This window comes from Lissotriton vulgaris, chromosome 5 (assembly GCF_964263255.1).
Source record: "Lissotriton vulgaris chromosome 5, aLisVul1.2, whole genome shotgun sequence".
In the NCBI taxonomy this organism is placed as follows: domain Eukaryota; kingdom Metazoa; phylum Chordata; class Amphibia; order Caudata; family Salamandridae; genus Lissotriton; species Lissotriton vulgaris.
The window spans coordinates 1,772,181,684-1,772,253,772 of record NC_141693.1 but is presented as its reverse complement, the minus strand read 5'-3'; the positions used below and the strand labels follow the sequence as shown (position 1 = coordinate 1,772,253,772).

The 72,089-nt window shown below is 45.1% G+C and overlaps 1 protein-coding gene and 1 long non-coding RNA gene across 4 annotated transcripts; one reads left to right on the top strand and one right to left on the bottom strand.

Annotated features, from left to right (window-relative positions):
- Positions 1-18,193: 18,193 nt before the first annotated feature.
- LOC147717135 (glucose-6-phosphatase catalytic subunit 1-like) lies at positions 18,194-44,898 on the bottom strand. 3 transcript variants are annotated; one of them, XR_015296058.1, is made up of 8 exons: positions 44,582-44,718; positions 33,899-33,991; positions 33,729-33,806; positions 33,544-33,622; positions 29,093-33,456; positions 28,923-29,000; positions 28,738-28,816; positions 21,766-28,650 (listed from the first exon to the last, which is right to left on the bottom strand). XR_015296058.1 is itself a non-coding variant. In XM_086924073.1 (5 exons), the coding sequence occupies exons 1-5, from the start codon at positions 44,809-44,811 to the stop codon at positions 19,088-19,090; spliced, it is 1,074 nt and encodes a 357-aa protein (XP_086780199.1). In that variant the 5' UTR covers positions 44,812-44,898; the 3' UTR covers positions 18,194-19,087. The 3 variants fall into 3 exon arrangements, 1 of the variants encoding a protein (XP_086780199.1); XR_015296059.1 differs by having other exon boundaries at positions 29,093-33,806; XM_086924073.1 differs by lacking the exons at positions 28,738-28,816; positions 28,923-29,000; positions 29,093-33,456; ... (1 more) ...; positions 33,729-33,806; positions 33,899-33,991 and adding exons at positions 18,194-19,599; positions 20,020-20,135; positions 21,044-21,149 and having other exon boundaries at positions 21,761-21,870; positions 44,582-44,898.
- LOC147717136 (uncharacterized) lies at positions 38,345-39,918 on the top strand. Its single transcript, XR_015296060.1, has 4 exons — positions 38,345-38,831; positions 38,924-39,001; positions 39,108-39,186; positions 39,274-39,918. It is a non-coding gene; the product is annotated as an uncharacterized LOC147717136 (long non-coding RNA).
- Positions 44,899-72,089: the final 27,191 nt, after the last annotated feature.

Here is a 72,089-nt window from a genome sequence, read left to right as displayed (position 1 = left end):
GGTGAAAACCATAGTGACATACTTTACGAGAAAGCATTTGCAGTTCGGAAAAATAACAGTGATCAGGTTATTTAAAAAAAAAAACACAATATGCTTTGAAGCCATAAAATTGCTAGGTTTAAAGGACAATATTTACACTTTCTGAGAACATTTTCCAGCGTAGGCCAGAGAAATCTGGGCTGGTGCAAGAATGCAAATTGGTGCCCAGTGTGCATATTGGACGGGGTCGCATGCAGAAAAAGTTTTTTGTTTTAAGTTCAGAGCAGGTTTGTCCAGTCCTTGCTTCTGTTTAAACCAGTCCGGATAGTGTTGAACTGGATTATGGACTTAAGTTCTTCTCTGTTTAGTAGTTGGGAAAGATTTCCACCTCTTTGTGGAAGTTTGATAGCTTTAAGAATTGTCCATTGGATGCCATCAGCTGTGTGGTTCATCTCTGTGAAGTGTTCCACCATGGGAGCATTGGGTGTTCTGCATCTGATTCTGCTCCGGTGTTGGCTGATGCGTGTCTTAGCCTTTTGGCTGGTTTGTCCTATATACATTTTCTGGCATGGACACAATACCGCATAAATGACATTACAGGTGTTGCAATTCGTGAATGATTTCATCTCGAAGTTAATGCCATTATGACAAATATTCCGTGCTTCAATTGTGAATTCATAAACAATACAGTGCCCACATTTCACATGACCTGATAGTGGTGGTAACCCCCAGTTAGAGTCAAGAGTGGTTCTAGCGAGGTTCCGTAACGATTCGAACCTGTGTTTTCGACATCGTCGTAAACCCATAATTTCGGTAGCAGTGAACCATAAATGATCCATATAGTCTATCCTGGTGTTTTCGCTATGCTGCGAGCAAGAGTACTCCTGTTATGAGCACATTTCCGGTACACCGATGGCATCCATTTTAGATTATGGCATCCATCTTGTTTTCTTGCCCTCACATAGTCAATGGACATACAGTGACCTCTGATCAATGCATTACACTCAAAGGACACGTAGGCTTTAGCCGGCGATTCACCTTGTTGATGACACGTACACCTTAAGTCAGAAACGCTGTGGCCGCATGACTCGGCAGAAGCTGCCTCCTCTGCCTGAGGCCAGTCCTGCTATACTGGTTCTTGTGTACGTTGGCCTGATCATGATTAGGTGGCCGAAGTCGGTAGCCTTGCCCATTTACGACCCACAAACATCTCTTATCCTGTTTTTCTATCTTCTACACCTGGCTCTGCTCCTTTCCTTCTGGGCCTTTATTAGGGGGAGGTAACGAAATTTATGATGAGGCGGTCCGGCTCTTGAATGAGAAGATGACATGGGATTATGATCGAACAGTGGGAACCTCTCATTCGTAATGTTTGAACATCAGAAATTTGTTGTCAATTCCTGTTTGACGCCAAATATTTATTGTTTAGGATACAAAGCTTAAATCAATGTACTAGCACGTGAAGAATGTTGCCTGCAGCTAAAAAATCTGTATTTAAGGAGCAACTCACTTAGTGCAAATCGAACAGGCTCCTAGAATCTGCCCGTGTGTAGTTTCTCTGACTTCTGTATCCCTGCAGTAATAAACCTTTGGTCTCTGACGCCACCATCGAGAAGCCCGTGTTTCTGTTTATTTGTGCACCGAGACAGGTAGAACTCAGGGGTCTTCGGGTGTTGTCCCTGACACCTCTGGACCTTAGTTCGGTCCAGAACTCCAATTGGCGCCCAACGTGGGGCGACGTCATTCGGTACCGGTCCAAAAGCCAGAAGAGTCGAGAAGCTTCGTGTGAAGATTCCAGAGGGAGGCGCCCCACTTCATCAATCCCGGTATATCGCAAAAGTGGCCCGACGTTCTCTTCCACGAGGGTTCCCGTTCGGACGGCTGAAGAGGTCCGCTGCCTTGACCGTCGTCCTGTCTTGGACCCGAGGTGCAGACCTTAGTACGGCGAAACGTGGACGGGTTTCTCCTTGGTGACGTCTTCAGTGCCTCAGTTAAGTATTAAGTGGTTGCTAGTTGTTTTTGGTTAAGGATTTATCCTTTTAGTTCTCTGGTTTGACTTGGTTTTGTAGATTATCACTGGTTATTCTAGTTACAATAATCTTTGGTTTGGTTTGGGTATCGATACATTCGTTCATTTGGTAGGCCTAAGTTCTAAGTTCGATTGCGCATCTTTGTCTGTGCTTGTTTGTGTTCCGGTTAGTAAAATGGTAAGTCGGAAAAACTGTATGTTTTCCTGTTTTGGTTGCAACAAGGATTCCCGGTTGGAGGACTCATGTCTGGTTCCTCCGATTGGAACTCCCCTTTATGAATTATACTGTAAGCATGGTGTGGGTCCCATATCTTATAATGAGGTGTGGGTTCGCTACACGAAGGAAGATGGTGTCCTTAGTTGGCCACTACATGGTAGTTTTGAACCCGAAGTTCTTGATAATTTGGAAGTACAACTGTTTAAGAGGAAAGCCCGGCCGGCAATGTTTGATTCTTTCCATTTTTGGCGAAAAGAATCTAAACAAAAAGAGATTAAGAAATTGAAGAAAGAGCAGAAAGAACAAGAGTTGACCTTAACTCAGGCTGCTGAGCAGCTGCAACTTGATAAAACTGAGAAAGCGATAGAAATAGCTGATAGAGAACGTAATTTGGCGATCGACAAGTGCTATCCTGCCTTGCCATCGAGTACTGTTAAGTCAGTAGAGGACCCTGAAAAGGATCCCCTGTTGTCTTACTTGTTGAGATCACCTCCACCGTATGCACAGGGTGCTACAGCTCCACCTTTGCCAAATGTTTTGTTACCGGCTGCTGTCCAGCCTGGTATACCTGCTCCTGTACCTTTGAATCCAGCTCCTGTACTTCCTGTAATTAACAATATTCCTCCGGCACCCCCTCTTCCAGGGTTGCCCGCTCCTTTGCCTTTGCCTGCTCCGCTTATACCTGTTGCTTCACAAGCTACTTTGCCTGCTACCCCTACTCTTGCTGTTTCATCTGTTCCAACTACTACTCTACTCAAATCTTCTGCAAGCTATATGACTCCGCTTTCTGTTCGTCGGAGAATTACTGAATCTGTCACTAATATTCTATCTCCCTTTTACAAAACTCTAATTAGGAGCCCTGCCTCTGAATCTACTCAGAGACGTAGTCAGCTCCCTAGTACTGAAGAACGTGGAATATTAGATTCCACAGCCCTTAGATGGATTTCGAAAGTTGGAAGGTATGATGTACGAGATGTATTAGATACATTCATGCAATGGAATGAACCGACCCAGCGCTATGTGTTCGATGTAATGTGCTCCCTTTTGCGTGAGGATTGGGAGGAGGACGATTCTGAATCAGTTCCGGATGAGATAATTCACGTTCAGCAAAAATTCGCTGCAGGTATGATAGTAGGTCAGGATGTAAAAGAAGCGATGGAACTGATTCTAAGTTATAGGGCTGATTCCTCTCTCCATTCACCAAGGAACCTAGAGAAGCGTAGCGCAAAACAAGGTCGTCAATATCCTAGGAGAGAGGTTCCGCCAATATGGTGCGAAGCTATCCAAGCTGACGCGGTCCATGGTATTGCAGCCGCTCCAGCCCAATTCCAGAGAGTGTGGATACACATTCTGTGGAAACGATCTGAAGTGTTAGCAGTAAAACAGGCCTTGCCAGATCCGCGTAAAAATCCAGCCGGATATTATAAAGAGCTGACTCAGACGGTTCAGGCTTGCGTAATGAATTTAGCAGACATCGACATGCTATTTGGCAATGTGGTGCCGCAACCTATTTGGGCTAAGATTCGTAATGAAAATCATCCAGTTGCCCTAGGTGGTGATTGGCCAGCTATCATAGCGACAGATGGTCAACAGATTGGTGGTTCTAAACCGAACCCCTAATTGCTAACTTACCTGGTAGGATAATTGATCTAATGAAAACATTGATGCCAGCATTGCGTGTAAATTGGGACAAATTGTCCGCATGCAAGCAAAAGAAAGACAAAAGCGTATCCGACTTCTTCACTAGATTCGAAGAAACTTTTGTAGATCATAGTGGTCAGGATATGAGCACAGAGGGAGGACAGAGATTATTTGTTGATAAGTTTTTGCATAACTTGTTACCAGACCTTAGTAATAAACTAAGAGATTCTGAAAGTGTGTGGGCTGTCTCTACGACTGCGCAAATACTTGCAACTGCCCAGTACTATGAAAATAGGGATAAAGAAGAGAAAGAAAAATCCGAAAAGAAAACTAAAGATTTAAAAACTAAAGTCCTTTTGCAGCAGGCATATCCGCCTCGCACGAATCAGACAAACACACAGCAAGGGTCATACCAGAGGACCGACTATGGTTCTCAGAGACCGCAATACCAATGGAATCAGTGTGCTTACTGCAAAAAGGAAGGTCATTATAAGGATGAGTGTCCAGTACTAGCACAAAATAATGCTGCTGCAGCTCAGAGAGGTCGTGGTGGTTCTATGCAAACTTCTAGAGGTGGAGGACGAGGTGCTATGCCTCCACAAACTAATGATCGCCCTTCTAATTATTTCGATCAGCGAAACGGACAATCTGCACAGCCTGGTAGATCTAAACAGTACCATGTTGAAGACTACTGTGAGGCCAGCGAAGAAATTCAACAAAATGAATACTAGGACAGCCATGGACAAAGAGAGGGAGTAGTATCAGTTCCAGTAGATCAGAGTGGGCCCTATGTCGCAGTAGCTACATCAGGTGTGGTCGAACCGTTTCTGTTGGATACTGGTGCAGCAAAAAGTTCTATCATGCATGCGAAACTCCCTGGCGCACCTTTGTCTGGCTTAACAAATGTTTCAGTAGGTTTTTCAGGCGCCCCTGTTTAAAACCCTGTTTCTGGTCCTTTGTCTATTTCTGTTGGGCCTTGTCAATTGAAAGCACCCTTGATTTTGACAACCGGTTGCAATGAAAATCTGCTTGGTTTAGACCTGTTAAAACGCCTGTATGCGACACTGTACTGTTCTCCTTCAGGAGTACGGCTTACGTTGGGTAAGAGAGTCATCTCCCCGATGTACTTGTCAATGGATGCGCTCCCACTGGAGCTGCATTCTCTCCCTAATACTCTTTGGGCGACTGGTCCTAACGATGTAGGTCTTTTGGAAATTCCTCCTTATGTAATAACTTTGAAAGCAAATGTCAAATTCCCACGAATCCCACAATACAGGATTTCTAGTGAAGGCGAGCGTGCACTTTTATTGATAGTGCAAGATTTGATTGAGAAAGATGTAATAGAAGAAACTAGAGGAAATGTCTGTAACAGTTCTGTCTTGCCGATCTTGAAACGCACTGATCCTTCAAAACCTCCAGTGTACAGATTTGTAATTGACCTTAGAGAGGTTAACAAAATCGTAGTTCCACAGTTCCCTGTGGTTCCAGACATTACGGCATTGTTGACGCTGATTCCTGCCACAGCTACATGGTTTTCAGCGGTCGACTTGAAAAATGCCTTTTTCAGCATTCCAATAGCCGAGGAAAGCAGAGATATTTTCGGCTTCTCTCTAGGAGGTCGCAGTTTCAGGTTTAAACGTGCTCCACAAGGTTATTGTGAGAGCCCATCCATTTACAGTCAGGCATTAAAAAGTCAATTAGATTCTTTTGTACTTCCTTCTGGTTCTGCTCTGGTGCAATACGTGGATGACCTTCTAGTTGCTGCTGATGACAAGGAAACTTGCAAAACAGCTACAATTTCCTTACTGTATCATTTGTCGGATTTACATCACAAGGTGTCACCTTCCAAACTGCAATATTGTTGCCAAGAAGTGACCTACTTAGGTCATCTCTTGTCAAAGGAGGGAAGAAGGTTGACCCCAGAGAGAATAAAAGCAATTACGCAGATGAATGTTCCTAGCACACAGAGAGAAGTGCGCGCGTTTTTAGGAATGACTTCATACTGCAGACAATGGATCCCAAATTTTTCTCTCTTAGCAAAACCATTGGTGGCCCTGACTGGAAAAGGTGTTCCGAGTCCGGTGCCATGGTCTGACGAATGTCTGCAGAGTTTCTCTGAGCTACGAAATGCACTGTGTTCAGCTCCGGTGTTGGGTACACCTGACTACAGTAAACCATTTACACTCTATGTTCACGAGAGAGAAGGTTGTGCATTGAGTGTTTTGACGCAACGATTTGGTGATAAACAACGTCCTTGTGCGTATTTTTCATCAACATTAGACCCGGTAGCCAGAGCATTGCCAAGTTGCTTAAGAGCTACAGCAGCAGCTGCAGTGTCCATTCGACAATCTGCTGGTTTGGTCATGAACAATATGCTGGTGGTCATGGTTCCACATGCCGTGGATACACTCATGAACCGAACGAAGACTCAGCACCTCACCAGTGCTAGATTATCAGGCTACGAGCTGACACTGCTAGCGAGTCATATTCAGATTAAAAGATGCAATATATTGAATCCAGCAACACTGTTGCCGACTAGCCAGGAGTCGAGTGATTCTGAACCACATGACTGTTGTTTTAGAACCGAGGAGGAGACAAAAGGACGGATTGATCTTAAGGATGCTCCGTTACCAGATCCAGATGGCATGTTATATGTTGATGGGTCTTGTTTTAAATTGGAAAATGGTGATGTGACAGCTGCTTATGCAGTAACGACTTTGAGTACGATTGTGGAGACTGCAAGAGTAAGTCAGAATTCTGCCCAAGCTGCAGAATTAATTGCATTGACTAGAGCGTGTGTTTTAGCAGAGGGAAAGAGAGTGAATGTATTCACAGATAGTCAGTACGCGTTCGGCGTAGCGCATAGTTTTGGTCGACTGTGGAAGGAAAGAGGTTTTATTACGTCCCATGGGACTAAAATCCAGCATGGTCAGCTAGTCAATGACTTGTTGGAATCTCTAACCTTACCGATGGAAGTTGCGATTGTGAAGTGCAGTGCTCACCGAGCAGTTACGGATGATGTTGGTCGTGGAAATGCTTTTGCTGATGAAACAGCTAAACAGACAGCTAGGAATACGATGTATGTTGCGACGTCTGCGAGATGGGTTGCAGAATCGGGAATGTGTGAGGACACAGTGGAAAGTGTGAAAGAAATTCAGAAAGAAGCGACTGAAGAGGAAAAGATTGAATGGAAAGAGAAAACGGGTAAATTGGACTCGAGTGGATGTTGGATTGACTTGTCGGAACACCAGCGTTGGATGCTGCCTGATGCGTATGTGCTTGCGGTAGTAACGATGGCGCACAGAGCAGCGCACATCAGTTCTAAAGGAATTTTTAAGATGTTGGCCCCAGTCTGGAATAATGATGGAATCAGTAAGTGTGCAGAGAGAGTGGTGAGAAACTGTATGATTTGCCTGATGCATAACCCTGGTAAGGGAACCCCCACACCCGCTGGACATTTCGCTCCTCCTTCTTGCCCCTTTAAAGTAATTCAGTTGGATTTCATCCACATGGACCGATGTAATAACCTTAAATACGTCCTAGTGGTAGTCTGTGCTTTTTCGAGATGGATTGAAGCATATCCGCTGAAGGATAACACTGCTCTGTCCACTGCTAGAATCCTCCTAAAGGAATATTTTCCAAGATATGGTATGCCTCGGATTGTATGGTCAGATAACGGAAGTGAGTTCGTAGGGAAAGTTATGCAGAGTGTGTGTGCCGGTTTGAAGATCAAGCAAAAATTTCACAGTGCAAACCATCCTCAGTCAGCAGGTTTAGTCGAAGGATACAATGGTACCCTTAAACTAAAACTCGCCAAGATCCAAGCTTCCACGGGTTTGTCCTGGCCAGATGCACTACCGCTGGCCTTGTTATCCACCAGAGCGACTGTGCACTCTCGAGTAGGGCTTAGCCCATATGAAATTGTGTTCGGTCGTCCTGCAAATGTCTGGGGAGTGCCAAGACCTCGAGAGTTCAAACAATTAGAATATCCAATGTTAATCGATTACCTTTTTGACTTGACTGCTAAATTGAGTCTCATTCACCAACAGGTTTTCGATGCATTGCCAAAGCCTCCGGAAAGTCCAGGTCACCAGCTGAAACCTGGTGATTACGTCGTTATCAGGAATTTTGGAAGGACCAGGAATCTACAACCAAAGTTCGTGGGCCCCTTCCAAGTGATCTTGGCAACGAGGACTGCTGTACGTGTGGCTGGCAGAAAGAATTGGGTCCACGCTTCACACACTAAACGTGTACCCCTACCACTCCCTTATGACAACTGGGTTAGACAAGGAATTGGTACTTCTGATACAGAACCTGTCCCAAAATACGTTCCCTTCAGTGATGCAGAACTAACTACTGAATCACCGAACTCTGGTTTTCCTCTTGAAGCTGCTTCTTTAATCACTGACCAGAACACTGCATCGAACAAACATTTGTCATCTGCGAATTCGAACATTGTTGCCCCTGATGAAAACAGACTATTCCCGGATCAAACAACGCCAGGAAAATTGAGATACAACCTGCGCTCTCATACCAAGGACAAATAAAGCAGGAAACTGCCTATTTTTCATATCTTGATCCTTTACATTGCCTCCAGCCAGGAAGTTTGCTGAATATTTTGTATTTCCCTGTATATTTCTATTGTTTCTATTACCTTGCCGTCTGGGTCGCCGTAGGGTCGTGGCTTTGTGCCTAGTTGAATCTGCGGGGGCCAGACACAAGGTCGGTCTTTCTGTTAGTTCTGGGAACTCCCAGGGCTGATAGAGGCATTTTCAACTACGTACATATCATCAGTGGTCGCGAGCGGTTGTAGAAGATGGAGCTTCCTGAGCTGCACCGAGAGAATGTAATTTATGTTCGCAGAAATAGACTATACAAAATTCTACATAACAAATGTTTTCTGATGCAATGTGCAATTACGTTTTTGATTATTTTAATAACATTGGTGGGTGGAATTGTCTTTGGCATACATTTAATTTTTGCACCGATCACGACTACAGTACCTCCCCCTGTTCTTGTTTCTCCTACTATTGATTCTCCTCATTCCTTTCATTCGTTTCCTGAACATGATCAAGCTCGACGCTCAGAATTTATAAATAACACTTTTGTACAACTCTTGCATCAACACCAACTGGTAGTTAACACAACAGACTGCTGGGTGTGCGGTTTGATACCACACACTATGGATAAAGGCATTCCCTATCTGGTCTTGCCTTTTAGCTATAATGGATCATGTCGGGCCTTCCAGACTGTATTTGTCTATGCCCTCGAAACCTATCCCCTGCGTCCTCCACGTTCCACTAAATTTAACTCCGCTAACAAAGCCTTGTTAAAGGGAATAACTGACATGATTAAAGACGTCAATAATTCCCCATTCATCCCTAAAGACGAGCTTCGAGTTTATTTGAGTTGGAATGCTACGGAGTATAGCATTAGTTTGGGTGAAAATAAACGTAAGACCTCCACTCCAGTTTGGGTCGTACCCCACCGAGGTCAATTCTGCTTGCAAGGTAATGGGAGAAATCCAAGAGTTCGGCTGGGGAAGAGTGATTGTGTTGAAACTTACGTATATCCATCGAACTCTTCCCCTGCCTTCCTCACCCACTTGTGGGACACCCCCGCACCGCACGGCCACCAGCTGCTGCGTGTGCCCCTTGCCTGCCCTCTGCCTCGCTGCTGCCTCGTTTGCCGGTTGCCGGCTGCCTCCGCTGCGGTTGTTTTTGCCCTTGTTTTGTCGATAATTTGTGCCTGTTTTGTTTTATTTTCATTTTGCCCTTGTTTTGTCGATATTTTGTGCCTGTTTTGTTTTATTTCATTTTCCCCGTGTTTTGGTTTTCCTTCCTTGTTGTCCGCCTACCTCGCCGCCCTCCGCCCTCCCTTCCCGCCACCGCCGCTTTTCCCCGCCCCTTTTTCTATTCTGTACCCTCCCCGCTCCCGCCTCCCAGCTGCTCCGCCCACCCGCGCACTTCGCCTTAAATGGCGACCGTGCGAACGCGCAGCGGTCACGCGCAGCGGGCGCGCCGTTTGTGCGCCGAAGGCGCGCCAAAGGTAAGCCCGTCTACGCCCGTCCGCGCCTGGACCGCGCCCAGTGCCAGGACCCCTGGCCCACGAGGACCCCGACCGACCCGCCTGACGTACTCCGCCGCCACCCTCACCGCTCTCAACACCGGCCGACTCCCAGAATGCCATCAAGCCACTCCACGGCGTACCCACGGACCTTTCTGCTGCCACGCCTGAAAGTTCAGCTGCATCCGGACCAGCCTCGCACCAGCACCCGCCAAGTCGAACACCAGCAGCACCCACCTCAAGTGCATCCTGCTCAACACCCGCTCCGTCCACAGACACGCCATCGAACTCTGGAACCTCCTAGACGCCACAGCCCCTGACGTTGCCTTCCTCACGGAGACCTGGATGAACGCCTCTTCAGCTCCCGACATCACCATCGCCATCCCAGAGGGCTACAAGATCGTCCGGAGGGACCGAAACGCCAACCAGATGGGAGGAGGCATCGCCATCATCCACAGGAGCACCATCCGTCTCACGACCAGCACCGACAACACCCTGACCAGCGCCGAACACCTGCATTTCCAGATCCACACCAACCCGAACACCACCCTCAGAGGCACCCTGATCTACCGACCCCCTGGACCACGCACGCAATTCAGCGAGGACATCGCCGACTTCGTCAGCCCGCATGCCCTCCCCTCCGCTGACTACATCCTCCTGGGAGACCTCAACTTCCATCTGGAGAACAACAACGACCGCAACACCAGCACCCTGCTCGACAACCTCGCCAACCTGGGACTCAAGCAACTGGTGTCCACCCCCACCCACCTCGCCGGAAACACACTCGACGCAGTCTTCTCTTCCAGCACAGACATCGACTTCAGCCACGCCACAGAGCTTCAATGGACGGACCACAGCTGCGTCCACTTCACCTTCAAGAGAACGACGACCCACCAACACCAGCAACAGGCCGCCCGCAGAAGCTGGAACAAGATCACAGCAGACCAGCTCGCCACCTCCCTGAGCCAGCACCCTCCTGCCAGCTCAGCGAACCCCAGCCAGGCCGCCGAAAACCTCACGAAGTGGATCAGCAACTGCGCGGACGAACTCGCCCCACTGAGGACCCCGCCTAGCAGACCCGGCAGCAAGAAGGCCCCATGGTTCACCGACGAACTCAAGAGCTCCAAGAAGAACTGCCGAGCCCTCGAGAAAGTCTGGAGAAGGGAACCGACACCGGACAACAGGACCTCCTTCAAACTTGCCACCCGGAAACACCACCAGCTGATCCGCGCCGCCACGAAAACAGCATTCAAGGACCGGTTGGACAACAACGCACACAACTGCAAGGAACTCTTCAACATCGTGAAAGAGCTTTCCAACCCCAGCGCAGGAAACAACGACATCACCCCATCGCAAGACCTCTGCAACTCCCTCGCTTCATACTTCCACAACAAGATCGCGGACATACACAACAGCTTCAACGACCAACCAACGCACACCATGACAGAGCAACCACCCCCCACCACCACCCTCCACGCCTGGTCCCCGATCAGCACCGAAGACACCATCCGCACGATGAACTCCATCCACTCCGGATCACCGACCGACCCCTGCCCTCACCACGTCTTCAACAAGGCCGACGCTGTCATCGCACCCCACCTGCGAGACATCATCAACACATCCTTCGACACCACCATCTTCCCTGAGAGCTGGAAACACGCCGAACTCAGCGCTCTACTCAAGAAACCAACAGCGGACCCCACTGACCTCAAGAATTACCGCCCCATCTCGCTCCTCCCGTTTCCAGCCAAAGTCATCGAGAAGACCGTCAACAAGCAGATGGCCGCCTTCCTCGAGACGAACGGATCCCTCGACCCCTCACAGTCCGGCTTCCGAGCCAACCACAGCACCGAGACCGCCCTCATCGCCGCCACCGATGACATCCGAGCCCTGATGGACAATGGAGAAACAGCGGCCCTCATCCTCCTAGACCTCTCCGCGGCATTCGACACGGTCTGCCACCGCACCCTAGTACGGCGCCTCAGCAACATCGGAATCCAGGACAAGGCGCTGGAATGGATCATCTCCTTCCTCGACGGAAGAACACAGAGAGTCCGCCTACCACCGTACAAGTCAGAGGCCTCCGAAGTCATCTGCGGCGTCCCCCCCCCCAAGGATCATCTCTGAGCCCCACCCTCTTCAACGTCTACATGAGCCCCCTCGCGGCCATCGTACGCAAACACAACCTCAGCATAATCTCCTACGCCGACGACACCCAGCTGATCCTCTCCCTGACCAACGACCCCGCCGCCGCCAGAGCCAACCTGCACGAAGGGATGAAAGAGGTAGCCGAGTGGATGACGACCAGCCGCCTGAAACTGAACTCGGACAAGACGGAGGTCCTCATCCTGGGCTCCTCACCCTCCGCCTGGGACGACTCCTAGTGGCCTCCCGCCCTGGGCACCGCACCCAAACCGACAGACCATGCACGCAACCTGGGCTTCATCCTGGACCCCTCCCTCTCCATGACCAGGCAAGTCAACAACGTCTCCTCGGCGTGCTTCAACATCCTACGCATGCTACGGAAGATCTTCTGGTGGATCTCCACCGAGACCAGGAAGACCGTCACCCAGGCCCTCGTCACCAGCCGACTGGACTACGGCAACGCCCTCTACGCCGGTACCACCGCCAAGCTCCAGAAGAGACTCCAGCGGATCCAGAACGCCTCAGCCAGACTCATCCTCGACATCCCACGAACCAGCCACATCTCCGGACATCTGAGAGACCTTCACTGGCTCCCCGTCAACAAAAGAATCACCTTCCGCCTCCTCACCCACGCCTTATTCTGAGGAACTGGGAATAGGGTAATGAATCTTTCAGAGCTCTGGGATGACAGCTATTATAGCTAAGCAGGGTATTGCGCTCCGTAAGCTTTCTGTACAGGCGTGTTAGTAGTTCGCCTTCATGACTGTAGATTGTCAAATCGAGGAAAGCAATCTGGGTTTTATTGTGGGTCAAGGTAAAGGTCAAATCCGCACAATTATTGTTCAGCCAATGAAGAAACAGGTTAAGTGTTGCAATATCATGGTTCCAAACTAAAAAGATGTAGTCTATGTAGCATGGCGATGATAAATTTGATAGAACACTACCCCTTTGATACCACCATCAACACACTATGCACCATGGATGTAGAGTCCCTCTACACGAATATCCCACAAACAGCGGCCCTACTGGTGATCCAAAGAATCTTAGACACACGGCCCGTCCACATAGGGTCCCAAGTATGTTTATCCTTCAACTACTTGAATTGTGTCTCTCAAAAAACTTTTTTTCTTTTGAAGGCACAAATTACCAGCAAATCAAGGGGACTTCCATGGGGGCTATTTTTGCCCCCAACTTAGCTATCCTATTCATGGATGCACTGGAAACTGGCGTCATCTTAACTGATAGCAACCCATTCTTCGCAGGAATTTCCCTGTGGCGTCGCTACATAGACGACATCTTTTTAGTTTGGAACCATGATATTGCAACACTTAACCTGTTTCTTCATTGGCTGAACAATAATTGTGCGGATTTGACCTTTACCTTGACCCACAATAAAACCCAGATTGCTTTCCTTGATTTGACAATCTACAGTCATGAAGGCGAACTACTAACACGCCTGTACAGAAAGCCTACGGAGAGCAATACCCTGCTTAGCTATAATAGCTGTCATCCCAGAGCTCTGAAAGATTCATTACCCTATTCCCAGTTCCTCAGAATAAGGCGTAATTGCTCGAATAAAACAGACTACTTTACGGAAGCCAGTATTTTGTCAAATAAACTTAAAATGCGTGGCTACCCCAAAAGAATAGTCAAGGCAGCGTTAAAAAGAGCGTGGTATTGCCCACGTGATGTCCTACTGACACCCAAGCAAAGGGACAATAAAGACAGAATAGCATGTGTGACCACATTCTGCCCAGTATCCAACAGAATCTGCAAATCAATCCTAAAACACTGGTCTATCGTAAATGCTGGTGCCCTCAATCTAGAGAGACCCCTCTTTGTATTTCGAAAAAATAAGAACTTGAAAGATCATTTGGTCAGGGCAGCCTTACCCACCCCCGCTCCTAGAACCACTCTTGACTCTAACTGGGGGTTACCACCACTATCAGGTCATGTGAAATGTAGGCACTGTATTGATTGTGAATTCACAATTGAAGCACGTAATATTTGTCATAATGGCATGAACTTCGAGATGAAATCATTCACGAATTGCAACACCTGTAATGTCATTTATGAGGTATTGTGTCCATGCCAGAAAATGTATATAGGACAAACCAGCCAAAAGGCTAAGACACGCATCAGCCAGCACCGGAGCAGAATCAGATGCAGAACACCCAATGCTCCCATGGTGGAACACTTCACAGAGATGAACCACACAGCTGATGGCATCCAATGGACAATTCTTAAAGCTATCAAACTTCCACAAAGAGGTGGAAATCTTTCCCAACTACTTAACAGAGAAGAACTTAAGTCCATAATCCAGTTCAACACTATCCGGACTGGTTTAAACAGAAGCGAGGACTGGACAAACCTGCTCTGAACTTAAAACAAAAAACTTTTTCTGCATGCGACCCCGTCCAGTATGCACACTGGGCACCAATTTGCATTCTTGCACCAGCCCAGATTTCTCTGACCTACGCTGGAAAATGTACTCAGAAAGTGTAAATATCGTCCTTGTAAACCTAGCAATTTTATGGCTTCAACGCATATTGTGTTTTTTTAAAAAAATAACCTGATCACTGTTATTTTTCCGAACTGTAAATGCTTTCTCGTAAAGTATGTCACTATGGTTTTCACCTTAGCACCTTTCCGCCACAATTTTCACTGCGCCTGCACCGGATTATCACCACCACAGTAGCCTACCTAACCCATTCCAAGATGGCCGCCGCGGTTTTTCCGCGATCACATGACCTCTGTCACATGACTGCACTGCACTTAGCCTCGCTGGCGCGCTATCTCACTAGGAGGCAGCGTTACCTACGAGGAACCTGTGCATCGGCCAACTGTCCGCCCATCCTTCTTTAGGTAAGAACCTTCTTAGCCTCAAATCATCTTGGCCACCCTGCGACTCTTCTCAAAGCGCCAGGGTATATTTTTTTCTTAAACCTTAATTCCCTCCTCCCTACAGCGGATCGCGTATTTCATCGACCGCATCCAACGGACAGGCTTCCCTCAAAACGGTGAGAATGCCCCCACTCATAACCTTCACCGAGGCCAACTAATCACAACCTTTCACTGATGCTATTTTCGATCTTATATTGTTTCAGCGGATCGAATATCATATTGAACGCTGATCTAATACAACTAAACGGGGCACCCACACGCGGCTTGCCTCGATCCACAAACCATTGCGCCATTATCTAATTTCAGAAATTGGTAAGTTGCGGCTACATAGGGGTTCTGGTCCCCCTAATCCGCCCAGGTCAATCTTAACAACTATTGCCTTCCCCTCACAGCTACGAGGTTCCAGCCACTAATCACCCGACTCCTCGGATGCCAATTGACGCGCAACTCAGATCACTCCAGCGCCGAGGGTACGCTTTCTTCATATACCTCAACCACTAGATGGTTCACGACCTCCCCCTCACCATAACCACTTCCCAGCAATTTAAAATCGACACCCGAAGCTTGAATCTCTCACCAGCCCAACCCTCGCATAGCGGCTAAATGCACACGGTGCCATTTTTTCACACTCACAAAAATGGCTACTTTTCTCAATAATATGCACACTCCTAGCCTAGTGACAATTCAAATATTTTCGCCAGGCCAGTCACTACCCAACAGTACCTAGACCATCTCTACAACTATGGATGCGTTAAACCTAACACCAATTGGCACCTTTCACTGCACTGCGATTCCGAATATGCTAAGTTTAGAGTGTGACTCAGTTGACTTCGATTTCTCCTCCACAGAATAGCGACTTAAATATATTTGCTTTTCTGTTTCTCCTGTTTTTCTTACAGGCAATTCTTTCTTGTTATACCAGGCAACAATTAAGTCCTGATGATGATCCCATTATTTTGAGCGCGGGATCGAAATGCCGTCGACTTTGCTCAGTAGACATACAGTTGATTTATGAATATTTATACATGTGTGTACTACTGTGGGGAATACTGTCGATTTCAATTTTAAGCAGTATCCGGCTTTGCTCAAACTTTCTCTTTGTCTGACGTAAACTGTCCTCTCCTCTGCACCCTCCCTCACAACTTTCCTCTATCTCTTAGTACGGTACAGGCTTGTGCCTTACTTCAAACGCCAAATGTTTGTTGTCTGATTGTAACCTATATTTTGAATAATTGTTCTAAATAAATTCTTTGCCCGGCTGGGTATAAGAAAAGCACATATAGTGTCCGATTGTGGTCTATATGACATTGCGTTGAAATAATGTTCTAGGCTTAGGACCTTTGTTTTCTGAAAATGACATTGGAACCCTGCATGAGGCTCAGACTCCAGTGCACGTGCTTGACATTGGAACCCTGCATGAGGCTCAGACTCCAGTGCACAAGCTTGATTGGGACCTTACATGAGAATCAGAGTCCCGTGCACATGCTCAATATTGGCGCCTTTCATGAGGCTCAGACTCCAGCGCACGGACTCAACACTGGGGCCTTACATGAGGCTCAGACTCCAGTGCGTGGACTCAACATTGGGGCCTTACATGAGGCTCAGACTCCAGTGCACGGACTCAACATTGGGACCCTACATGAGGCTCAGACTCGGGGTCACTTGCCCAACCTTGGGAGCCCTAAAGTTTACAAGAAATTGATGGATGGAATGCTTGAATTAACCTCACCCACTTGTAATTACTCGTGCCCTTACCCAGTCCATATTTAGAGTATGGTGAAGACCGATTTGTACATGGATTGGTCCAAACTGAGGTGGCATGGTGTGTGAAAATAACGATGGACTGGGATCCGGCATGAATTATTACAAGTGACTAAGATTATTTCAAGCATTCATCCATCACTTTTTGTGTATACTTCCACACTGGGAACCTGCAGGTGGCACACACTCGGGTGCACATGTTCCAAGATTTGAAACTTGCATGAGGCACAGTCTGCATGGCACCTGTCCAACTCAGTGATGTATTGCCAGCTTTTCCCAAGTGACTTTTTTTACAAGACACAGAGGGGCAGATTTATGTTGGACTTGCGCCATTGTTGCGCCGTCGTTGCGTTACGCAACGGCGGCGTAAATGTGGAGCATCCCTGCGACCCATTTACAACGTGACGCATCTAAGCAGATGCGTCACGTTGTAAAGCCCTGCGCCACATGTGGGCGTTCTGGTGCAGGGTGGGCGTTCCGGGGCAGGTGCGCCTCGCAAAAGTGCCTGCGTGAAATCTACAAGAATTCACGCAGGCACTTTAAGGACAATGCTGCGTCAAAACCCTGCGCCTGCTTGAAGCAGGCGTAAGGCTTGACGCAGCATTGGATAGATAGGGCCCCCCAGAGCATTGCTGGAGCTGCGTCGCGCTTGCGACGCAACTCCAGCAAAGCGCCGCCTTTACGGCACAGATGCGTCACGTTGTAAAGCCCTGCGCCACATGTGGGCGTTTTGGTGCAGGGTGGGCGTTCCTGGGCAGGTGCGCCTCGCAAAAGTGCCTGCGTGAAATCTACAAGAATTCACGCAGGCACTTTAAGGCCAATGCTGCGTCAAAACCCTGCGCCTGCTTGAAGCAGGCGTAAGGCTTGACGCAGCATTGGACAGATAGGGCGCCCCAGAGTATTGCTGGAGCTGCGTCGCGCTTGCGACGCAACTCCAGCAATGCGCCGCCTTTACGGCACAGATGCCTCACGCATCTGTGCCGTTTGTGCCCCATGGTGAGCCGCATTGTAAATGTGGCGCACCATAGGTGGCGGAGCTGTGGCGCACAATAACTGCTGCATCCCTGGGGATGTGCCAGTTATTGTAAATCTGCCCCAGAGACTTTATTGCCTGCACGCGTTTGACAGGGTGCAACCAGAGACATGATGTGCATAGGCAGGAGTGAGACCCATTATTAAAATAACCTGAAGTAATATGTGAAAATTCAGCCATACATAAACAGCAAAGGGTGTGTTGATAAAAAGGGGGAGACGCATGTTTTCAGCAACACATGTTATGTAGGGTGTTGAAAACGGCTCGCATTGGGGGCTGCTTCTCGACCAATCAGCTCATTGGTAAGTGCTCGACATGTTTGAATCAGAATTACGTTGCACTATGATGTTTCACACACCCGGGATGGCGAAGGAATAGCGTTACACATCTCATTAAATAATCATTGTAAAAAGAGAGATTCTAAGTGTTAATGCTTTTTATATAAAAGAACATGTTTTGACACATAACATACTTGCTGTACATAAAGCGCCTTCTTACATTAGACTGTTGTGACTTAATGTATCCGACGAAACACACAGATTTTACAGCCCATGAGCTTTATCAGAACAAATAAATATTTGTAAAATACAGAATAAAATGTCCCTAATTGAGTTCCTTAGCCCCCTTTAAGCCAGCAGCTGTCTCTCACGGAGCCGAACAGCTGGTCCAACCTCGGAGATCCAGCGTGAGAAGGGCTCCGCCCTCCCTGTGGTGACGTCAGCAAGCGGACTTCCTAGTTATGCTTTAACTCCCAGTTCGCACCCTGGGACTAGGTTTGATCTGAGGACTCTTTGGAAATGTATGCATCTCCGTTGTTCAGTTCTTCTTTAGTTTTTCTTCTGATGTGGTTGCATTCTTGCATTTTGCTTTGAGCTCGGAGAGCAGCCATACTCCAGGAAGCAGGAAGTGATTGAATGTTTCATAGAAGAGCGTGTTCTACTGAAATCAGTTCCATAATATTTCTGTCCATTCTCCCCATGGAAAGGAGTTCTGCACTGCACATTCTGAGAAGTCTGAATATTTTCAGCTGCAGGTGGACCTTACTCTTTAACCTTGAACTTGACCTTGCTGTGGCTCTTCACAAGTCAGCAGCTTTAGAAATATTATGCTGCCTGATGCCAAGTCCTGAGCATCTCCCATCTCAGTTCTATCTTGAAATGTCTGAGAAAGACACCAGGCACTGACCTGCAGCACAGACTGCATCCAGGCACTAAGGAGGGGATTTCTTCCCTGTACCGGTGAGGCCCAGAGTGTTGAACCTCAGCTGGAGTGATACACATTGTCCAACACAATGGACATTTCAGACGTCCTCCTATAAAGCTTTCTTGTCCTGGTGGCTCAGAGCCTGTGACACACAGTAAGGGATGATCCCAACGACAACAAGTGGCACAACTGCACTCTTACTGAACGACAACACGTAGAACAGCAACTCCACCTTCGTTGGTGGCTTGAAGGAGTCGAAGAGGTGGAGGACGATGAGGGAGGAGATGATGCAGTACAGACGGAAAGTGACCTGTGCCCCTTGCTTCCCTTGGCAGCTCTCCTGGTACATGCGTGAGTTGAGAGCCAGCCCCAGGCCGCAGAAGATCCCCAGGTTCCTGAGCAGGCCAGCGAAGGGGGTGGTGTCGATGTGGATCCACTCGGGCTTGGAGCACCAGCGCTTGGCTTTCTCCAGTGTCCAGAGAAGGTCTACTCCCAGGGCTTTTAGAATGAGGTAGAATCCCAGGGCGAAGATGAAGAGGAAGAGGGTGGTGGAGAGGTATTTCTTCAAACTTGTCTTGTAGATGGAAGGGATGTGGTGGAAAGTTTCGGCAACGGCCATCCCTGTAAACGCAAAAGATAAAGAACATTAAGAATAGCGTTTCAGATGAATGGGAAAATTAAGAGGCATTTAGCCAACACAAACCCTCAAAAGCACCAATAATAGTAACACATAGGCCAGAATAAGACCACGTGAACCTCCCAAGGTAATCATAAAGATCAGATCCTGTGCAAAAGACATTGTATAAACACAATGAAGTTCTCTATAGAATTTGCACCAAGATTTCAAGACCGTATTTTCTTTGATGCCTGTTTACCTCGGAGCATTTGTAAAACTGCATATCAGCCTCATGATTATTATGTTTTATAAATAGTCTCTGTGCAGGGTATGCGGTACCCCATCATGTCAGACTCCTCAAAGCAATGCTCTATAAGGGTATCTCGATTATTGGTTCTTCTCCATACAATGGTCATAACACTCACCTGAAATGACTCCGGTGATTACTTGGTGAGGAAAGTGAGCCGCGAGGAATATCCTGGACAAGCAAACACAGATCTGAACCACCCAGAATCCTGTCCAGACCGCACCGCGGAGACACCTGGAACACAAGAAAAGGGGGAAGAACATGAACAAAAAAGGCAACTAAGTAATGCAGTAAACAGATCTCAAAAACGAAAATATGAAATGTCTCAAGGTTAGTTATGGAGTAGGAAAATCTCCAACTTGTATTGAGATATGCATGGAGCACATCAGGTCCATGTCTGACAGTCGCCTTCGACAATATATTGAGAGCGTGGAAAGAAAACTTTAGCAGCCAAAAGGATGCCTCTACAGAAATAAGAAACATGTCTTCTGCGCAAATGGTAATAATGACACCCAAGGGGACTTGTGTTGCCCATGGAGAAGGACTAGCCTACGTTTAAATCAAAAGGACGTATCTCGGCCTCGACCCCAGCAAAAATAATGTTAATAATGCTGGAGATGTTCTCCACTCCATAAACAGGAGAAGAAATAGTCTTACTATCAACCAAGAGGAGCAATTACAATGAAATAAAAATTAAAAATAATTTACTCTATTGGTAAAAAAGTGCTGCTCACGGCTCAACGTTTACTCTAGTGGACATATACCGAGCTGCAAGAAAGATAATCCCACCTACAGACATGGATAGTGTTACTCTGCCAGCTGAAATAAGGCCGGCCGGCCCTTGTTCAGTCCAGCGATGAGGCAATGAACAAACCAGGAAGTCAAATACAGGCCATCCAGACAAGAAGGAGGACAACAGAAAAAAGCAGTGGTTTCCTTATTTTGCACTTGGCTTTCTACATAAATACTTTTATCGGCTCAAAATGAGATATCTACTATTCCACCCAAGGTAAGACTCGACCATAGTGAGTGAAATATCTCTATATCTGTTTATTGCCGCCTCTGTCAAATATTCCTCTCTACCAGCGGTAAGTACCCCCTTTAAATGTTCCAAGTCACCTGACTTGCTTTTCGTCACTCACCAGTTCTTGAACGTGGGTGGGTTCTTCCTCAGCACAATGGAGAGAAGGGATGTCACCATCACATAGTAAACTCCCGCGGCTCCCATGGCGTGACCAGAGGGACTTCCTGTGGACATGAATGAAAGGTATCCTTTAAAGAAGAGGTCCACTGGAAGCTTACAAGCTCATTGCTGATCATAAAGAAAGGACTGGTCTTTTAAAGTTATGTCTGCTAAAGAAGCTATTGTGCATCACAGAGGTGCTAGCATTTATAGGTGAGTCATAGTAAGGCCCTTGGCAAATATCCCCCATCAATCTCTGGGGAGGATCTGAAGTTGCATCCCCATCAATTCTCCCTGTTCCTGCCCTGGGACAAGATGACACTTCCGGCTAATGATCTCACATACACATACATTTCTGTCCTTTGGTCACATGTCACTAGTTGCGCTTGCACTCTCTGTTCCCTACATTTTGTACGTTATACTTTGATTGATCAATAAGATAGGGCCGATCAAGAACACTAAGATCTAGTCTGGTCTTTAGAATGGCCAACAAATATGATATTGATCTCCCTTCAGAAAAGCTATGGGCAGAACTGAAGGATAAAAATGTCACACAGCCACAAGTAAATATTTCCCAAAAGCCTGATTTAATTACTCTGGAGAGCAGTGGTTGCCTAAAAGCAGATTACAAACCACGTACAAATATTATTTTATTCACAAGACCTCAGGAGCTCACCTGGACCGGTCTCGCAGGTGACCGGGTACTGCTCGATGACTGGCGCGGATGTGTTGTTGTAATAATCGGTGTCGTGGACCCACCAGTACGGTCTCTGCCCAAACAAGATCCTGAAATTAAAAATGAAGGGGTCAATGGCAAACAAAAGCTGAATTCAAACAATACCAGTATGAATTGACGACATGAACATATGTATTAGCCAATAAGATAACTCAGTGGGGTGAGGTTCTCTACAGGAAATATGTTATTGTTCCATCCTACGCACACCCCATTGGCTTCCAGCAGCTTTTATTAAATAGAACGTTTTTGTAGGGGGCGAAAAAGGATAACCTGCCTGGACAAAAGGACCTTTAGTAACTTGGTCAAGCAAGCACTGGTGCTGCACTGAGATCTTCTTGATGTTCTGTGCTGTGTGTACACACTGGGATAGCAGAGGAAACAGCCTTTCAAGGAAGTAGTTGATCTGTTTTTCCCATGTTAATGTGAAAGAGGAGCCTGCACCTTTCATGATACTATAGTGATGTGTAGAGTAGTCACTAAGACAATGCTCGTCAAAATGTGAGAGCAACGTACACTGGAGCCAATTACAAGCCAGCATTCTTACGAAGCTGTGAGACAAAAACTCTGATTGGATGCTTTGGCAAGGGCTATAGATTAAACAGCTGAAAACAATATGTCAGCCGCATCTGGAGACCAGTTTGCGGTATAAATTGGAACAGTCTTTAGGGCTACTGAGCTCCATCAGTCTGGTCATGACTCTGCCTCCAAATGCAGAAGGAGTTTTGTCTCAAGCTTTACTTATTGGACTCACCTGCAGCACTGCGGACGCAACGCCCCACACACAAAATGACCTTTCTAACAAGAACCAGCTGCATTTTTTTATTTTTGAGTTTAATCTACTGACCAGTGATACAAATGGGGAATCATAAACACACACGCACGCACACACCCGCACACGCACACGCACGCACACGCACACACACACACACAAATACACACACTGGGGCTGATTCTCAAAATACCATTTATGATGAGGATGAGTACTACCAGGGTACTCTTCTGCTTTCTCCCTATTAGTAAGCGTGTAAAGAAGGCACAGTCCTTTCTATTTACCCCCCGTTTTAGATTTAGATTTTTTGTGGCCAATTCACAAAGCCATGAAGGAGTGTGTAAAATAGTATTTTAGGAGTAGTACCACTCCATACTCCAAAATTCCTATATGAATAGGCCTGCTGCTTTTACAAGGGGTTTGTGTGAGTTAGGAATTATTTATGTTTTTTTCAAATTTTTTGCTTGCACTTACCAGGGGCCATATTATCAAGAACGGCGATAACATTATCTGTTGGGGGCGTGGCTTGGACGCCGATCGGGATGGCGGCGTGAGCTTGCAGCTCCGCGCAGGGTCCCGCTAATTCTCCTGATCTCAGCACCCGGAGCGACCCCTGGTTGGTGCTCCTGGCTTACGAAGAGTTGGGGAGCCACTGGGGAGCGGTGGAAAGTTACTTGGGGCTCGCTGGCCCCGTGGAAGACCTCGTGAGACGACGGCCGAGGTGTTGCTGGGAGTGCGAAGAAAATGGCGGCGGAGCGGACTGATGGCTCCGGACGTCGGCACTGAGCGGCACTGGCACCGAATGACGGGGTGCCCGCTGCTGTGAGATCGGTACTGTGGGAGCTGCGGAGGCGTTCCTGACGGCAGGGGAGTTTGGTACCCAGCATTGATCGGGAGTTGGGGACGATTGCTCGCCTCTGCCTCCTCTCCCTCTCCCCCCCCCTCCCCCCTGGACCGAGCGGTGGTGTGGAGGACGGAGCTGGCTCTTCTGGACCTTTGTGTTGCTGGCACAGTGGTGGTACACTGTCGCGAACATTACTGAGACGCGCGTCCCACCACACAGTGGTTGTTGGGATTTGACGAGATCCTTTGCCAGTGGCGCAGCAACCCAAGATGGCGGCTGCTGGGGGAGCGACTACGATGGAACGGAGTCAGGGGGACGAGGCTGCACTGTCCCAGGTTGGTGAGGCCCCCCCTCCGGTGTTGGACCAGGAACAGAGGCTGCATCGACGCCTGGATGCCATATTGGACGCCATCACCTCGACCAAGGAGGCATTACAGCAGGATATCGCGCAGGTCGCCACAGGGCTGGGGCTCCTGCGAGCGGATCATGCAAAGCTCGCGGACAAGGTTAAGGACCATGAACAGCTCTTATTGGACCTGAAACCGGCGGTGGTGACCGCGGAACATAAGATAACGGACGTCCTGACCCGGCTGGATTTGCTGGAGCGACGAGCGGAGGATGCCGAAAGCCGCAACAGAAGGAACAACGTGCAGGTCGTGGGCCTGCCGGAGCGAATTGAGGGGGAGGATGCGGTGGCCTACATGGAGCACTGGTTTCGAACAGTGGTGGCACCGGAGGGACTTACTCCCTTCTTTACTTTGGAGCGGGCCCACCGGGTGCCGGCTCGCCCACCAGCGCTTGGCCGCCCTCCCCGACCGATGGTGGTGAGGCTCCTTCATTATAAGGACCGGGACCTTCTCATCCAGAGAGCTCGGGCTTCGGGCCCCTACGAGGTGGAAAACAGCAGGGTCACGATCTTTCCGGACTACACTCAGGCTGTCCAGAAGAACAGGGCGTCGTTTCTGGCAGTGAAAAAAGAACTAAGGGAGGAGGGCATCCAGTACTCCTTGCTCTTCCCGGCCAAGCTGCGGATCATCCTGGATGAGACCACACACTTTTTTTCAACCCCGGATGAGGCATGGCAGTGGCTGGAATCGTACCGAGCTGGCACGGACAGGACACATAAGAGTAAGCGAGATCAGCCCAAACCACCTTGGATCCGACAGTCACAGAGGATCCGCTCCCGCAACAGGCGTCAGCGGGAGAAGCGGGAGGCCCAAATGGCGGCCGACAAGAGGGAGGCGCTTGCGGCGACGGCGGCCATCACGGGATCGCAGCTGGAGAGCGAACTGGTGGAGACGGACTCTGGCGACGAAGGCAGTAGGACCGGAGGGGAACTGTCGGAGGCGGAGAGCTTGAAGGGGCCGGTGGTCACCCCCCAAACGTCCGACGGGATATTTCATGGCTGATTCTTCATTGGGACTTGGACACGTTCTTTGGTAGGGTGGTATCCTGTTGATGCTGGGCGGGTCGCCGGGTGGGGTGCCGCATTGGCACGACGGGATGGAGTGCGCGGGGCTCGAGCTCCGCTTGCTGGGGTCGGCGGTGACTCACCCCCCCAGGGCCCTTAAGGCCTGCTGTGGTGGCGACCACAGATTAGTCGAATGAGTGTTTGGGTTAAGGTTTGGATTGGGGCTGACACGGGGTTTGTGGGCTCTGTCCTGGGGAGCGGGGTTCGGGGTGTTTTCTTGTTTAAGGTTTGTTTTGGGGGGGCAACTGCAATGGTGTGGGTATTGACTGGCTGTATTTGATTTGGACTGCTTTCTGCTGGTATGGGGACGTTACCTAACTTGAAATGCCTGACGTGGAATGTCCGAGGGTTGCGAACTATGGTCAAGCGCCACAAAGTACATGCATATCTGGTGAGGAGGGGGGTTCAGGTTGCCATGTTGCAGGAGACTCACTTAACAAAAAAAGAATGTACTGCACTACAGAAGAGGTGGCGGGGTCAGGTATTTGGCACCACTTACTCAGCGTTTGCTAGAGGGGTATTGATTTGGGTGAGAGCGGGGATACCGTTTCAGGTACTGAACCAGTTGGTGGACCCTGAAGGCAGGTACGTGGCGGTGGAGGGGAGGTTATATGGTCGGGATGTGGTTCTCTGCTGTGTGTACGCTCCAAATGTTGATCAGGCCCGCTTTTTCGATGGTTTGTCTGGGACCTTGGCCTCCTTCCTAGTGGGCCCGGTGATACTGGGGGGGGGACTTTAATTCGATTACGGATGTGGCCTTAGACAGATCTCACCCACCCCTTGTTGACTCCCCGGTGCGTAAGCTAGCCATGCATAGGAAGGATTGGCAAGATAAGTGGGGGCTACTGGATGTCTGGCGGGAACAGCACAGGGATGCTAGGGACTACTCCTTTTTCTCGGCACTCCATGCTCTACATGTATGCATTGACTCGGTGCTGTGTGGCGGGTCCCTGGCTCCATTGATAACTCACACGGAGTACCTGGCCAGAACCATCTCGGACCACAATCCGTTACTGGTGCATGTTCAATGGCAGCAAGAGCGTTCTGCGATCCCAACATGGTGGCTCAGGCCCGACACGCTGGAGGACTCAGTGTTTAGGGAGGCGATCCAACAGGGCATTGATCAGTATTTCGGTGAGAATGAGGGTACGGCTACGTGTAGGTCTACTGAATGGGACGCAATGAAAGTGGTGGTGAGAGGTGTGTGCCTGGGTAGGTTCTCGAATGCTCGAACGTCAGTGCTGCATGCGCTTGCCAGTGCGGAGGAGAAACTAAGGGAATTAGAGCGGCGCAGGCCGACCCAGCCAGATCTGCAGGCCCGGTTGCTGGAGGCTAAGGAGGTGGTTGCCACCGAAACAGAGCGGTTACGGAGCTACGACTACCGACAGTACGCCATTAGAGCGCATGCGGAAGGGGATAAGGTGGGGACGCTCCTGGCCAGACTTGCCAACCCTGAACTCAGAGGCTGCCCGGTCCTTAGCATCGACAAAGCACTGGGGGTAACAGTGTATTCTCAATCGGCGGTACTGGAGTGCTTTCGGGCTTATTATGCGGAGCTGTACGTGAGTCAGTTGGGGGTGGAGGCCCATGAAATCGGGGCATATCTGGAGTCGAGGCAGCTTCCGGTCCTTGACGGGGACGATGCGAAAACTTTGGGTGGACCGATCATGTTGGCTGAGATCAGGACGGCCATTAAGCACATGGCGCGGAATAAAACGCCCGGGGTGGACGGATTACCAATAGAATTCTACCAGAAGTTCGTAGATAGTCTGGCGCCCAGACTGCTGGTGGTGTATACGGTGGTCGGGGAGCCTGCCCGGATCAATGAGGGAAGCGCTGATAGTGCCGTTGCTGAAACCCGGCAGGAAACCGACGGATGTGAGGTCCTATAGGCCATTGTCCATGCTGACAGTGGACTACAAGATATTGAGCCGGATTTTGGCCACCAGGTTGGCCCCACATATGACTGGCCTGGTACACAGGGATCAGGCGGGGTTTATCCCCACGCGGAGCACGGCGCTAAATATTCGTCGCCTAGTTGGGATATTGGATGGTGCTGTGAATGAGGACGGTACCCAGGCGGTGTTGTCGGTAGCCATTGAGAAGGCATTCGATAGTTTAGAGTGGATCTATCTGGATGAAGTCCTAGCGCGATTTGGTATTGGAGTTGGGTTCCGTAGGTGGACGCGAGTGCTGTATTCCTCGGCGACGGCGCGGGTACGCTTGGGTAGTTTGGTGTCTGCGGCTTATCCGATCGGTAGGGGTACGCGACAGGGGTGCTCCCTTTCCCCTCTCCTGTTTGCACTGGCGATGGAACCCTTGGCAGTGCGAGCCAGGTCGGGAGACGTATATGCAGGGATTGCGAGTGGTGGGCGGCTGCACCATATCTCACTGTACGCAGATGATTTGCTGTTGTATATGGAGGACACGGACCGGGCTTTGGAAGGGGCGATGGGCATGCTGTCAAAGTTTGGCCGGTTATCGGGCCTCAGGGTTAACTGGGCGAAGACCTGTGTCTTTCCGGTTCGATCGGATGTACCCTGCCCTGCACGTGATTTGGGTGTGGTCTGGGAGCCATCTTGTTTCACTTATTTGGGAGTCCGCATCTACCACGAGGCCGCGGACCTCCTAGAGGGTAATATTGGTCGGTGCGTGCAGGCGCTGAGAGGCAGTATGGCCTTTTGGGCGTCCCTACCACTGACGGTGTTAGGTAGGATTGCTCTTTTGAAAATGGTGTCGCTTCCGCGGCTCCTGTACTATTTCCGGACGCTGCCCATTTGGATTCCTCAGAGGTTCTTTAAGGACTTGAGGACGATGGTTATTGATTTCCTCTGGGGGCATGGTCGCCGTAGAGTGGCGCTGAACACGTTGCTACGCCCTAAGGTCGAAGGGGGGATGGCAGTTCCCGACTTTGAGCTATACTACTTGGCGGCTCAGCTGCAGGTTCTAACGCAGCATGTAGCTAGGGTGTTCAGGGGGCCGGAATGCGACCGGGAGTTGGGGGTACAGCGTCATGTACTGGCATATATCGTTATGCCATTACTGGAATGGGGTAACCCAATAAAGTTCAAGGACCTGGGTGAAACGTTATATAGAAAACAATGGTCCCAACCAAATGATTTCTTACAAAGAACAAAATCAGTACTAAGTAAGTTATTTAAATGAGCTTTTTCAAATAACGCTCTATTGAATCAATCAAATTTAGCAAAAAGCAATTTTCAACACATTAATTATTGTCGAAAAACCTGACACAAACCAAAGTATTATTGAAAAAACGTTCGGAGTTTAATGTTTCACTCCATTAAAACTCAATAATTGAATATATATACATTTTTACATTTATATACACAATTCGGACTAACGGTAAAAAGAAGAGCAAACAGCTTCTAAAAGAGGTGCAGAAGAAAAAAGAAAGAAATAGTGATTGTGGTGAGAAGGGTGCAAGCCTCAAAAGAAAAATGGTGACAAGTGGAATAGAAATTCGAATTTGTTTATGCTGTACTCAGAATCCAGCTAGTTATTTTATGAATAGGCCACAGATAGTTGTTATTATCTTCACTCATTTATACAGCCACAAAGTGACATGTGTAATGGTTTCCAGCGTGGTCCTATTTGTATAGCTTAAAGAAAGGCGTCGACGTTTCGACCCGTCTTTCGGTGCGTGGGCAAGTTGGAGCCTCGACCTGCGGGTCTTCCTCAGGACGGATGCACATGCGTTTTTACCGTAGACTTCACACAACAGTATCCTAAGTTAAAATTAATAAAGGAATGGTGGTCAGGATTTTTGGTAACGTATATGGTTTTTAACTTTCCATAACGGTTATGTATCTTACCCATTGGTTATTTATGGGCTGCCTCCATCATCTTATTCCAGATATGGGCAATTGATGTAATTCAATCGTAGAGACCCACCTGTAATTAATAGAGCATGGGTGGTCTATTACTAAATTTGCATGTTGTGATAACATATTTACCTAATTTACCTACTGCTACCTAATGTTAAACTACGAGTGCTTACCCTGAACTGGGTGAGACGGCGTCTATGTTGGTTATCCAGACCTCGATAGTTAAAATTCAAGCAGAACGTCCCTGGACACTGCATAGGAGACAGCAAAATAGGTGGTATATTGAGTTTATGATTTCCCATTACAACCTTGTGACACTGTGTGTAAATGCAATAGTGCATACCTTACGTGTCAGGCGTTGTACATATCGAGTGTCAGCCAGTTGGAATTTTGCAGTTGTTCTGAGATAGTTCCCGATTGAATAAGTTACCAGGCGCTGAAAAATAGATCATACGCAGTAGTTCAGTATCGTGTAAGGGACGTTTAAACCGAGTGCGGTAAAGAATAGCGGGTCTCGGAGTAAGCCTACCTTTCTGACTCGCGTCTGTTGCCGCAGAAAAAGCCGAACTGCCGTGTCAAGTTCAGGCGCGACGTGATGGCGTCACACACACGTGTTATTTTAAAGCCTTTCAATGGAAAGGGACAAAAGACTGCCCAAGGGTGCGATACAGTCTTAAATGGATGAATGATTCAATTTAACAGATTCATATGGGGTGGTCAGTCAACCATTATTCAAGATGGACACTTGTTTGTTGATTTCTTCATATTCATTGAGTCCCCGCTTGATTGTGTCGAAAAAATGTATAAAACGACACTCCCGAATACTTAGAATTTGGCTAAAATCTCCACCCCTAGGGTTCGGGGACACTTTTTCTAGGATACACCAAGTCAAACTATCTGGGGCATGGTCAAATCTCAGAAAGTGTTCAACTAACGGTGCTCCTTGGGTTTTGCATTTTATCCGGCTGATGTGTTGTAGTATCCGACATTTGGCTTTTTGGATCGTTTGCCCGATGTAAACAAAACCACATGGGCACGTAATAGCGTAAATAACGCCAGAGGAGTTGCAGTTGCTATGGTCCCGTATCACATGTGTGTGGTTGTTATACTTGAATTCTTTGGTTTCTTGAGTAAGCGGACATACCTTGCAATTACCGCATTTTACGTGTCCTTTTATTGGTGGAATTCCCCACAGTACTGTTTGGCTAGGTTGACTTGCTGTGGGGAGGAGAGCCCTTACCACATAATCCCTTATGTTTTTAGCCTTTTTAAAGGCATGAAGGGGCGGGGGAGCATTCCCTATTTCATCTGCGATCATGTGCCAATGCTGGTTTATTATCTTTTTAATTTTATTGCTCTTGGTTGAGTATGTAGTTACGCAAACCAATTTTTCATCAGCGGCCTTTTTCTTTGAGGTACCTAAAAGATGCTCTCTGTGATTATGCCATGCTCGTTTTCGAGCCTGCTTCAGGAGTCTAATGGGATACCCTCTGTCATGGAGTCTTTCTAGAAGGCCTGAAGACTCTTCGAAAAAATCTTCTTTTTTTGAACAGTTCCTCCGCAACCTCAGGAATTGACCAAAAGGAAGGTTATCTCTGAGGTTGCGGGGGTGGTGACTAGTATAGCGGAGTAGGGTGTTTCTCTCGCTGCTTTTTCGGTAAAGACCCGTATATAGTGTTCCAGATTCAGCATTAATTGTTATATCCCAAAAACTTATTTTATATTTATCGAATTCTACAGTGAATTTTATGTCATCAGATACTGTATTTAACCACTGATGGAAAGAAGTTAATTGTTCCGAGGTGCCATTCCAGATAATCAAGACGTCGTCTATATATCGACGCCATAACCCTATATGATGGTAATATGGGTTATTGATATTGAGTATATGTCTGTGTTCGAAGGCATCCATGAAGATTATTGCTAGATTGGGGGCAAAACTAGCCCCCATCGCTACTCCCTTCGTCTGGACATAGAATTTCCCCAGAAACGAAAAATAGTTCTTTGTCATGGCCAATGTGAGAAGTTCAATAATGAACTCCGTTGGTACGAAAGTGGGTGCAGGGCGTGAGTTAAGCACTGTTTCAATTACAGTCAGAGCTAGATTTTGCGGAATGTTAGTATATAATGATTGGATGTCCATTGTGGCCAGCAGATTTTCATTAGGATCATGGGCACGGCCATCCAATAGTTGTATAGTTTGTAGGGTGTCCTTTAAGTATGTCGCAGTATTTTCAGCCAAAGGTTTTAAAAAGGTGTCGATATATTTACACAGGGGCTCAAGCAGAGAGCCGCAACCAGAAATTATTGGTCTGCCCGGCGGGTTCTGCATTCTTTTATGGACTTTAGGGAGGGTATATATGGTAGGCATTCTGGGATTACGATTATTCAGATATTCAAACTCATGTTTGTTTAGAAAGCCTAACTCTAGCCCTCTTGTTGTTATTGCAATAATTTTCTTAGAGAGTTCTTTGGTTGGGTCACTCCTCAATTGTTCATAGTTACCCTCCACACTCAATTGGTCCAGTATTTCTTTTGTATAGTCGTCATAATTCTGGACGACAATCGCCCCACCCTTGTCTGCGGGCTTTATAACAATCTTTGTATTTTCTTTTAGAGTAGTAAGGGCCTGTCGCTCTGCCTTCGTGACATTATATTTCACATAATGTCGTTCAGATAATGTTTTTTCTACATCTCGTAGAACAACTTGTTCGTACGCCAAGATTTTTGATGGCATTTGGTATGTGGGAGGATTGAATTTGGATGGTGGCCTCAGGCCACTTCCCGTGAGGATGGGGTTGTGTGGAACCTTTAGAAAGAAGTGCTTGAGTCTAATCTTTCTAAAAAACTGATGTAATTCAACTTTAAGATTGAAGGAGTTTGGTATAGCTGTAGGGACAAAGGAAAGACCCTTTTCTAGGACACTTTGTTCGTCCGAGTCCAGTTGGTAAGTTGAGAGATTAATTATTGGGTTTTCGATACTATTCCTCACCACCTGTAATGCTGTCTCCTGGTTTGTATCTCTCCATGGGACGTCTGCTGGAATTGTGTCGGTCGTTTGCTTTTTCCTCTCCCTCGGTTCCATGATTGTGTTCGTCCCCCCCTGGGTCTCCCCCAGGGGCGCCCCCTGCCTCGTGGTTCCCACCATTGATCCTGTTCTAAAAAATCAGTTTGGTCTGAGAAATTGTTGGAATTGGCAGTGTTGCTACTAGTACCTGGTTGTTCCGAGTCGCTATCAGTGTTACTGCCAAAGGATGATCCGGAGAAGGTAGTGTATTTCCTATACCCTCGTCTTCCTCTGCTCGAATATGTACCTGACTGTTCTTTTATGTAATATCCTTCCTGCAGGTATGGGTATGTTAATTTCTTGTCATAGAATTTAATATCTTTTGCCACTTTGTCCAATTTTGTGGCTTGGGTATATGACTCAAACTCACGTATAGTCTTCTCTACTCGCTCTAGGGCCTCTTTGGCATTAGTTAGAGCTTTGTCTTCAATAATTTCCTTTTTCAGCTCTGCGATCTCTTTTATTAATTTCTCAGCCTCTACCACGGCGGTCTCTACCCCTAACACCATCCAGTGGCGTGAGCATGTATTGGAGACAAAGCTGAAACTCTCCTTAAACTTGGGGTTGTCAATAAAGATTGCTGGCTCGTTTCTAACTCTAAGTCCCACCGGGATCACATTAGATTTAAGATATTTTGCTAGGGTGTGCCCGTGGAGCCTGGTTCTTATTAGTTTCTTTTCCAATCTTTCTAACTTTGCAACCTTTTCATTGAGAGTAATGTCAATATTTCTGGTATCGTTCCCTAGGAGCACGCCTGCTCCTTCATCACTTAACAATTTGTCAATATAATCTTCACTGTATGACAGCGTTTCTTTTTCGGACATGTTACAATACGTCACATACGAATGTACAACATACAGGACTGCTCAAACATTCAACACTCAATTTATCAACATGAAAAACCCTCGCAGGAATCCCTGCACAAGGTAGCCATTACTGGAATGGGGTAACCCAATAAAGTTCAAGGACCTGGGTGAAACGTTATATAGAAAACAATGGTCCCAACCAAATGATTTCTTACAAAGAACAAAATCAGTACTAAGTAAGTTATTTAAATGAGCTTTTTCAAATAACGCTCTATTGAATCAATCAAATTTAGCAAAAAGCAATTTTCAACACATTAATTATTGTCGAAAAACCTGACACAAACCAAAGTATTATTGAAAAAACGTTCGGAGTTTAATGTTTCACTCCATTAAAACTCAATAATTGAATATATATACATTTTTACATTTATATACACAATTCGGACTAACGGTAAAAAGAAGAGCAAACAGCTTCTAAAAGAGGTGCAGAAGAAAAAAGAAAGAAATAGTGATTGTGGTGAGAAGGGTGCAAGCCTCAAAAGAAAAATAGTGACAAGTGGAATAGAAATTCGAATTTGTTTATGCTGTACTCAGAATCCAGCTAGTTATTTTATTAATAGGCCACAGATAGTTGTTATTATCTTCACTCATTTATACAGCCACAAAGTGACATGTGTAATGGTTTCCAGCGTGGTCCTATTTGTATAGCTTAAAGAAAGGCGTCGACGTTTCGACCCGTCTTTCGGTGCGTGGGCAAGTTGGAGCCTCGACCTGCGGGTCTTCCTCAGGACGGATGCACATGCGTTTTTACCGTAGACTTCACACAACAGTATCCTAAGTTAAAATTAATAAAGGAATGGTGGTCAGGATTTTTGGTAACGTATATGGTTTTTAACTTTCCATAACGGTTATGTATCTTACCCATTGGTTATTTATGGGCTGCCTCCATCATCTTATTCCAGATATGGGCAATTGATGTAATTCAATCGTAGAGACCCACCTGTAATTAATAGAGCATGGGTGGTCTATTACTAAATTTGCATGTTGTGATAACATATTTACCTAATTTACCTACTGCTACCTAATGTTAAACTACGAGTGCTTACCCTGAACTGGGTGAGACGGCGTCTATGTTGGTTATCCAGACCTCGATAGTTAAAATTCAAGCAGAACGTCCCTGGACACTGCATAGGAGACAGCAAAATAGGTGGTATATTGAGTTTATGATTTCCCATTACAACCTTGTGACACTGTGTGTAAATGCAATAGTGCATACCTTACGTGTCAGGCGTTGTACATATCGAGTGTCAGCCAGTTGGAATTTTGCAGTTGTTCTGAGATAGTTCCCGATTGAATAAGTTACCAGGCGCTGAAAAATAGATCATACGCAGTAGTTCAGTATCGTGTAAGGGACGTTTAAACCGAGTGCGGTAAAGAATAGCGGGTCTCGGAGTAAGCCTACCTTTCTGACTCGCGTCTGTTGCCGCAGAAAAAGCCGAACTGCCGTGTCAAGTTCAGGCGCGACGTGATGGCGTCACACACACGTGTTATTTTAAAGCCTTTCAATGGAAAGGGACAAAAGACTGCCCAAGGGTGCGATACAGTCTTAAATGGATGAATGATTCAATTTAACAGATTCATATGGGGTGGTCAGTCAACCATTATTCAAGATGGACACTTGTTTGTTGATTTCTTCATATTCATTGAGTCCCCGCTTGATTGTGTCGAAAAAATGTATAAAACGACACTCCCGAATACTTAGAATTTGGCTAAAATCTCCACCCCTAGGGTTCGGGGACACTTTTTCTAGGATACACCAGGTCAAACTATCTGGGGCATGGTCAAATCTCAGAAAGTGTTCAACTAACGGTGCTCCTTGGGTTTTGCATTTTATCCGGCTGATGTGTTGTAGTATCCGACATTTGGCTTTTTGGATCGTTTGCCCGATGTAAACAAAACCACATGGGCACGTAATAGCGTAAATAACGCCAGAGGAGTTGCAGTTGCTATGGTCCCGTATCACATGTGTGTGGTTGTTATACTTGAATTCTTTGGTTTCTTGAGTAAGCGGACATACCTTGCAATTACCGCATTTTACGTGTCCTTTTATTGGTGGAATTCCCCACAGTACTGTTTGGCTAGGTTGACTTGCTGTGGGGAGGAGAGCCCTTACCACATAATCCCTTATGTTTTTAGCCTTTTTAAAGGCATGAAGGGGCGGGGGAGCATTCCCTATTTCATCTGCGATCATGTGCCAATGCTGGTTTATTATCTTTTTAATTTTATTGCTCTTGGTTGAGTATGTAGTTACGCAAACCAATTTTTCATCAGCGGCCTTTTTCTTTGAGGTACCTAAAAGATGCTCTCTGTGATTATGCCATGCTCGTTTTCGAGCCTGCTTCAGGAGTCTAATGGGATACCCTCTGTCATGGAGTCTTTCTAGAAGGCCTGAAGACTCTTCGAAAAAATCTTCTTTTTTTGAACAGTTCCTCCGCAACCTCAGGAATTGACCAAAAGGAAGGTTATCTCTGAGGTTGCGGGGGTGGTGACTAGTATAGCGGAGTAGGGTGTTTCTCTCGCTGCTTTTTCGGTAAAGACCCGTATATAGTGTTCCAGATTCAGCATTAATTGTTATATCCAAAAAACTTATTTTATATTTATCGAATTCTACAGTGAATTTTATGTCATCAGATACTGTATTTAACCACTGATGGAAAGAAGTTAATTGTTCCGAGGTGCCATTCCAGATAATCAAGACGTCGTCTATATATCGACGCCATAACCCTATATGATGGTAATATGGGTTATTGATATTGAGTATATGTCTGTGTTCGAAGGCATCCATGAAGATTATTGCTAGATTGGGGGCAAAACTAGCCCCCATCGCTACTCCCTTCGTCTGGACATAGAATTTCCCCAGAAACGAAAAATAGTTCTTTGTCATGGCCAATGTGAGAAGTTCAATAATGAACTCCGTTGGTGTTAGGGGTAGAGACCGCCGTGGTAGAGGCTGAGAAATTAATAAAAGAGATCGCAGAGCTGAAAAAGGAAATTATTGAAGACAAAGCTCTAACTAATGCCAAAGAGGCCCTAGAGCGAGTAGAGAAGACTATACGTGAGTTTGAGTCATATACCCAAGCCACAAAATTGGACAAAGTGGCAAAAGATATTAAATTCTATGACAAGAAATTAACATACCCATACCTGCAGGAAGGATATTACATAAAAGAACAGTCAGGTACATATTCGAGCAGAGGAAGACGAGGGTGTAGGAAATACACTACCTTCTCCGGATCATCCTTTGGCAGTAACACTGATAGCGACTCGGAACAACCAGGTACTAGTAGCAACACTGCCAATTCCAACAATTTCTCAGACCAAACTGATTTTTTAGAACAGGATCAATGGTGGGAACCACGAGGCAGGGGGCGCCCCTGGGGGAGACCCAGGGGGGGACGAACACAATCATGGAACCGAGGGAGAGGAAAAAGCAAACGACCGACACAATTCCAGCAGACGTCCCATGGAGAGATACAAACCAGGAGACAGCATTACAGGTGGTGAGGAATAGTATCGAAAACCCAATAATTAATCTCTCAACTTACCAACTGGACTCGGACGAACAAAGTGTCCTAGAAAAGGGTCTTTCCTTTGTCCCTACAGCTATACCAAACTCCTTCAATCTTAAAGTTGAATTACATCAGTTTTTTAGAAAGATTAGACTCAAGCACTTCTTTCTAAAGGTTCCACACAACCCCATCCTCACGGGAAGTGGCCTGAGGCCACCATCCAAATTCAATCCTCCCACATACCAAATGCCATCAAAAATCTTGGCGTACGAACAAGTTGTTCTACGAGATGTAGAAAAAACATTATCTGAACGACATTATGTGAAATATAATGTCACGAAGGCAGAGCGACAGGCCCTTACTACTCTAAAAGAAAATACAAAGATTGTTATAAAGCCCGCAGACAAGGGTGGGGCGATTGTCGTCCAGAATTATGACGACTATACAAAAGAAATACTGGACCAATTGAGTGTGGAGGGTAACTATGAACAATTGAGGAGTGACCCAACCAAAGAACTCTCTAAGAAAATTATTGCAATAACAACAAGAGGGCTAGAGTTAGGCTTTCTAAACAAACATGAGTTTGAATATCTGAATAATCGTAATCCCAGAATGCCTACCATATATACCCTCCCTAAAGTCCATAAAAGAATGCAGAACCCGCCGGGCAGACCAATAATTTCTGGTTGCGGCTCTCTGCTTGAGCCCCTGTGTAAATATATCGACACCTTTTTAAAACCTTTGGCTGAAAATACTGCGACATACTTAAAGGACACCCTACAAACTATACAACTATTGGATGGCCGTGCCCATGATCCTAATGAAAATCTGCTGGCCACAATGGACATCCAATCATTATATACTAACATTCCGCAAAATCTAGCTCTGACTGTAATTGAAACAGTGCTTAACTCACGCCCTGCACCCACTTTCGTACCAACGGAGTTCATTATTGAACTTCTCACATTGGCCATGACAAAGAACTATTTTTCGTTTCTGGGGAAATTCTATGTCCAGACGAAGGGAGTAGCGATGGGGGCTAGTTTTGCCCCCAATCTAGCAATAATCTTCATGGATGCCTTCGAACACAGACATATACTCAATATCAATAACCCATATTACCATCATATAGGGTTATGGCGTCGATATATAGACGACGTCTTGATTATCTGGAATGGCACCTCGGAACAATTAACTTCTTTCCATCAGTGGTTAAATACAGTATCTGATGACATAAAATTCACTGTAGAATTCGATAAATATAAAATAAGTTTTTTGGATATAACAATTAATGCTGAATCTGGAACACTATATACGGGTCTTTACCGAAAAAGCAGCGAGAGAAACACCCTACTCCGCTATACTAGTCACCACCCCCGCAACCTCAGAGATAACCTTCCTTTTGGTCAATTCCTGAGGTTGCGGAGGAACTGTTCAAAAAAAGAAGATTTTTTCGAAGAGTCTTCAGGCCTTCTAGAAAGACTCCATGACAGAGGGTATCCCATTAGACTCCTGAAGCAGGCTCGAAAACGAGCATGGCATAATCACAGAGAGCATCTTTTAGGTACCTCAAAGAAAAAGGCCGCTGATGAAAAATTGGTTTGCGTAACTACATACTCAACCAAGAGCAATAAAATTAAAAAGATAATAAACCAGCATTGGCACATGATCGCAGATGAAATAGGGAATGCTCCCCCGCCCCTTCATGCCTTTAAAAAGGCTAAAAACATAAGGGATTATGTGGTAAGGGCTCTCCTCCCCACAGCAAGTCAACCTAGCCAAACAGTACTGTGGGGAATTCCACCAATAAAAGGACACGTAAAATGCGGTAATTGCAAGGTATGTCCGCTTGCTCAAGAAACCAAAGAATTCAAGTATAACAACCACACACATGTGATACGGGACCATAGCAACTGCAACTCCTCTGGCGTTATTTACGCTATTACGTGCCCATGTGGTTTTGTTTACATCGGGCAAACGATCCAAAAAGCCAAATGTCGGATACTACAACACATCAGCCGGATAAAATGCAAAACCCAAGGAGCACCGTTAGTTGAACACTTTCTGAGATTTGACCATGCCCCAGATAGTTTGACCTGGTGTATCCTAGAAAAAGTGTCCCCGAACCCTAGGGGTGGAGATTTTAGCCAAATTCTAAGTATTCGGGAGTGTCGTTTTATACATTTTTTCGACACAATCAAGCGGGGACTCAATGAATATGAAGAAATCAACAAACAAGTGTCCATCTTGAATAATGGTTGACTGACCACCCCATATGAATCTGTTAAATTGAATCATTCATCCATTTAAGACTGTATCGCACCCTTGGGCAGTCTTTTGTCCCTTTCCATTGAAAGGCTTTAAAATAACACGTGTGTGTGACGCCATCACGTCGCGCCTGAACTTGACACGGCAGTTCGGCTTTTTCTGCGGCAACAGACGCGAGTCAGAAAGGTAGGCTTACTCCGAGACCCGCTATTCTTTACCGCACTCGGTTTAAACGTCCCTTACACGATACTGAACTACTGCGTATGATCTATTTTTCAGCGCCTGGTAACTTATTCAATCGGGAACTATCTCAGAACAACTGCAAAATTCCAACTGGCTGACACTCGATATGTACAACGCCTGACACGTAAGGTATGCACTATTGCATTTACACACAGTGTCACAAGGTTGTAATGGGAAATCATAAACTCAATATACCACCTATTTTGCTGTCTCCTATGCAGTGTCCAGGGACGTTCTGCTTGAATTTTAACTATCGAGGTCTGGATAACCAACATAGACGCCGTCTCACCCAGTTCAGGGTAAGCACTCGTAGTTTAACATTAGGTAGCAGTAGGTAAATTAGGTAAATATGTTATCACAACATGCAAATTTAGTAATAGACCACCCATGCTCTATTAATTACAGGTGGGTCTCTACGATTGAATTACATCAATTGCCCATATCTGGAATAAGATGATGGAGGCAGCCCATAAATAACCAATGGGTAAGATACATAACCGTTATGGAAAGTTAAAAACCATATACGTTACCAAAAATCCTGACCACCATTCCTTTATTAATTTTAACTTAGGATACTGTTGTGTGAAGTCTACGGTAAAAACGCATGTGCATCCGTCCTGAGGAAGACCCGCAGGTCGAGGCTCCAACTTGCCCACGCACCGAAAGACGGGTCGAAACGTCGACGCCTTTCTTTAAGCTATACAAATAGGACCACGCTGGAAACCATTACACATGTCACTTTGTGGCTGTATAAATGAGTGAAGATAATAACAACTATCTGTGGCCTATTCATAAAATAACTAGCTGGATTCTGAGTACAGCATAAACAAATTCGAATTTCTATTCCACTTGTCACCATTTTTCTTTTGAGGCTTGCACCCTTCTCACCACAATCACTATTTCTTTCTTTTTTCTTCTGCACCTCTTTTAGAAGCTGTTTGCTCTTCTTTTTACCGTTAGTCCGAATTGTGTATATAAATGTAAAAATGTATATATATTCAATTATTGAGTTTTAATGGAGTGAAACATTAAACTCCGAACGTTTTTTCAATAATACTTTGGTTTGTGTCAGGTTTTTCGACAATAATTAATGTGTTGAAAATTGCTTTTTGCTAAATTTGATTGATTCAATAGAGCGTTATTTGAAAAAGCTCATTTAAATAACTTACTTAGTACTGATTTTGTTCTTTGTAAGAAATCATTTGGTTGGGACCATTGTTTTCTATATAATATATCGTTATGCAGCAGAGACTGGAGCTGCGAGGCCTCACCTTGGAGGAGCGGACGCTCAGGCTGTGCTGGCAGAGGAGTCTGAGAAGGGCAAAGGCGACTCGGCCGTATGCACCGGAGATACCGATCGGCATGTTGACAGCTCTGCAGCATGGGGGCGATTGGTCCCCATTGTTGGAATGGGAGGAGTTGGGGCTGCAAGTAGTAGGGGACTTATATGTCGACGGGACCTTGGTGCCCTTCGGGGTGCTGCAGGAACAGCTTGGGTTGCCTGAGGGGGGCTTTCTCTTGTACGCGGCGGTGGTAGCGGCCATTCAGAAACATTGGAGGGGAGGGCTTGCTGAGCCGGAAACGACCATGGCGTGCCAGTACGTAGTGATGGCCGCTGGCACCTTTAAAGCGGTGACTTGCCTTCATAACAGGATGCTGCACGAGGGACTGGAACCGCTCCAAGGGCTCAAGGCGAAATGGGTGGCGAGTATAGGTAGGCCCATCCCGGACACGGTGTGGAGCCGTATACTTCAGCGTACATGGAAGGGCACGAGGAACGCGCGCTTCCAGCAGGTACACTTCTTTGTCTTACACAGGGCCTACTTGACTCCGGAGAAAATCAGAAGGTACTTCCAGGTGCAGGACGCACGGTGCCCGAGGTGCTTAGCACCGGAGGCGGATATGGATCACCTGTTCTGGGGTTGTTCGCACTTGGGGGCCTACTGGGCGGAGGTAGGGGACCTTCTCAACGCAGTGACCGACAGGGAGGTGGTGTTTGATATGGCGGCGTGCCTCTTGCTTTGGTTCCCACACACCAAACGCAATAAGGTGACCAGCAAGTTTATTGACCTGGGGCTGATACTGGCGCAGAGGGAGATTACCTGGCACTGGAAGTCCAGGGGAGGGCCGTCTGTGAGGAGGTGGAAGAATGACCTGCTGCGGTGGGCTGAGTGTGAGAGTGTGCTTCGGATGAGGCAGGCTGTCAAGCTTGATAATGAGAAGGCCTTGGACTCAGCACGTGCGTGGGAATTGATAGTGCAGGACTTGCGTGATTCACTGGTAGAGGACGAGGAATGAATGGTTAGAACTTGAGGACACCGCGAGGCGTAGGAGCACAGAGATATCATTGGATCTGTAGTGGACCCATACCAGAGTCAGGAATGTGGCACACACCATTTGCGGTTGCGGGAGGGGTGGGGTTGGGGTTGTTTTGGGGTGTTCGGGGTGGGTAGGAAGCCGGGAGGTACTTAGTAGCGGCAGCGATTCTGGGCCTGGCCGGTGACTGGGCATGTGGCGCGTAGGTGGAGCATAGGTGGATAGCGGGCAGCGGCAGGGGCACACGGGATGACCTGATTGAGCCTAACAGGACATAGGAAGGGGACTGCCTGCGGCTCTGTGGCACTGGAAGGTACACGTAGGATGGCTGATGTTTGGGATAGGTTGTGGTTGGGGGGGTAAAATGCGGATACGTAAAAAGTTTTTCGACCATAGTCCCTAGGGGACGCTCACCATGATGTCTTGCTGTTAATTGGGAAATTGTGCCGCCCGGCCTCCGGGATGCGGGCTGAATGGCTGTGTAAGATACACGCTCTTCTGTTTGATACGGGGGACACCATGTGTGGATTGGTTGAGCAATTGTATGCTATGTTTCTAATTCTGCAATAAAAATAAATTTAAAAAAAAAAAAAACTTCTGGTGTGAACCTGGCTCAGTACTGTTGATTTGCGATGGTCAGTTGTGCATGTTGCATTGCCAATTTTTAGTATGATGATGATGTAATAAAAGTCACTTATATTTTATTAAAATTACAATGTACTATTAAACTGTATTTATTGTGATTCATGACTATTTGGTATCCTCGTTCATTCTACTCCATTTTCCCCAAATGTATGACCCAAACTTTCCACTAACCAACTTTGTCTGTCTAACCAAATCTTTTGGTAAATAAATAAATGTTGCCGTGGCATAAAGTCGCTTCCTTAAAATAATATTTTGATATTCATTTAGAATACTAGCTTCACCTCTGGCTACGATCACTTACCGAGTAATACATCCACCCAAATTGTATCAACAGTGGTCAATGCAACCAGTATAGGTATGACTTTGGCATGTGACAGAATAGTAAATGCATTAAAAAAGAATCATAGAATATAAAGTGCATTAAAAAAAGAAAATCAGCACTTTACACCAATACAAAGGTTTTGACTATAAAATGTCACATTTCTAAAATAAATGTAAAACTGAACCAATTCCCTCTGACACCAAGGCCTCAGGTAAACGAATGAAATTGGAAAAAGTAACACCCACCCTTGCTTGGTCCTGGGTAGTTGAATGATTTCTCAAGGAGTTCAAAAATAATTGTCATTACGATGGTAATATTTGAAAGTAAGTAAATAAATGGAAATGTATTGTAATTTAAATAATGGGGATTTATTACACGTAACTCTTGCTTTCTTCATAGCTGGAGATTCATGCACATTAAATAGGTGTATTTTTCACCCAAGGCCCCTCTTCAGATCAGGCACCAACATAAGCAAAGGTGTTTTTTTGTGGCAGCTGACTGCCGTGTCACTCATCTGGTGTATTAGAGGCTTGATTAGAGTTCTATGAGTCAGTCAAGCCCTCACGTTTTTTGTTTTTAAGAGTGTTTGTCTAATTACATTCAGTATAAGTGGCCGGTATGTCTCTTACCTACTGGGCTGGTAACACCCTCTCTAGTCAAACACATATGCACTCCAGTGTTTAGAAATTTGTAATACAATTCCTAATTATTTTTATATTTTTATGTCAGTGCACTCAACATGAAATTTGGTAAAAAATACCTAAACCTTTAGTTTTAACAAGCTACCCCATATTTTGTTTGGGGTATCTTGTTATCAGTGGTAATCAGGGAAGCCAGTTACAAGGAGAGACATCCTGGCCTTCAGAGACAATTGGGGATCTGAAGACTGGCACAGGGCTTACGGAAGGACCAGAGGTCTGGAACAAAGTCAGTCACCTTTCAGGCAAATTTGATTTATGTCTAAATCTTTTTCAACTCTGCTGTTCTTCAAACTCATACTGCTGAGAAATAATCTCCTATTCGCACACGCAAGGCGCCTATGGAAATGCAAGCTGTTTTTCCACTTGTGAGTGCTTTACTTCTCTTGCTACCATAGACCTTAGATAAAAAGTTTCAGAGTGGCTGCGGTCCTATTGTCCTCTTCTCCGAAAGGGAAGAAGGGTGGCACAAGGGTGGCTCAAAATGATCAGGGGTCTTTGTGAAGCCTTTGTTTTCAAGGACACTCTTGAGTGAACCATACATTTGTGGAAAACCGCACAATGCTCTGAACAATGACCCACGCCAAGCTGACTCCAAAAAGTAATGAAACAGCAGACAAGAGGACATCACAGCTGAACCCACAAACCTAAACAGGGTTCTAGACAGAAGCTTCCAGGAAGAAGTATTGGTGCTGGGTGATCAGAGACTGTGGATACGTGTTCTACAGAACATAAAATGAGTGAATCCATGGACTAGAAAGATCAGATCTTAGATTGCATGAGAAATTACCCCCAGAAGGCATCCCTTTCAATATTTGGATTCAGAAAAGGGGGTGGTGATGAACAGAGTGTCTGAATTAAGCAGACCACTCTTACCCAGTCCAAAGATCAGGGCTTGATCCATCACCGTTATTTAACTCACTGCCCCATCCCAGCTCAGAACCTGGCTATATGCAAATCAGTCTGTCCCTGGCCCAGTGCATCATGGGAACAGGGCAGACCAAACTACCAAGCCAATTCTTCACCAGAAAGGAGACAAGCTTCCGGGGACCGGTTTCTGGCATTTCAGCCGTCGTCGGCCCGGCTTGCTTGAATCCTGATGGAGCAGTGAGTAAGGGACTCATGTCTGAGTATACCCTGCCACACCTATAGTGGCCAAAAACGATTCAGAAAAGGGGGTGGTGATGAACAGAGTGTCTGAATTAAGCAGACCACTCTTACCCAGTCCAAAGAAAAGAAAAGTAATGAAACAGCAGACAAGAGGACATCACAGCTGAACCCACAAACCTAAACAGGGTTCTGGACAGAAGCTTCCAAGAAGAAGTGTTGGTGCTGGGTGATCAGAGACTGTGGATACGTGTTCTACAGAACATAAAATGAGTGAATCCATGGACTAGAAAGATCAGATCTTAGATTGCATGAGAAATTACCCCCAGAAGGCATCCCTTTCAATATTTGGAGCCATTTTAGTGAGAGATAGATTAGTTTCCCAGACCACTGCTGGGAACATTTTATACAATACAGGAAGGATTCATGCCATTATTAGTTGAGGGTAGACTCCCCTGAGCTACCCAAAGTATTCAGAAAGTATTCAGAAAGTAGAATATTTCTCTGACTTATTCATCCATAACCCACTCAAGAGAAACAAACACAGATCCCCTTTGAGAGGGGATTCATTTGGCCAATCTGATCATTCCCCTAATTAGAGTCAGACTGCGCTGGCCCTGCAATACAGGCAGCCACAAGGGTTGGCAGACAGGGGTGATGGCACCGCCTTGGAGGTGTGGAGTGATATGATGTTAAATCGCAAAGGACAGAATGAATTGTTGAAACAGCCGTGAAGTTATAGATACTATGTTCTCAGCCCCCCTTGTAGGTCATGTGGACACAGTACTCACCATTTGAAGACAAGGTTGAGCCAGTCGCCGATGACGGCCACCCAGATGAGCTTGATGCCCACCGCCTCGCACAGGTGGAACCAGATGGGGAAGAAGACAAAGAAGGTGTTGCGGAGGTCGGCGGCGAAGGAGACGAACATAAACCAGTCCTGGGAGCTCTTGTAGTTCACCTGGAGGTACTGCACCATCTGGGCGCCGGAGTCGTGGAGGAGGTCCATGCTGGTCTCCATTGTTGGTGCGACTACGAAGTTTGTGGACCTGCTGTGAACTCAGTCAATGTCTCACTCTCTCTCTGTCGCCTCTGCTGACCCTGCACTGCTCCTGCTCTGCTCTGCCACCTACTTTTATACCATCCAGACCTCTTGTTTGCTGTTCAGTGATGTCACAGCCAATGATCTTTGGACCCAAAAAACACTTTCAACAGAATGAAGAAAACAGCCAAACATGGAGCTATCTACGCACATGTACGTAGAGGGGCTTGCGTAAAAAACACCCTGCTCTGACACACACTGCACTTGGGGGCATTAACCCTAAGTTTTCTTTTCAAGGCTTTCACAGAGCACTGATTAAAGTACACAAGTAGAGGTGTAGGAATTTGCGGAGGTGTCCTAATGAAAACTTTGCAAACTAGTTTTCAAAACATACAGGGCCAGATGTGGGACCATTCCATTTTGCGAGTCGCAAATTACGACGTTTTGTGACTCACAATTACTGACTCGCAAAATAGCATTTGTACATACCAACACCCTTTTTTACGGTCGCAAACGGGCTGATTTTCCATTTGCGACCGCAAAAAAAGGTCATACATCTGGCCCACAATCTTTGTGGAGTTTAAAAAAAATGCACAATTTTGTACAAAACACTTTTGAGGAAGAATCATGGCCGGTTCCACGAGGCAGGCTAGCAGCTGAGACAGATCCGATTGGCCAATGTCAAATCTGTCCCAGGACGGGCAACCATGTGTGTCTACAGATGCATATGAACGTCACCACCTCGACTTGGCACTCAATTGTGTTGTAGGGATCAAAGGGCTTAAAATGGAATGACGTGTAAAATCAGTGGCTTCAGAGATCCATCATTTCAGAGAGTCCAAAGTTTTTATTCACAAACTGAAAACCAATTGTGGAGAAGTGTGGCTCAATGGTTAGAGCGGCAGACCCTGATGCAGAGGTCTGGCCCGGGACAAGGGTTCAATTCCCGCCTCGGCGGGTCTTGGGCTCAAAATTCCACGACCTGATAATTCTCGCCTCGGTGCCTCTTCCAATCATGGAGTCCCACTCTGCAACTCTAGGCAATAGCTTGCTTAATCTCCACAACGGCCCCCACAACGCTAAGGATGCCTGGCCTCCACCTTGGGGGTGCCCAGGAGTGGACGCCTCACAGGGAAAGCCAGGATGGGTTCCACAGCGGTATTCGTACAAGCGCCTTGAGACCCTTGCGGGTGAGTAGTGCGCTATACAAGTATCAATTTACATTACATTTACATTTACATTTACATTTACATTACATTACAATTGGCTGAGTGAATCTCACATGACAATTGTGTGTAGCCTTAATTCACAGATGTATGTTTAAATCACAGATTCCAATCTCAGTGAGAACGCTCAGTAGATTAAGATATTTACTGGAGGAAGTTGTGTATAATTTATTGGCCCCATAATGAGACAGATCAGTGGGTTACTGCATCTACTTGGTCTGGGTGTACTCTGTATGTCACATGCTCCATTCTTACTGAGAGAGCTCCCGGCTAGCAATCGAATCTATGTGAGGTACTCCCTACCCTCCTGAAGTAGTTCAGTGGGCTCACATACCGACTGTAGAGCTCCATTTGTGCCCAGCTGGTCAAGGTTCTAAACCTAATCTGAAAACTCATAGGTTTAATTCACATAATGCAAATATTATTATTATTATTATTATTATTATTATTATTATTATTATTATTATATGAAACTTGTAACGCGCTCAGCTTACCCGGGGGCATCCCGGCGCGAAATATCTGAGTATCGTCTGGCTACATGTTCTAATTTCAGAGAGAAAGTGCAGTGGATCAATGCACCGACTGCAGAGAGCGTTATGTAATATATTGACCGCGGATTTAAATCAAAGTAAAAAGATCAGGTTAATACATCTACTGCAGAGGTCTGTGAAGTTCATCCACACGGGGAGGATTGTGTATCTACTTTACCTTTGACCTCCAGATTGACGAGCACAGCCCACTGACGTGAAACATTAGACTTTCATCTTGCGAGGTATGTCACTAATATGGAGACCCCAGGCAAGTATGGTCAAATATTCACATGGACAATGATGGTGAAGGGGAAATTCATGTCGTGGTGTCGTGGTTTGGAGACAGAAAAACAGATCTCAGTTGAAAATGAATGCAGACCTCTCTATTTTTCCAAATGAATTAATAATGTTATCACCAATAACCTTTATTTATGTATCCACATATTGAACGTTCTTAACTAGACTACGCAATTGTGATTATACCAGATATGCATAATAGATCATGCCCAATAAATCCACGACACAACCCAGGGTATTGTCTAAGCCTTCTGCCAATGCAAGACTTTGTGACCCTGAGGGGTAAATGAGGGTAGTAAGTAGTGCTGTCTTTTCACCAAAATCTTCTTGAAGGCAGCACAGGAAGTGACATCGCACGATGTGACCCTATGGGATATTGAGCGTTTCTTTCAAACTAGAATACTGAAAACAACTTACTTTAAAGAGATCGTTTGTCAGATGGGTTGAATCATATGGGTTACAATGGGCCTATATTGTATAACACAGCGATAAAGATTGATCTGACTAGGTGATCCAACGTTCTCCTGATACCCAGGGGCATGCAGGACTAGCTCATCCAATGGGATAAACAGGACAGACTACAAGTTCCAGAATGCAAAGGGAAATACTTGAATTAGATGAATTGCTCATGAATGGACCAGGGCCGTTTGTAGAGCAGTGGCTAGTACAAGTTAATTCCCCTTGTGCATTGGAGGGGCAAACATGGGAAGGCAGATGAGGAAAGGATGCAAAAACCAGGAGAGCTGGAGGGGATGTATTCTGTTTATTGACGAGAGGTTAATGAGGGTACATTTAATTAATAATGATGGGGAAAGTGTAGGGTGCCCAGATGCCTAAATGACACCATAACACAACTTTTCAAGTTCTTGGTTCTGATTAACATAACAGTGTATTCTGGGAGCTGTAGTCTTGGTTCATTTTAATTGACCAACGCGGCTGATAGCAATGACATGTAAAAGCAAAGTCCAATAATGGGAATCTCCTAGTGACATGGAAGCATCTGGCATGCAATCAAAGTGGAAAGAGGGACACGGAGAGTGAACTAGTTATAAAGAAAGGGACGTTTAGCAAAGAAGCAGTGATATGGGCAGAGGCGTAACAATAAATGCTTTTTTGGGTTGGTACTTTGGTATTGCGGCTGTGAGCTGAGTCTGCTGGGGTCAGTATCAGCAGCACCCCAGACACATGCAAGCTGCCTTGAACCTTTGCAGGGTTAGTTACTTCAAACCTCGTATACCCCCCACACATGCACTCTACAGGTATATGCAACGTACCCTTTTTGTCTTAAAAAATTATTCCCACTGAATGTTTGAAGACACCTTTCCTGTTGCAGGAGAGAGAAGCGCTAGAAGAGGTTGCGGGCTAATCGTCCACGGGCTCCTGCTTCCTAAATCCCAATTCGAGAAATGTACCGGAAATCTATGTTGGTATGCCCCATTGCCACACCACATGCAACTGTTTTTGAGTTTCACCGGATTCCATACTGTGGAAACTGAAAATATCTGTAGAACCCAAAATCATATCTCAGTCACAACGACCTGAGTAAAATAAAGAGAATTTATTTAACATACATGGGACCCTCAGATGGGTGCTGAGTGCTCGAATAGCAGAAGTAAAACACAAGCATTTATAGACACAGACCACAACAGGATGCAGCATCATAATATACTTAGCACAATTTAAGCATCGCCTACTTGACCAATTAGCAAAGGCCTAGGCTGCTCTATACCGTTTATGGTCCAAAATAAACTGTTGCTGACCACGTGTCTCGAGTAGGTAGCTTCTGGGACTTTCAATTGTAATGCAATGTATTAGCCTTTGTACGTTTCCATGGAACAATTTGCAGCAACATAGCACTTACCAGAAACATTTTGAAATGTGATACGCTGAAATGTTTGTGTCTAAGAGTGCATCTTCCTCTTTTCCTGTGTCTTTCTTGAGCAAGCCTTGCGTTACAATAGCAGTTTACTGAGGCAAAATGGAAAAGTACAAGCATCTTGTGCAGTGATTCTTATGTCAACTTAACAGTGCCTACAGCTTCAATCATTTGGTATCATATAGGAAAGATGGCTTCCACAATACCAGTGTAAGATAGTGCTGATGGCATTAAAAAAAGATTCACATGCAGCTTCCTGCTGCTCCTTTTATTTAGGTTCAGAGCATAAGAAATCTTACATAGTATAGATATGTGTGGACGCATTCAGACACATAGACACATTCATTAACACACCAAGTTATCTGCTTAGCTTTGCAATCCTTTTACATATACCACTGCAGCGGCCCCTAAACTTTCTCATATATCTCCTTGGATGAGGAGCCTAAAACCTGCATGTGACACATAGTCCTTGGTATCGACTCGCCGGTGTATTGTCAGCTCTTCTCAAGCTCTTTTGTACAACACAGGTTAAACCTCAGGTGGGTTTGAAGGGCTTCAAAAATATTGTTGACGTTTCTAACTATTGTCCTTCCAAGGGTCCTCTTAATCCCCCAAGTCCTCCACAACCCCAATACCCCATGGTGTCTTCCCGTCTTGCACCTCAACGACCTCCATTCGTTGCACCATCTTTTTCAAGGCGAGGCTGGTTGAAAGATCAAAGACTCACCCTCTTTCACCAGAGTCATTGACTAAGACACACTTCTGGACAAGGAATGGGATGGAATTTAGAACTAGAAGTGCATGAGAAGGTGAAGGTGGAAGGAAGAAACTAAAGCGAAGATGTGGATATGTGAGGAGGGCACGGGAAAAAAAGTTTTGTATAGGATCAATATGTTGCATTGTGGACTCGAGCGCACTTTACTATCAAGGTGAGAGTGCAGGAGGAGTGCGGGTTAGGCGCGGTCAATGGAAGCAAAACATATTTTCTACCAAGCCGATAAAAGGTGTTTTGAAGCCTATAATGGTGACAAAGGTGTAAGCGGTGAACATTAACAAGGCACTCCCAGAACTTACTATCTGCATAGCATGCACTATCTATTACACACACTATAAACATAATGTAAAGCAACAAGTCTGGGCTCTGAACTATTACTTTTTAATGGTCAGTAAACAACAATTCTTTAGACTATTACAAAACAATGTATTTGTGAGTTTTTTACAACAGCGACAGAAGTGGATGAATATGAAAATGACAGAACATGAATATGGGGGCTAATCTGTAAGTGTATTCAGTTACAATTTTACATGTTTATTACTTTGATTGAATTTAATTTATACTTCAGTAACAAACTACCGAACCAAACCATCACTGTCAAGAACGGCCAAAGCATGCACCAATGTGGAAACACAACATAAATAAACAATTCCAAAACAAAAAACAACACAAGTCACTTTGATAACGAACTGTTTATTGCTTTACACACAACTAAATACAAAAAAAAATGAGGCTAAGGCTGTGGTAAGAAAAAAGTCTGTATTTGTAAAATATCTTAGGGACTCCTCCAAGGTAGTTACGCCAATAGGAAAGTCTTCAAGAACAGGTCACTTCAACGTTTAAGCGTCGTAGAATATGAAATCAGGAGTTGGTACCCCGTAAAGATCACGACAAAAACACTTGAAGATATGACACTCGCTTATACACACTCTCCGCCACTTTTTCCTGGCATTGGAGCCAGATTTGGGGCAATCTGTATCCCGCACGCCTTCTCGTCGTCTGTGCCACCCGTTCCTTATTTTCTTGTACTTTTATCAACAATTGCCCAATAGGTTTGACCAGGTTTTGCCAATTTCTGAAAGTTTTGCGAGACTGTTACTCATTCACTCCTTATATGGTGAAGAAGCCTCTTTTGATATGACACTGAAGACTGTTACAAACCCAAATTAACTTGTTTTTGTCGTTAAAAAAATATAGACCACATTTTCATTTTGTCAAGCACGCGTTAACGCACCTCCTGTAGACCACAGCATCTTAAAAGGCGTCATAATATTGCCCCATATGAAAGACAAGCAGAACTTGAACATGATCATCTGAATATCTCATACCACTTGCCCGCAGCCCTTCTTTGATTGACTGCATTCCACAGTTGCTAGCATTGTTCTTTTCGGAAATAAATGCATTTCACTAATGCAAAATCGAACTCTAGTTAACATAACAATCTGAAAATAACCCTTTAAGGTTTAAACTTTCCCTGTCTTTCATTCTAGTAGAACCAAATGAGTTCTAAATCCCAATCCTATAAGAGATTAACACCGCTCCAGGTCCATCAGTCATTCATGAGAACTAGATGAAGCTTGAACTCACATGCTAAGAAAAGACACATGTTCACACATGAATGCCCACTGCTATTAACCAAAGAAGAATCTAGTGCAATGACTGATCTAAAACGCAGTGTCGCTCTAAATGTGGCATTGTCTGCCAATGTCAAACACGATTCACCACTGTTCAGCAATTAGAGTGGCACATGCCATAATGGGGGCTTGCCAGTGTGATCTGGAAAATAATCCTGGCTCTTCCATTACCATATTGTGTGACACTGGGCAAATGACTTAATGTCTTTTAGCCTCACTTTCCATGTGTATCAGCATTGGAAGGTGATATTAAATGGGCTGGAAGGTCCTGCTAATTAGTTTGTTTGAATGGTGCTTACTTATAAAACTTTGGGAAGTGTTTTTTTTAAAAAAAATGCAAGCTACGCAGATTTTGCATTTGTTTCGTTTCGCCTACTTAGCTCATGCAGTGTTTTGCGAGACTTGTTGTTTACAATTCATTGGGCTTACAACGCGTCCCCAGCATACCATTATTTGTTTGCGCTCTTAATCCCATTTTCAATCTTTCGATTGTTTAGCTTCCGTAGGCTTACTTTCCTTTCTTGTTTTAAATCCTCCCTGTAGTATAGACAAAGTACACATATTCTTCTTCGTCTTTTTACTTCCTCGTCCTTTCGCAATGCATTATTTTTTGATTTTATAAGTGTTTCAGTATTATTTCTGGACATGCAATGTGCTTCCCTACTTTTAACACAGGCATATGGCTTCTAATTTATGTTCCTTTCACCCTGTCTGCCATCCTTATTGATGCTTTAGTTGCTTACACCTACAACTGCACTACTCTGAATAACTGTACCATACACAATTCCGCTCTACGCCACTCCACCACACTCCACCATACACCACACTACTGAATTGTCTCTCTATGCCCACTATACTCCACTTCACTCGACTCTACTCTTTACCACTCCACTCTACTCTACGCCACTCTACTTCACCACACTCTTGTCTATGCCACTTCACTCTACTTTATGACACTCTACTCTATGCCATTCCATGCCACTCTGTGTCGCTCTACTCTACTCCACTCCATGTAATCCCTCTCTAAGGCACTCTGCATCACCGCACCCTATATCAATACTCTACGTCACTCTACTCTACGCCACTCTAGCACTCCAATTTACTCCACACCACTTTACTCTATGCCACTTCACTCTACTCTACGCCACTCCAGGCCACTCTACACCTCTCCACACCACTCTCCGTCACTGTACGCTATTCCTCTCTACTCTATGCCACTCTACATCACTCAATGCCACTCTACGACACACACTTCACATGCCTCTACTTTGTGCCACTCTACTCTTTGCCACTACACTCCACTCTATGCCACTCCATGCCACTCTACAGCACTCTATTCTATGTCACTCTACACTACTCTATGCCACTCTACTTCACTCCACCTGATTCTATGCCAGCCCACACTGTGCCACTCTATTCTACTCCACTCTATTTTACACCACTACTCCAAGCCACTCCATGGCACTCCACTTTACACCACTCTATGCCACTCCACTCTATGGCATTCTACTCCACTCTGCGCCATTCAACGCCACTCAACGCCATTCTACTCTAAACCACTCTACCTAAACAATTCTACTCTACTAGACTCTACTCTACGTCACTCCAATCTATGCCACTCCACTCTACTGTACATCACTTTAAACCGATCTCTGCCAATCTTTGCTACTCCACTCTACGTCCCTCCACTCTACTGCACACCACTCTACTGCACTCTACTCTACACCACGCCATACCTACTTCACTCAACCCCACTATACACCCCTCTACTATTTACCACTCCACTCTATACCAATCCATTCTGCAGCACAGTATGCTACTCTAATATACACCGCTCCACTCTCTACGTCTCTCTACTCTATGCCACACCACTGCACACCACTCCACTTCACTCTACGCCCCATCCCTCCACTCTACACCACTTCACTCTTTGCCATTCTACACTACTCTGCTCTATGCAGCTCTACTCTACGCCACTCTACTATACGCCACTTCAGTCTATGCCACTCTACTTTAACCTACTCTATTCTACTCTCTGCCACTCAACTGTTTGCCACTTTACTGCAAGCCACTCCACTCTTAGAACTCGACTCCATTACACTCCACACCACTCCACTCTACTCTTCGCCACTCTATCCTATGCCACACCCTACTCTACTCCACTCCACACCACTTTACGCCGCTGCCTCTACTTCTCTCTCCTCTATGCCACTTTCTCTATGAGAATCTAGTCTATATCACTCCACTAACTTTTAGCCATGCTGAACAGCAGCTGCGCTGCTGTACAACACGGCTAAAGGACAATGGCAAAAAGCCAATTGCTCTCACACAGGCAAGACCTGTTGGTTTACCACAGCTTGCTTTTTTAAATGTAGGAACTTTCCACCTACAAAAGTAGATTATATGGGGAACCTCCACATCCCATCAAAAAACAAGAATTATCACGTGGGGATATTTTTTTGCAAAAACCTTGACTGATGAGGAGTTTCTCCATCTTGTGATGTTTTGCATTGTCTGAAAATCTACACAATGCTTGCAAGATATTAAGGGGCATATTTATGATCCCCTTGGTGTCGCTCTTTCACCACTCAAGAATGACGCATATTAATAATTAGATTTATGAAGCCACGCAAGCAATGCAGCGCAAAATGCTGCGTTGCATTACACTGCGCCAAAGTGGCATTTCCATGGGCATTGTGTGGGTGTTCCCATGCAACCTCCATGGATTTTGACGCATTTCCAAATTTATCAGAAGTAGTAGACCTAGGAGTGCACCAAAAACCTACAACTCCCCAGGTGAGGCATAGCAAGGAGAAATATGGTTATATCTCCCCGTTTATTCCTCTTTCTATGTGTGCTGAATTCTGCAGCAACCATAGAAAGAGGAATATGCCTCAGGCGATTTTTTTGTGTGCAGGAAGGTCTCCCTTCTTGCACAAAAACACTCCGCCTAACAACGGAGGCACCCAAGCACCATAGTGCAAGGGTGCCTGCATTGGTGCTAGGCAGCCAAAATGGCACCTGCACTGGGGAAAAGGAAGAAATGCACTGTATTGACTTAAATATGGTTCATTACTCCCTGTCATGCAGTGGAAATTTCAAAGGCTGGCGGCGGTCTGAGAAGCACGGCATCACACCGGGACCCTAAATGAAGTCATTTTCAATACATTGAGAGTCACCTATCAAAGTGAACAAGGGATTATTGAATTTGGATTACGAGAAAGAGTCTGAGGATTCAAGGCTTCTTAAGGAATTGTGGACTACCAAGTGAAAGTGTGGGAGAAACTTAGGATTTGTTTGTGATTACTGCTGGTTTCAGAAGAGAGATTATATATACTCCTGATAAGTATAAGATTTAGTGATCCTGTAACATTAAGGATCACTATAAAACTGGAGGATTCTAATAACTGCCCTGAGGAAGCCCCATTGGGGCGAAACGCGTTGGCTGTATTGCTTGCTGCTTTATCCAATCATCTATCGCCATGAATGATGCAAGAATCTATTAAACTGAACATATTTCACACTATTGAAGAGTCTGAATTGAGTTACCTGTTGCATTCTTGTGTATTTTTCTAATATATTGTGTTGCCTCTCTGTGTGCTTTAGAGTGTGTCACACAGTGCAGCAAGGTGACTTGCTGCGCTGCACTGCTTGACATGGCCATAAATATTGCTCTAAGTTTGTCCGTTTTGCAGAAATTTGAAGGGATGATTTACATTTTGCACCCTCCCCCCAACAAGGGGATACTATCTGTAGTTTTTTCAATCTCCGCTTCACTAACTTGCTCTTTGAAATATTAGAAAGGTAACTAAGAGGAATATTGCGTCCCGGATATAAGAACAGCAACCAGTTTTACAAGGAAGTATTAAATAGGCTATTGTGTGAATGATGTACCAGTATGTCTCAAAACCCCAGATGATACCACCAAACAATGAAACATTCTAAAATCCTATAATGCCAATTCAGAACTGGGCAAAAAGAACGTTGCCTTTACACTGGATAGCCCCTTTAATAAAAAAAAGTGATGCCATCAAGAGAGTGAAATCAGATCGATTACAGATTTGTAGTGCAGGGTAGGAAGATGTAGTTGCTACAGTAGGTTGGTCCAGAATGGAAACAAATCTGAGGTTGCAGAGTCGAGTTAGGGTTACTTTAGGACATCTTAGACTCCATTCATATGTATAGACATACAATAAATAGAGAAAGCTGCCTCACTCACACCCACACATCCAGGTTTTTTTATCAGCAACAATGGCCTTTGATATCATATAATATATTGCAGTGCACATTGGTCTTCTATACTCGCCTGTTTTATTACCTCCTACCTAAATGCAGATTAACATAACCGATAAAGGGGAGATTGTGCTGGGCAACGCGTTCTTGCTCAGTGCGGGGCAGAGCAAAGAGCCAGGTCGGGGAAGCCTTTAAACCCAGTCACGGCCTGTGCAGGTAAGGGCGGTGGACGACAGAATAGGGAAAATAAAATAAATATATGATAAAACCACTTACCTTGCACTTGTCTCTTCACTGAGTCGGCAATGCAGGGAGCGTATGGCAAGTGGTTAAATGTATTTATTTATTTTATTTTATGTTACCCTATTCTGTTGTTTGCCACTTCCACCCTCCACCCCCGGCCTGCCCCTGACCTGCTCTGCCCTAGTGCGCTTACCTGCACGGGCCACCACTGTTTAAGTTACTTCAGAAGTTTCATAAATTGTACAAAGGCTTCCCTATTGGAAGAGGTGTCAATCCTGGGATATTCGAGGTGTGAGGTGCTGCTCGATAGTCTGGCACGGGTGCGCAGGCAGGCTTCCACTTTGCCTTTTTCGTGTGCCACCAGACTGGCCACTATTGTGTATTCAGTGGGTGTTTTTTGGTAGACCTTTTGGAAGGAGTGTTGCCTCGTTGGTGAGATTGGTGGGAGGGGGCTCTCAAATTTCCCAACTATAAATGAAGAAGCCACAGGGTGAGTGTGTGAGGTGACCAAGGTTTGGGATGGACTGTTCCCAGGAGGAGCAGGGTCAGTACTGATTTGCATTACGTTGGTTTTTGGGGTGATTAAGAGTTAGGCAGACTGGCAAGCTGCTGCAATGGTGATGGCGTACCCTGTTTGCCAACCTCAAGGTTTGCCCTCACAATTTTGAGGATGGTAGTCAGCAAGTTTTATTCTGATGGAGAGAACTTTATTCCTTCTGCATAAAACTTAGTTTGACGGCCCAAATAGAGGAGATAGCCTTGGAAGTAAGCCAATCGATCACCCACCCTATTTAGAGTGGACAGCTTTTTTGTGTGCTGTATGTTACCAATAGGTATAAACTGGCGGTAAGGGACATTAATAAGAGAAAAATGACACCCCACACTAAGGGAGAAAAGCTGGTGTGAGGGTCAATAGTTAATTTTTATTTTTTGAAAATAAACTCCTGCTTTGGAAGTTTGCATTTGTTAAATAAAATCCATGGTAAGGTTTGATGGCAAGAATCCCTTAACTTTTCCTACATTGAGAGGAACCACCATGACGGTGGTTCCTGCCAATCTATAAAGACGGCCGCTGGACTGACATCTCTAAATTTGGCAGGTGTAGTAAAGGCAGTAAAGTCCTTCGTCACCATGTCTGCCTTTACTCCGTTTGCTAAATCCTAAATAAGCCCCTCTGTCTAGAGTGGCACAGTGGGCCAAAACCAATAGATTGGAATACTGCCCCAAATGAGTACCAGAGGTTAGAGTATTTGCAAGCTGTCATCCCATCACTTTTTGGGAGTTTGATTGCCATTAGTATGATTGGAAACCAGAGCCTGGCATAAGCCTAATACTGCCAACATTTGTGAATTCTCAAAGGTAGTACATTTGCATCCATTTAAGGAGTACAGATTTGCAACTTTTTTTGTAAACTGGTCACAAAGGGGCATATTTACAAAGAAGTGGTGCAACGCAGTGTCGAAAGGCAAATTTGCTGTGTTGCATTGCATCATCTGAAGAGAGCAGAACTGGGCGATATTTTCAAACAAAATGGCAAAGTCCTGCTCTCTCCATGTGCTGGCATACATTGGGCTCCCTAGCACCAAACCAGGCACTCTTGAGCCACCGTGTAAGGGTGTCTGCATTATGGTCAGGTTTTTGTGCAGGAAGTGGTATCTTCCTGTACAAAAACTATCCTTGGAGTCTTTTTCCTCCTTGTATGTGCACTGCGGAATGCAGAACCCCCTCAAAGAGGAAATCACAAGGAAAAATAAAGATATTGCTCCTTCTTATACTAGTCTCAGGCAGGTGCATCATTTTGAACAAACCCATTTCTAAAAATCGTTGTAAATGTGGGTTTGCGTCAAAATCCATGGTTTGATGCAAGTAACACGCATGCACCACTCATGGAACACCTACTGGCCGCAATGTAACACAAGGCAGCGCAACGTACTGCATTGCATTACTTTAACTTACAAAGCTACGCAAATCAACAGTTGTATAGTTTTGTAAATGCCCCAAAAGAATTTTGCATCAGGCTGCATCAAAAAAGTGACAACGCCAATATGCAAAATGTTCATAAACCTGGACCTATATAAATGAGTGTTTGCATCAAAATCCATGGGTGAATGCATGGAAACAACCAGGGACCGCCCATGGAATGCCTATCTCAGGCAAAGTAACTGAAGGCAAAACAATGCGCTGCATTATTTTTTTCTTACAAAGCCACACAAATTGACATTTGCATGGCTTTGCAAATACCAATAAATAAAAAAAGTGACCTAATCTTGATGAAAAATCTTTGTGAATAAAGTCCTAAATATATTTCAGTTTTTGATTAATACAATTAACACGTTAAAACCTGTTAGTGAAATTAGGATGACAAGAAAAACAGACACAGGCATAGCAGACCAGATTGAGGGGCCCAACAACCAACTGCCAAGCCAAGAATGTATTTATTTAGAGGGTGTAACACCCCCCCCCGATGCTACTCCCTTGCCCTTTGGAGTACTTGGCCAAGGCAGATTTCCAGGCAGTGGAGGGGACCTGTGCGGAAGATGGCAAATGATACATCTAACGTAGTGGAGTCGCACTCAGGGCGCTCCAGGAAGAGGCTCAAGAGGACCTCCTGGTTCCAGATAACCGGCTGTAGGGTTGGATGGGGGGGGAGGGTAAAACTAAGCTGCAGTGTCACACAGTAGGTTTGGTGGCAGCAATGTTGACGCGTACGCTATGATGCCGCAGGACGAGAGAAGTGGATCAGTATTGAATCAAGGCTCGTGGAGGTGGACTCAGGGGCCAAACAATATCCAGGGCACTCTTGGGATAGACATGTAATTTGCATGGCAAACAGGTGTGTACCCTGCTGTAAGTGCCTGTCTGTGAAACTGTTATCCTTTAATAGCCCTGGCATCACGTTAATAGAGCATATTCACAGATGCCTAGGACTGACAATAGGAGATCTAGGACCTGTGCTGTGAACTGTCCCAGGCCTGGTTTTATCATGTAAAGTGGTGATGGCAGCGTACCATGTTTTATGATTTATATTATGTCGAGACTTTTTTCTCTGTGACAAAGAGAGCATGGTCTACAACCACTCTCTTGAAATGTTCCTCTGAAATGAGAGAGACAAAAGCTGGTGCTGCCATCCCATGTGCATGTCAAGTGTGTGTTTCAACACAGTGCTCTTGTAAATCATCTATATGAGCAGGATTCTGAGTGTGAGTAGGAGTGCTGAAACTTGTGAGATCCATTTTGAATGCTCTTGGTTTAGCAGGGCACAAGATGGAAGGTGGGGAGAGATCCCTAGACAGCGGAAGTCTATTGCCTGCATTCTTGTGCCTGGATGGTGCAGAACGAGACCCTGATGGAGACAAAGCTACCTTTCAATGAAGACCTTATTAAGAAGGGACTGCTAATTAGTTCTTTTCTGAGCCCCACCATTAGGTAGATGGTAAATGGGTGAGGGATGTAACTGCAGTTTCTGATGCTCAAGGTGTGGAAGTTTCTTCTCCGGCCTGCCCTTTTGACTGCCACTGAATAATGCTTCAGGGAGGCGGATGACGGCAAGGTACAGTTATTTCACACTTCAATGCACCTATGTTTTAGGTATGCCTTGCTTAGACCCAGCCCCGGTGCTACCCAGGAGTAGGTAAGAGCGGTGGTTCGAAGGGAGGTGGGGGAGGGAGGAATTTGACAGACAACGACGAGGGAAATGTATTTATTTATTTCATTTTCTCTCATTGTCGTCTCTCAAACTCCCCCCCCCCACCCTGCCACGGGAAACATCCTTTACAACGCGGTGTTAACACCGTGTGACCTTTACAACGAAGCCATTACAAGGCAAGTCATTTCTACGACTTGAGCTGGATGGCGCTCTTGGTTAAGGAATAGTTTGATTTTCTATTCCAACACCTTCCCTACTGTTACTTGGGCAGGAGTTGAAATATGAAATTTAATTAATCCTCAATCCAGCGCCCTCCAACGCAAGTCGTTGTAACGACTTGCGTTATGAAAACCGCGTTGTAAAGTACCGCGATCAAAATGATCGCATTGTACTGACGTACATCCAGAAAAACATTAGTTTATTTTGAGGTTGTGTGTGCAGAGCAGTCACGAAAAGAAATTTCGATGGGCAACCAACCCAAACCTGTTCTGATGCATGAGACATTGTATCCACTTCCCATGTCTGGAAAGTGTGTATAAAAGTAGAATCCAGAACACACCCCACTTTGTTCCACTTCTAAGTTCTTCAAGACCAAGCAGAGTATTCTCTGCAGCGTACTCAAAGGACTGCTGCATGACCAAGACTGGTATCTTTCTGAACGCCAATCTCCCAGAGATTAGGAATATCACTCGAGACCTTCACTTTCTGCTGGAGAAGCTGAGGTCCCGCCTAGTGCCTAGAAACCCTTGCCAGCTGACAGAGGGTAGGAATTTACCTAGCCCTGCAGGAGAAAATTCTGTCAAGGAAGAGAAGCCCATCAAGTTCCTGCTGTGAGGAACACCCCAAGAAATGTCTGCCCTCGGCTAGGAGCATCACAAAACGAAGACTTCCTGCTTCTAAGCCTGGATGTGCCATACTTAAAGGGATTCCTGTTTAGAAGCCGCCGCCACAAAGATCACACCACACAAGCTGCAAAACAACATCGAGCAGGAAATGTGGGGCTTAGTCCGCAATGGGACAAAGGTACTAAGACATGACCTGAGAAATCCCACAGAATATAGGAGCTATACTATTAAGGGCAACAGGATAGGGCTAGAGTATGGGAAATCATGGGGTTGTAACATTTACTGGAGATCATAACCAGGAATACAACCATGTTCTGCTATGACTAAAGTACTTTATTTTTACCAAAAAGATAACCACTGGGGAAGACATGATGGGCCTGATTCACAAAGGGCCTCCACACTTAGGCCGAGTCTCCGCAATGAGAGTTCTCACTGCAGAGATTTAGCCCACAGTGCGGATACTACCCGAGTCTGGGGGGAGTGCGGAGGCCCTTTGGGAATCAGGCCCTGAGTTCCTGACTCTTTTTTCTGACTTTTGAGTTCTCAGGTTTTGATCACTCTACTCTACCTTTCTGAGAATCCTACGACTACTCCCTCTTGCAACCCTGAGAATCAAGTGTGGAAAGAGTTGTACTATTTATTTATTTATTTATTTATTTATTTATTTATTTATTTATTTATTTATTTATTCATTTATTTATGTATTTAAAAAAAAGTTTAATGAACATTGCAACCTAATAAATGGTGTCCTAGCACTGCACAGGAACAAAATACGAATAAGACGGGAAATTAGTGAAGTTGAAAAAAAGAGATTTTAAGCCTTTTTCTGAAGGTGATTAGGGACTCAGAAGATCTTAAATGGAAAGGAAGGGGGTTCCACCATTTTGCTACCAGATAAGAAAAGGAGTGACCCGCCGTTCTTGATCTCTTGAACTGCCTTAGAACCACCAGGATGATACTTGTGTGAAGAGTGTATTTAGTTGGATAAAGGAACATTTATATATCAGAGAAGACTAGTCTTATTCAGAGCATGAAAGGTCAAACACAGATGTTTAAATAGCATCTGTTTCTGAACTAGAAATTATTGCAGATCTTTCACCAAGGACACCACTAATTGACAAGGAGGAAGTTAGAGAATAGATTGTGCTGCAGCATTTTGCTCAATACGAAAATGTTTAATTAGAGTACCGAGCACCCGCAAACAGATACAGTTTCTATAAATAAATGAAACTGTTCTTCTGCTTGCGTCTGGGAAAAAGAAGACAAATTGGAAAAACAGGTGGCAGCTGAAAGAAAGTTTATGATCGAAAACAATCCTGAGGTTCTGTGCCTTAAGGGAAGGTAGTGGAAGGGATCAAACATCAGTCCATCAAACATCAGACCAAACATAAGCTTGGCCACCAAAAAGAAGTACCTCACTCTTGTCCCTGTTAAGTTTTAAACAGTTGGTTGCATCCAAACACCAACTGCTGACATTGCCTCATACCCACAGGGTATAACCAGAGAAGAAACTAAAAGATTAAACAGGGTTGGGCTCAGCAAAGAGCCCTGAGGGACTCCACATTTTTTTTAAATTCTCATAGCAGTATGGAGGCATCATACTAAATTCAGTCCAATTGGTAAGGAAAAATCTCAACCAGTCCAGAGATGGAACTAAGCGGCCAATACCAAATAGCCACCTAATTAAAAAGAAGTGTGCAAGATAGTATCAAATAATGCGAAGAGGTCCAACAGGGTAAAAGCGATAGAGCCTCTTTAATTTAAGATGATATAAAGATCGCCCTTCGCAGAAAGGGTTGCTGACTCAGTGCTGTGTAAATGTCTAAAGCCTGACTGAGAAGCGTCCAGCTGAGAATGAGCTTCCACAAAAAAAGAAAGTTGGATATTGACCTCCTTTTCGAGGATCCTAGGAGGAAGCAGTAACAAGGAAAAAGGGTGATAGTTGCTCATGACTTTGGAGTCAGAGCCTGTTTCTTAAGCAGAGGGAGAACTCATCTATGTTTCTAGCTAGCTGAAACCTCTGTAGAGAAAAGAGAGAGGTTAAGCTAATCGCACAGCACCACTGTCATTAATTCTAAGCCTAATTCCAGAATATAAGGTGGCAAAGATCATCAGCAGAGGCACAGATATGAAATAAGGTTTAATTATTTAAATATGTATATTATGTGTTTCATTTATCATGCATGTATTATATTTTGTAATTAATTGTATGTTTAATGAATATTACATTGTAATAAGTCTTTATGTTATTTAAATGCATTTTAATAATAGTTTTTTGAGTGTGTATTACATAGGGGAATGGGTAGTTGTGTTTTTAAATAATGAACAACATGTTAGCAATATATTTTTTAATAAATGCAAAATGTTACATTTTATTTTGGTTTGTGTGAGTTCTTTTTTTTATTTACAAATAAGGTTTATTTGGTTTAGTTGTTTTTGAACAATTCTGTTAAGTGTTTACACTTTTGACACTTTTGGAAATTATTAAGGCTGGGCGTAGTTTGCAAAGTAGCACTAGGCGAAGCTAGGCAAAGGGCACTTTGCACTACCCTAGCTATGCGTAGCACTACGCGAACTGCCTAGTACCCTGTTTGCACTGTGCAAGATGCCTTTTTCAATGATTGCACAGTGCGGACAAGCATCCGGCACTGTGCAATCATTGAAAACGGCATCTTGCAAAGTGCGAGCTGTCGTTTTCTGCCGCTCGAGTAGATTTTTACTCGAGCGGCAGCTTTCTCAACGTGGACTGGTAGTTTCCTATTGTGCGCGGTCGCGAGCATACGCGACCACTCGCAATGAGAAACCTAACCTCCCCGCGTTGAGAATCTTGCTGGTAGGTTTATTTTCCACGTTCGCGATCGGCAACTTGATGTTGCTGATCGCGAACGAGGAAAAAGTCTCGCCGGGATGTCATTTTGCTTGCTCGCGGTTGCCAACTTGATGTTGACCGCGAGCAAGCAAACAATTACTGCTGCACTAGTGCAGTTCATGTAGTGCGAAGTAGCGCAAACTTTGCAAAGCGTAGCGTAGTGCTTTGCCCAGGGTTAGAAATTATAGTAGTTATTTTTTCAATGTTAAAATATTTAAATATTTTTTATGTATTTCAACTTTCTTATTTGCATTCTTAAAGAAGATATTTTTAATTGGTACTTACAGTATTCAGGTATAGCAAAGTTGGCACACCCAAATATATCCATTTTCCCCATTGTTTATGAGCCTGAAGTTAGAATAGTAAATTGGACACCCCAAATATATGCACATTATAGAACGTTTGTTAAACTGGAGTTAGAATCGCAAATTTGACCTACCAATGTCTACACCTTCCCCATTGTTTCTTATAAGAATGACATTAGAATAGTAACTTGGACATCTCACCCAATGTATGCAAGCTTTCCAATGTCTGTTGGACAGAATTTAGAATCTTAAATCTGCCTCCCCTCCTTAATATGCACTTCACAGAATTTTCGTACGACTTGAGTTAGAATCTTAAATCTGATCAACCCCATTCCTCAACAAATGCACTTTCCCAATGTTAGTTCAGCTGGAGTTAGAATAATACATCGCAACTCCTCCTATTACCCCCCACTTCTTGTATGCACTTACCTTAATGTTTCATAGACTTAGTTAGAATAATAAATCTGACCACCTACCCCCAATTGTATGCACATTCCCCAATGTGTGCACTGGAGTTAGATTAGAAAATATTAGCCCTCAACACCCAAACCCATGGTATGCATGTTTCCCATTGTTTCTTAGACTGGAGTTAGAATAGTAAATGTGACCACACCCTCCTCCCCTTTATATGTATGCACCCTAATATTGGTTAAACTAGACTTAGATTAGTGAATCTTATATCTCACTAAGCACCCACAATGTATGTATTTCAATGATATATGAAGGAACGTGAGTAGACTAGTGTGTTTAAATAGTTTTTTATTTTCTTATTTTAAATTTGTTTAGGTAAAACTTAAGTAGCTATTTTGTATTTCATATCTTGATTTTTATGAGGTGTATTTGTTATTTTTAATTTAAAAGTATATGTTTAGAAAAGTATTTATTTTTTTTCTATTTTTTTATTAAGCTCTTTGAATATTTCCTATTTGTTATTATTTGATTTAGCATTTAAAAACCTTTGTTTTGCGATGTATTTAAACCATATTTGTTTAATGGTTTAATACATATTTTTTTTCTCCAGTTGTGACAAAAGTGATGAATCATTATAAATGTTTAAAATAAATGTTTATATTGTGTTTTATTATTTAATATAAAATAATAGGTTAACAGGGTGACAGGAATTGATGTTTGTTTTGCAGGTCCATGAGTGGAGTAGGAGCATGCAAAAGCTATGGAACAAAAAAATAAAATAAAAAGTTGATTCTCCAAGAGGAAGGCACAATTGGAAAACGCAGCCTCTGGTATAAAAGTGAAAGAGAATAGTCTGACTCTTGATGAAGTTCCTGAGACACTGTTAATGGAAGGGATGTGAGCAAGGAGGAGAAAGTACTGGTGGTGGAAGGGAATAAGTAGAAGATTAATGGTTTGGTGGATAAGAAAGGAGTGAAGGCACGAGAATAGCACGAAGGTAAAAGGGCGAGAGGAGACTAAAGGGCAGAGGAAAAAGGAAAAGGTAAGTGTAGAAAACTGAATGAGAAAGAATGGAGAGGGAGAACACCACTTTGGGTCTGAGGTGGGTACATTGAAGAAATTCCAAGGACAGGAACTGCAAAACAAATTGAGGGTATTTTTAATGGTGTCAACAAAAGAGAAAATGTGGAACGATAGTAACATATTCAAATTATTACATAGTGAGCGAAGAACAAGGAAGAGAGGCAACATAAGAGTAGGAGGTGACAATGAGGACAATAGAGAATTAGACCATGGGTTTTCTAATATATGCAAGTGTTTATTATGCCATGAACTGTGCATCACACTCTTCAAGTACATTGATGTCATTTGGAAAGCACACGTTTATTTTAGTAGTTTGGCATGTGTTAGATGTAGTGAGGAATTAAAGCCAAAAGTGGAGGAGACTACAAATGTAAAATGGGGATAGTTGAACATGGATTTGTGGCTGAAATGGATAGTGCTGATAAAAACTATGACTGTGTCTCATAATGCCACTCGGTGACCTCTGTTCCTTACTGGCCCATGTTTGGGGTGGGACAGCATGCGATGGGACAATTAAACTCATGGCGAGCTTTTTGGTTCTACAAATTATTGTACATTTAGGCTTGCAAAATGTGGGGCCAAGCACCTATTCACTCAATACTTTGAGCAAGCTGGATAGAGTCATCAAGGGCATTTAGCCAGAATCAAGGGATAGCAGGGTATTTTATTAATGGGTGCATATGCTAAATAATTTAGAGATATTGAGGCACTGGTTTTCATTTTATTCATATTGGCCCACAGCTGGTGTGTTCGGAATGGGGTTCAGTAAAGGCTGTAGATGAGATTACTTGGGATGGCAGAAGAATGTGAAATAGGCTAAGGCAATGCCACAGGTTGTTAGGAGCAAATTAGGGAAGGAAATAATGGAAGGGAAGGTTGTAGGTCCTTTTGATCATTGGCTATTTGATAACCTTACTATATTGCCATTCAGCATAGCACTGTAGAAGGCTAGGTTTCAGCTGATCAATCTCTTATATTTGTAGGAGGATGAATGTGTGAGTTATTTCATACAGAGGAGGCTATTTCAGTGCAATATTCTGCTTTGGGTGATGAAGTTAGATTTGTGATATCTTGTGGACAGAGATGATAATTATTTGCTGTTAGAATATCATGTTGGAAAGACAGAAGGCTAGGGATGCAGGTGACCTTTTTAGGTGTCGTAATGAATGTGGAGAGATGGGAGCAAAATTGCCTCAGTATAATATAAACTGAATACTTCAGTTTGTTGAAGAGGCTGTGGCAAAGAAAACGCTAGACCTGAGGGAAGTACAGGTACTACTGGGCAGCTTAAACTTTACATGGTGAGTAGTACGGAAAGGCCAGCTCCGCAATGCCACACAGTTCAAATCCAAGCCCAACCACAGTACCAAAATACTCATGGCTGCCAAAGATAACATCTGCATTTTCCTTGACAGAGGAGATACAATGTCCCTTATTCTCCTCAACCTCTCTGCAGCTTTTGACATGGTCTCTAAATCCATCTCCTTGGCGCCCGCACGAGATGGGCATCCAAGGATCCGCTCTCCTCTGAATCTGCTCCTTCTTAACAAATACATGACATCAACATCATCTTCTTTCTGGGATCACCAAGCAGCTCTCCATGAGACTACAAATCAACCAGAACTCGGCAGCCATACTCATCCTTAAACACCCACACTTAGCTCACATCACACCACACCTCGGGGAGCTCCACTGGCTCCCGATACACAAAAACACTTATTTCAAAGCCCTCACAATCATTCAAGGCACTACATAATTTAGGCTCCACCCACATGAAGAGCTGCATCTCTTTCCACCAACCACCCTCACACCTCCACTCCACAGTACACTACTACTCACACACATCCCAAGTATACTCAGAACCAGATCAGAAGGACAGGCGTTCTCTTACATCTCCCCTAAAGTATTGAATGACCTTCCACTCCATATCAGAGCCTCTTCCTCTCTTCTTGAATTCCACAAGAGGCTAAAGACCTGGCTTTCAATTAACCAACCTACTATAGGCAGGGATAGGCTGCAACACACCTGCTCAGCACCTGGATACTCTTCCAGGTGTTAGTGCACTGTACAAATACACCTAACACACAGGAGGGCTTTTAGCATTTTCTACCAGCGAAATTACAAGCAGGTGTGGCTGGAATTCAATTCTGGCGGTGGGGTTCGATCCACTTTGGGGGAAGGAAGAGGCAGAAAAAAGATTTGAAGATAGAATAATGTATATTTTAAAGTTAACATATATATTTTGATTTTATGTGATTTAAATTTATTGAGCGCATGATTACTTATAGAGCGCCCTAGTGCTAGTGAGATCAAAGTGCACTGTTCACATACTTATCAGGTGTGTTTTTAAGAACTTGCAGAATTTCAGGGGAGCGGTTTCCGCATAAATTACAAAGGAGAGGTTGTTCCTAGCCTGTACAGTCAGAATAGAAAATGCCTGATTCCCCCCACCCCCATGTATGACTTCCTGAATTTAGGAGTGTTCACAGAGGCGGTTCTTCTGTGGGAGAGGAGTGTCACCCCCATCCAGACCCCCCCCCCCCACACACACACACACACACACACACACACACACTGATGGGCAGAAAGCATTAAAAAAATGAAGTGGTTAAAAAATGATTTTAATATTATTTTATTTTGAACACTTTTTTATTTTTTATTTATTTTGAAGGTTTTATATAGCACGAACAAGATCTTTGCAGATATCAGAGCGCTTTACAAAAAACACAAAAACAGGGGGTAGGAAAAACAACTTTCTGCCATCGAACGGAGTGTGAAGGCAGAGCGGGCCAGTGCATCACTGCTGCCAATGATTGGCAGCAGTGAGGAGTAGCCACTTAAGTTTGCATTGTGCATGTTGGTTTGGCCGGTTGCCTTGCTACGTCCACCGGACATATGCAATTCAAACCTCTCCAACCCGGCTGTCTTGGACAGCTGGGTTGGAGAGCAGGAACAGGCTTACAGTGCCTTTTGGAGCGTGGAGCCAGCCCGCTCCAGCCAATCAAGACACTTTAGAACAGCATCTTGATTAGATGAGAGATTAGGCAGTGGGCTTTGTGCTCGGAGGACGTGCGGCAGAACAACAGGACATACTGCAGAATATCGGGCGGCAGTGTAAGGCAGGAGCGTTTTGTGCAGGTAAGATCAGTGGGGCGGGGTGGGGGAACTCGACAGATGATGACAAGGGTAAATTCATTATTTATTTAATTTTCGCTCGTCGACGTCTGTCGAGTCCCCTCCCAACCCCGCTCCACCACCCCACCGCTCCTACCTGCTCTAGCTGTATGAGTTAAAAATATAGTGCTTTTGCACAGGGATCTGGTGGCTAAGGAGAGGGAAGAGGAGGAGTTTCCAACTGAGGTCTACAATGACACAGACAGCCGGGTTCTCTATTAATTGCAATCTGTGGAGAAGGGAGGCCGGGATTACCGCTGTCCTGTTTATTGGTAATAAGAGATTGAACCAGGAGTTTCGTAGTACAGCTGGGCACTAAGGCGGTAATTTTCGTAATGAACGTCATCAAATATATTGAACTCCGTACAGGTTTATCTTTAATAACTATTGGAAGTAGGTTGGAAGAGGTGACATTCTCTAGGAAAAGTTTTTTAAGCTATTGTCCTTCATTAGGGGACATGGTTGATAGGCTGTGAGAGGGCTGGACAAGCTAGAAAGGTGGGGGAAGGAGGGTGATCGAATTATTGGTTTGCGGCGGATACGCTATTGTTTCAACTGTGCGTGGCAAGGCTATGCAGCCACTAATTGCTCTCCTGAATAGGATGGATTGCCTAGTGTATAACTATGCTGATGACACCCAGATCATCATCCGGCTGGATGATGGCCCGGGAGCATACACTAGGCTACAGGACATACTAAAAACCACAGTTAACTGGATGTCTGCGAACTCTCTGAAGGTCAATCCGGATAAGACGGAAGTGTTGCCCATTTCCATCTCGGGCAACCCCTGGAGCGACAAATTCTGGCCTAAAGAGTTGGGCATACCACCAAAACCGGCAGTAGCAGTCAAAAGCCTAGGCTTATCTGTGGATAACAAATTATCCATGGAAAAACAGGTTTCCACGGTTGTGGGCACCTGTATAGGCCTCCTAAAACAACTAAGGAAGGTCTCTGCTTTGCTTTCATTCCCTACCCTGAGACACGTGGTCTCAGCCACAATTTTGGCTAGGCTGGACTACGGGAACTCCCTATACCTAGGCTTGCCTCAGCGGCTGCTGGACAAGCTTCAGGGTGTTATGAATGATGCAGCTAGGCTCATATTCAAAAAACCTAGGACTGCCCATGCCTCTCCCCTGATGCAGGAGCTACATTGGCTCCCAATACGTCAGCGAATTGTATTCAAGGGATTGTGTATTGCCCACAAGGCTTTGTACGGCAAAGCACCTAAATATCTGAAATCCCGAATATCCCCCTACACACCGGGCAGGACCTTGCGTTCTTCTGACGCCACTCTTTTGTCCCAATCTCGCTTCAAACTGACCACGGTGGGGGGCCGTGCGTTCTCCAACGTGCTTCCAGCTTTGTGGAATAATTTGGATTCAGATCTCAGGAAGGAAAGTAATTTACTTCCCTTCAGAAAAAAACTAAAAACTGTGTTGTACAAACAAGCATGGAACAGCTTTTAGGTGTGCAGCCGATTTCAAGTGATTGTAACATCTCATCAAGTAACATCTCATCAAGTAACATCTCTCACGTAAATCTGGACAGACAGCGCTTAGAGACCCCTGTGGTTATAACGCGCCATACAAATTAAATAAATAAATAAATAAATAAATATGTTTAACTGAAGGAATTTGGGTTTCAGGACTTCAGTTCCAGGCAAATATATAGGGTCTATATTCCCGAATGGAAATGGGTTGCATGTGCCCAGTTCCCATTTTTTAGTGTTGTTGTTAACCTTGCCAGTGTTGAGTCTTCCAGTCAGGTAGCATTGTACACATTCTTTTCATAGCTGGATACAAAAGAGAGCATCAGGGTTGTTTTTTCAGAGGGGCAGGTGAGGGATTTTGGGCAATGGTGGTCAGAATGCAGCAGGAGATGTGTTTGGCTAGATGGGGTGCTGTTGATAAAGTTAATCTTGGACTGTTTCTTCCTTCCTCTTCTTCCCTGACCCATTTTCTTCTTCAATGCTGGCTGCGTCTAATGATGAAAAGTAGGGACAGTATGGGTGATTTGTAGAACTGGAGGAGAGCTGGGCTGAACTCAGACCTTTCAGGTAGCACCAGGGTTAGGGTGCATTGTGCATGTGCCCCCTGCCTACTCCCACTCTGGTCCCTTGGTCCAACTTCGCTGCATGTTAATGTTAGGTTGAACCTTATTATTGCTAGGTTGTAGTTATTTGTAATGTATAAAAAGTGCTGAACCATTGAGATTAAATGTGCTTTAGAACAACGCAAACATTAGTGAATTCATTCATTCATTCGTCAATTAATGTATAACGGTACAGGAAAATGGGAATGTGGAATGTATAATGGTAGGGAAAAGTGGGAATGTGGTAAGGGCATGGGCAGCTCTACCTACTTTGGATAAAATACACTGTGGTCGAGGTTTCCCAGACATGTTAATGATTCATAGAGGGAAACATTATTTGAAGAGAATTGAGGGCAATTAAGAGCTTATGAGCAGACATATGTAGTATTCTGACGGGACTACTTCCCATGAAGGTATGGAGGAAGTGATAAAAGCATCAGTGATGGATAGAGAAGAGAGCAAGGTGTACGCTGAAGTTGTGAGATGGGGTGGCGTGGTGTTAGAAGAAAGGTGAAATGGCGGGTACCTTGGAGTATTGGGTAGCTGGAACCTAGTGTGGGACAGGTAAACTCCTCAAATGAGGGTTTTTCCAGGATGCATGAATGGTCGTAGGAGGGTCGAATGAACCACTGACCAGACGCGTCAGAATGAGGAAGGAGACATTTGGGTGCCGTTGACCTGTGATGTTCTGGAAAGAGACGACAGGGAAACTGGAAAGGAGTTAGGTAGAAAGGATATTGGGGCACTTAAATAATAAAGGGTCGGTGACAAAGGAGGAGCAAAGATGTAGGGATGTAGGAGATTATAAATTTGATGGCGAAGTGTGGGTTGCCTGTTAGGCATGCGTATTGAATTCATAATATGGCTGTGTTTAGCCCATAAGGTATTGCGCTGGATTGGTTTTGTTAGTGTGTGATGAGCACCATGGTGGCATCCATCCCACACTAATAATATCATTGTATTAAAGTCATTGGCTCCTCCACCTGCTTTGCCGGGTCCAGGAAGCCTATAAGGAGACATATATACACTGAAAAGGTTCCTACAAGGTGGTGCTGAGTGCCACACTTACATTTTAAGTAGATGCAGAGAGGGTTTGCAAGAGCTGCATCGGTGGCTACAGGAAAATATCTTACCCAACTTAGTTACACAGAGGGAAACCATGGCCATGTCACCTCAATCCTCCCACGTGAATCTCAGGGGTAGTTCTTCCTTCACGGAGGGGTGAGCAGCAAAAAGGTGAGTCAATGACGGAATCGTGAGGCGGTGCAAGGATCTAACCCTCCTGTGGCCGCAGTGATAGACAGGCATACCTTGGATCTCTCAATTGGGATTCCATCTTGGTACCTGGTGGTGTGCAGGAATCAGACAACCTTCAGCATGAAGGTAGGTCATATCTGTGCCCTTTCCCACGTACATGGGTTGGAGCACTTAGCAGGGATTCTCCATGCATCGCTCAGTTAATGCTTCGAGTCTCTCAATATGGGTTCCAAAGGACTCCTTTTGTACAGCCAGGTTTCACCCTATGGGGGTCAGGAATCTGCTCATTGGTAATTCCATTCTTTCTACTGCTGCCTTGCTCCATGCTTGAGAGATGTGTCATGTCCCATGGGCCCAAAAGACCCATCCCAAGCTACAAGCACACTCATGAATGAATTGCTCCACCTCTTGAGAAAGGGAAGTAAAGGTGGAGGGCCAAAGCAGAGCATGCCACTGAGTAAAGGTGGAGGGCCAAAGCAGAGCATGTCACTGAGTAAGGCCAAAGCAGAGCATGTCACTGAGTAAAGGTGGAGGGCCAAAGCAGAGCAAGTCACTGAGTAAGGCCAAAGCAGAGCATGCCACTGAGTAAAGGTGGAGGGCCAAAGCAGAGCAAGTCACTGAGTAAGGCCAAAGCAAAGCATGTCACTGAGTAAAGGTGGAGGGCCAAAGCAGAGCAAGTCACTGAGTAAGGCCAAAGCAGAGCATGTCACTGAGTAAAGGTGGAGGGCCAAAGCAGAGCAAGTCACTGAGTAAGGCCAAAGC

Bases quoted from the DNA above. Each gene is read 5' to 3' on its own strand.
- LOC147717135 (XM_086924073.1), bottom strand. From the start codon at position 44,811: ATGGAGACCAGCATGGACCTCCTCCACGACTCCGGCGCCCAGATGGTG. The intron at 20,136-21,043 runs GTGAGTGACGAA...CTTGTGTTCCAG, and splicing joins CCACCCACGTTCAAGAACTG to GTGTCTCCGCGGTGCGGTCT. The intron at 19,600-20,019 runs GTGAGTGTTATG...TTGCGTTTACAG, and splicing joins AATCACCGGAGTCATTTCAG to GGATGGCCGTTGCCGAAACT.